This window comes from Hoplias malabaricus, unplaced genomic scaffold (assembly GCF_029633855.1).
Source record: "Hoplias malabaricus isolate fHopMal1 unplaced genomic scaffold, fHopMal1.hap1 scaffold_32, whole genome shotgun sequence".
In the NCBI taxonomy this organism is placed as follows: Eukaryota; Metazoa; Chordata; class Actinopteri; order Characiformes; family Erythrinidae; genus Hoplias; species Hoplias malabaricus.
This window is the reverse complement of record NW_027100920.1, coordinates 646894-718982: the sequence shown is the minus strand read 5'-3', so window position 1 is coordinate 718982 and position 72089 is coordinate 646894.

Here is a 72089-nt window from a genome sequence, read left to right as displayed (position 1 = left end):
GAGTAAAGATGAAACTTCAAATGGTTACTGTGCGAAAACTATGCAACTTTTCCAAAAGCTGTATACAAGCCCGCATCCCACAGGGAAGCTCTACGAAACAAACTTTGAACGGAGTCGATATCTCGAAAACTGTGGGCGGAGTTAACCGGACAAGAATGAACGATCCTCAGAATGAAGGGCAGCAAACGTAACACTAGAGGTCTGCATTTCCAGGAGAAAACGCGAGATGTTGCGCCGCCTAAACCCCTGCCCCCCGATCCGTGTCTTAAAATGTTGAAAAGACAGCCAGTATATTGTGAATGAGGTATTATTTAAAAATTCCACCTTAAGAAACCCTGGATAATTAAGACGTCCCCCTTAAAAATGACCTTTAAAGTGTTACAGACTGCCTGTGTATTTCTGTGGCCCTCACACCTCTCCCAGTCAGTGTCTGCCTCTGCCCCTCCCCCTCCCCCTTCTCTGTCTCTCACACGCACGCTCACAGAACACAACTGACAGACTCATGATTCAATGAATTTCGACCGGGGAGCACCCTCCAAAAAATCACCCGTAGCTCGAAAACTTTTCCCAACCAAAATTGAACGAAGCATACCGTAGCGACAAGGAGAGTCTTGTGCTCGAGATGGTGTAAAAATTTTTGCACTTTGAGCGAGATTTGATGGTGTAATTACGAGTTAAAAACAGGCAAAGTTTTGAAAATCTGCGTGCCGACCCGCTCTTAAAATACATTGAGCTCTATGGGAGGAAAACCCTCCCAAGTGTGGAACAAAAATTCATAACTCAAGAACGGTATTATCAAACGGTCTGAAACTTACAAGTTTGAGAAAGGGGACATTTCTCTACCATTTAAAATTTAAATGAAGTCTGTAGGTGAAAGTATAAGGAAGTTATGGTGAAATGTTCGGCAGAAAATTGAAAAAGAAAAAAAATAATTTCAATGGGTTCCTATGGGAGCGTACCCACCCTCCGAACAAATGCTTATAGCTCGGAAAGTTTTCCCCACATCACTTAACCATATATACCGTTGCGACAAGGAGAGTCTGGGGATCGATATGGTATAAAAAATTTTCAGATTAAGTGAGAATTGAGCATGTTATGACGAGTTAAAAACAGGAGAAAATTTTAGAAACCGCACTCTGAGCTGCTCCAAAAATACATTGAACCCTATGGGAGCCGAAACCGTCCCTAGTGCCGAACAAAAATTCATAACTCAAAAACCGTATTTTCAATAATGTTCAAATTTAGAGGTCTTAGAAAGGACAAGTTTCTCTACCATTTAAAATTTAAATGAAGTTTCTAGGTGAAACTATAAGGAAGTTATGGCCATTTGTTCGGCTAAAAAGTGAAAAAACGGCTTTTTGCCACTGAAACTACAGTGGATGACATCACCCCCACTCTAAGAGCCTCCCATTGAAATGAATGGAGGGATTTTGAAGGAGGAATAGAAAGGGAAGGATGAGTGCAAAAATTCCGAAAACGGAAGTGATGGGAGCCGGTACGCCCGGGTCCGACCGTCTGAAATCCCGTGTCCGTAGCTTGAAAAATGACCGAGTTAGAGCACTTTGAAAATTAATTCCATAGAAATGACTGGGGAAAAACAGAGCGAAAAACGAGTGTAGCGGACGAACGAGTGCGGGTATCGGAAAGCTGTATACAAGCCTACATCGTCGCTATAGGACGCACGATTTCCGGGTGGAACGGAGTCGATAGCTCGAAAGCTGCGGGACTAGTTAAGCGGACACGGAAACGCGGAATAATAAGAAGAATAATAATAATATGACTTAAGAAGAACAATATATTGCGCGCTGCTGAAGCAGCTTGCGCAACATAACTAGAGGTCTGCATTTCCAGCAGGAAACGCGAGATGTTGCGCCGCCTAAACCCCTGCCCCCCGATCCGCGTCTTTCCCGCTTAAAGCGAGGTCCTCGATACGGTAAACCCGCGTGGGTCACTAGGCGACGCTTATGGTGAAGGAGTTTACTGCTAAGCTGTTGGTAGTGGGATGTTAAGAGAGCACTCTCCCACAGCAGTTTACATTGGACTCTATGGAGCTGTGTAGGCCGTGAATGGAAAACGGGGTCAAAGGTCATGAAGCGGGTGGGCTATCGGCCTATAATTACACGTGGTGGGACCTTGGACCCTCGGGTCTGCCCGTTTGAGTTCTGGTGTCTCTAGCTCAAAAACTGACCGTGTGAGAGCAGTTTGAAAGTTTGACAAAAGTTTATGGACATTTTTCCATTCATTCCTATGGGAGTAAAGATGAAAGTTCAAAGGCTTCCTGTGCAAAAACTATGCAAGTTTTCCAAAAGCTGTATACAAGCCCGCATCCCACAGGGAAGCTCTACGAATGAAACTTTGAATGGAGTCGATATCTCGAAAACTGTGGGCGGAGTTAACCGGACAAGAATGAACGATCCTCAGAATTAAGGGCAGCAAACGTAACACTAGAGGTCTGCATTTCCAGGAGGAAACGCGAGATGTTGCGCCGCCGAAACCCCCATCCCCCGATCCGCGTCTTTCCCGCTTAAAGCGAGGTCCTCGATACGGTAAACCCGCGTGGGTCACTAGGCGACGCTTATGGTGAAAGAGTTTACTGCTAAGCTGTCGGTAGTGGGATGTTAATAGAGCACTGTCCCACAGCAGTTTACATTGGACTCTATGGAGCTGTGTAGGCCGTGAATGGAAAACGGGGTCAAAGGTCATGAAGCGGGTGGCCTATCGGCCCATAATTTTACGTGTTGGGACCGTGGACTCTCGGGTCTGACCGTTTGAGTTCTGGTGTCTCTAGCTCGAAAACTGACCGTGTGACAGCAGTTTGAAAGTTTGACAAAAGTTTATGGACATTTTTCCATTCATTCCTATGGGAGTTAAGATGAAACTTCAAATGCTTACTGTGCGAAAACTATGTAACTTTTCCAAAAGCTGTATACAAGCCCGCATCACACAGGGCAGCTCTACGAAACAAACTTTGAACGGAGTCGATATCTCGAAAACTGTGGGCGGAGTTAACCGGACAAGAATGAACGATCCTCAGAATGAAGGGCAGCAAACGTAACACTAGAGGTCTGCATTTCCAGGAGGAAACGCGAGATGTTGCGCCGCCTAAACCCCTGCCCCCCGATCCGCGTCTTTCCCGCTTAAAGCGAGGTCCTCGATACGGTAAACCCGCGTGGGTCACTAGGCGACGCTTATGGTGAAGGAGTTTACTGCTAAGCTGTTGGTAGTGGGATGTTAAGAGAGCACTGTCCCACAGCAGTTTACATTGGACTCTATGGAGCTGTGTAGGCCGTGAATGGAAAACGGGGTCAAAGGTCATGAAGCGGGCGGGGTATCGGCCTATAATTTCACGTGGCGGGACCGTGGACTCTCGGGTCTGCCCGTTTGAATTCTGGTGTCTGTAGCTCGAAAACTGAGCGTGTGACAGCAGTTTGAAAGTTTGACAAAAGTTTATGGACATTTTTCCATTCATTCCTATGAGAGTAAAGATGAAACTTCAAATGCTTACTGTGCAAAAACTATGTAACTTTTCCAAAAGCTGTATACAAGCCCACATCCCACAGGGAAGCTCTACGAATGAAACTTTGAACGGAGTCGATATCTCGAAAACTGTGGGCGGAGTTAACCGGACAATAACGAACGATCCTCAGAATTAAGGGCAGCAAACGTAACACTAGAGGTCTGCATTTCCAGGAGGAAACGCGAGATGTTGCGCCGCCTAAACCCCTGCCCCCCGATCCGCGTCTTAAAATGTTGAAAAGACAGCCAGTATATTGTGAATGAGGTCTTTTTTAAAAATTCCACCTTAAGAAACCCTGGATAATTAAGACGTCCCCCTTAAAAATGACCTTTAAAGTGTTACAGACTGCCTGTGTATTTCTGTGGCCCTCACAGCTCTCCCCGTCAGTGTCTGCCTCTGCCCCTCCCCCTCCCCCCTCTGTCTCTCTCACACGCACGCTCACAGAATACAACTGACAGACTCATGATTCAATGAATTTCGACCGGGGAGCACCCTCCAAAAAACCTCAAATATCTCCAAAACTTTTCCAGGTCCAAAAATGAACGAAGCATACCGTAGCGACAAGGAGAGTCTGGTGCTCGAGATGGTGTAAAAAATTTTGCACTTTGAGCGAGATTTGATGGTGTAATTACGAGTTAAAAACAGGCAAAGTTTTGAAAATCTGCGTGCCGACCCGCTCTTAAAATACATTGAGCTCTATGGGAGGAAAACCCTCCCAAGTGTCAAACAAAATTTCATAACTCAAGAACGGTATTATCAAACGGTCTGGAACTTACAAGTTTGAGAAAGGGGACATTTCTCTACCATTTAAAATTTAAATGAAGTCTGTAGGTGAAAGTATAAGGAAGTTATGGTGAAATGTTCGGCAGAAAATTGAAAAAGAAAAAAAATAATTTCAATGGGTTCCTATGGGAGCGTACCCACCCTCCGAACAAATGCTTATAGCTCGGAAAGTTTTCCTCACATCACTTAACCGTATATACCGTTGCGACAAGGAGAGTCTGGGGATCGATATGGTATAAACAATTTGCAGATTAAGTGAGAATTGAGCATGTTATGACGAGTTAAAAACAGGAGAAAATTTTAGAAACCGCACTCTGAGCTGCTCCAAAAATACATTGAACCCTATGGGAGCCGAAACCGTCCCTAGTGCCGAACAAAAATTCATAACTCAAAAACCGTATTTTCAATAATGTTCAAATTTAGAGGTCTTAGAAAGGACAAGTTTCTCTACCATTTAAAATTTAAATGAAGTTTCTAGGTGAAACTATAAGGAAGTTATGGCCATTTGTTCGGCTAAAAAGTGAAAAAACGGCTTTTTGCCACTGAAACTACAGTGGATGACATCACCCCCACTCTAAGAGCCTCCCATTGAAATGAATGGAGGGATTTTGAAGGAGGAATAGAAAGGGAAGGATGAGTGCAAAAATTCCGAAAACGGAAGTGATGGGAGCCGGTACGCCCGGGTCCGACCGTCTGAAATCCCGTGTCCGTAGCTTGAAAAATGACCGAGTTAGAGCACTTTGAAAATTAATTCCATAGAAATGACTGGGGAAAAACAGAGCAAAAAACGAGTGTAGCGGACGAACGAGTGCGGGTATCGGAAAGCTGTATACAAGCCTACATCGTCGCTATAGGACGCACGATTTCCGGGTGGAACGGAGTCGATAGCTCGAAAGCTGCGGGACTAGTTAAGCGGACAAGGAAACGCGGAATAATAAGAAGAATAATAATAATATGACTTAAGAAGAACAATATATTGCGCGCTGCTGAAGCAGCTTGCGCAACATAACTAGAGGTCTGCATTTCCAGGAGGAAACGCGAGATGTTGCGCCGCCTAAACCCCTGCTCCCGATCCGCGTCTTTCCCGCTTAAAGCGAGGTCCTCGACACGGTAAACCCGCGTGGGTCACTAGGCGACGCTTATGGTGAAGGAGTTTACTGCTAAGCTGTTGGTAGTGGGATGTTAAGAGAGCACTCTCCCACAGCAGTTTACATTGGACTCTATGGAGCTGTGTAGGCCGTGAATGGAAAACGGGGTCAAAGGTCATGAAGCGGGTGGGCTATCGGCACATAATTTTACGTGGTGGGACCGTGGACCCTCGGGTCTGCCCGTTTGAGTTCTGGTGTCTCTAGCTCAAAAACTGACCGTGTGACAGCACTTTGAAAGTTTGACAAAAGTTTATGGACATTTTTCCATTCATTCCTATGGGAGAAAAGTTGAAACTTCAAATGCTTACTGTGCTAAAACTATGTAACTTTTCCAAAAGCTGTATACAAGCCCGCATCCCACAGGGAAGCTCTACAAATGAAACTTTGAACGGAGTCGATATCTCGAAAACTGTGGGCGGAGTTAACCGGACAAGAACGAACGATCCTCAGAATGAAGGGCAGCAAACGTAACACTAGAGGTCTGCATTTCCAGGAGGAAACGCGAGATGTTGCGCCGCCTAAACCCCCGTCCCCCGATCCACGTCTTTCCCGCTTAAAGCGAGGTCCTCGATACGGTAAACCCGCGTGGGTCACTAGGCGACGCTTATGGTGAAGGAGTTTACTGCTAAGCTGTTGGTAGTGGGATGTTAAGAGAGCACTCTCCCACAGCAGTTTACATTGGACTCTATGGAGCTCAGAAGGGCGTGAATAGAAAACGATACATTTTGAATTCCACCTTTAAAAACAATTCCACCTTAAGAAACCCAGAATTGTATTGAAATGTCCACATCACAGGCCAAAAGAATCTTAAAAGCAAAAAAGATGGCCAATACATTTTAAATACCACCTTAATAAAAATTCCACCTTAAGAAACCCACAGTTGTATTGACACGTCCACCTTTAAAAATGACCACTTTAAATAAAGCTTAAAATGTCGAAAAGACAGGCAGTATATTGTGAATGAGGTATTCTTAAAAAATTCCACCTTAAGAAACCCTGGATAATTAAGATGTCCCCCTTAAAAATGACCTTTAAAGTGTTACAGACTGCCTGTGTATTTCTGTGGCCCTCACACCTCTTCCCCGTCAGTCTCTGCCTCTGCCCCTCCCCCTCCCCCCTCTCTCTCTCTCACACGCACGCTCACAGAATACAACTGACAGACTCAGGATTCAATGAATTTCGACCGGTTGCGCACCTTCCAAAAAACCTCAAATATCTCAAAAACTTTTCCAGGTCCAAAAATGAACGAAGCATACCGTAGCGACAAGGAGAGTCTGGTGCTCGAGATGGTGTAAAAATTTTTGCACTTTGAGCGAGATTTGATGGTGTAATTACGAGTTAAAAACAGGCAAAGTTTTGAAAATCTGCGTGCCGAGCCGCTCTTAAAATACATTGAGCTCTATGGGAGGAAAACCCTCCCAAGTGTCAAACAAAAATTCATAACTCAAGAACGGTATTCTCAAACGGTCTGAAACTTACAAGTGTGAGAAAGGGGAAATTTCTCTACCATTTAAAGTTTAAATGAAGTCTGTAGGTGAAAGTATAAGGAAGTTATGGTGAAATGTTCGGCAGAAAATTGAAAAAGAAAAAAAATAATTTCAATGGGTTCCTATGGGAGCGTACCCACCCTCCGAACAAATGCTTATAGCTCGGAAAGTTTTCCTCACATCACTTAACCGTATATACCGTTGCGACAAGGAGAGTCTGGGGATCGATATGGTATAAAAAATTTGCAGATTAAGTGAGAATTGAGCATGTTATGACGAGTTAAAAACAGGAGAAAATTTTAGAAACCGCACTCTGAGCTGCTCCAAAAATACATTGAACCCTATGGGAGCCGAAACCCTCCCTAGTGCCGAACAAAAATTCATAACTCAAAAACCGTATTTTCAATAATGTTCAAATTTAGAGGTCTTAGAAAGGACAAGTTTCTCTACCATTTAAAATTTAAATGAAGTTTCTAGGTGAAAGTATGAGGAAGTTATGGCAATTTGTTCGGCTGAAAAGTGAAAAACCCGTTTTCTGAGAAGGAATCTACAGTGTATGATGTCACCCACTCTAAGAGCCTCCCATTGAAATGAATGGAGGGATTTTGAAGGAGTGATAGAAAGGGAAGGATGAGTGCAAAAATTCCGAAAACGGAAGTGATGGGAGCCGGTACGCCCGGGTCCGACCGTCTGAAATCCCGTGTCCGTAGCTTGAAAAATGACCGAGTTAGAGCACTTTGAAAATTAATTCCATAGAAATGACTGGGGAAAAACGGAGCGATAAACGAGTGTAGCGGACGAACGAGTGCGGGTATCGGAAAGCTGTATACAAGCCCACATCGTCGCTATAGGACGCACGATTTCCAGGTGGAACGGAGTCGATAGCTCGAAAGCTGCGGGACTAGTTAGGCGGACAAGGAAACGCGGAATAATAAGAATAATAATAATAATAATATGACTTACGGATAACAATATATTGCGCCGCTGCTTAAAGCAGCAGGCGCAACATAATAATAATATGACTTAAGAAGAACAATATATTGCGCGCTGCTGCTTAAAGCAGCAGGCGCAACATAACTAGAGGTCTGCATTTCCAGGAGGAAACGCGAGATGTTGCGCCGCCTAAACCCCTGCCCCCCGATCCGCGTCTTTCCCGCTTAAAGCGAGGTCCTCGATACGGTAAACCCGCGTGGGTCACTAGGCGACGCTTATGGTGAAGGAGTTTACTGCTAAGCTGTTGGTAGTGGGATGTTAAGAGAGCACTCTCCCACAGCAGTTTACATTGGACTCTATGGAGCTCTGTAGGCCGTGAAAGGAAAACGGGGTCAAAGGTCATGAAGCGGGTGGGCTATTGGCTCATAATTTTACGTGGTGGGACCGTGGACCCTCGGGTCTGCCCGTTTGAGTTCTGGTGTCTCTAGCTCGAAAACTGAGCGTGTGACAGCAGTTTTAAAGTTTGACAAAAGTTTATGGACATTTTTCCATTCATTCCTATGGGAGTAAAGATGAAACTTCAAATGCTTACTGTGCAAAAACTATGCAACTTTTCCAAAAGCTGTATACAAGCCCGCATCCCACAGGGAAGCTCTACGAAACAAACTTTGAACGGAGTCTATATCTCGAAAACTGTGGGCGGAGTTAACCGGACAAGAATGAACGATCCTCAGAATGAAGGGCAGCAAACGTAACACCAGGAGGAAACGCGAGATGTTGCGCCGCCTAAACCCCTGCCCCCCGATCCGCGTCTTTCCCGCTTAAAGCGAGGTCCTCGATACAGTAAACCAGCGTGGGTCACTAGGCGACGCTTATGGTGAAGGAGTTTACTGCTAAGCTGTTGGTAGTGGGATGTTAAGAGAGCATTCTCCCACAGCAGTTTACATTGGACTCTATGGAGCTCTGTAGGCCGTGAATGGAAAACGATACATTTTGAATTCCACCTTTAAAAACAATTCCACCTTAAGAAACCCAGAATTGTATTGAAATGTCCACATCACAGGCCAAAAGAGTCTTAAAAGCAAAAAAAGATGGCCAATACATTTTAAATACCACCTTAATAAAAATTCCACCTTAAGAAACCCACAGTTGTATTGACACGTCCACCTTTAAAAATGACCACTTTAAATAAAGCTTAAAATGTCGAAAAGACAGCCAGTATATTGTGAATGAGGTATTCTTTAAAAATTCCACCTTAAGAAACCCTGGATAATTAAGACGTCCCCCTTAAAAATGACCTTTAAAGTGTTAGACACTGCCTATGTCCTTCATACCTCTCCCCCTCGGTCTCTGACTCTGCCCCTCCCCCTCCCCTCTCTGTTTCTCTCACACGCACGCTCACAGAATACAACTGACAGACTCATGATTCAATGAATTTCGACCGGTGGCGCACCTTCCAAAAAACCTCAAATATCTCAAAAACTTTTCCAGGTCCAAAAATGAACGAAGCATACCGTAGCGACAAGGAGAGTCTGGTGCTCGAGATGGTGTAAAAATTTTTGCACTTTGAGCGAGATTTGATGGTGTAATTACGAGTTAAAAACAGGCAAAGTTTTGAAAATCTGCGTGCCGACCCGCTCTTAAAATACATTGAGCTCTATGGGAGGAAAACCCTCCCAAGTGTCAAACAAAAATTCATAACTCAAGAACGGTATTCTCAAACGGTCTGAAACTTACAAGTGTGAGAAAGGGGAAATTTCTCTACCATTTAAAGTTTAAATGAAGTCTGTAGGTGAAAGTATAAGGAAGTTATGGTGAAATGTTCGGCAGAAAATTGAAAAAGACAAAAAATAATTTCAATGGGTTCCTATGGGAGCGTACCCACCCTCCGAACAAATGCTTATAGCTCGGAAAGTTTTCCCCACATCACTTAACCGTATATACCGTTGCGACAAGGAGAGTCTGGGGATCGATATGGTATAAAAAATTTGCAGATTAAGTGAGAATTGAGCATGTTATGACGAGTTAAAAACAGGAGAAAATTTTAGAAACCGCACTCTGAGCTGCTCCAAAAATACATTGAACCCTATGGGAGCCGAAACCCTCCCTAGTGCCGAACAAAAATTCATAACTCAAAAACCGTATTTTCAATAATGTTCAAATTTAGAGGTCTTAGAAAGGACAAGTTTCTCTACCTTTTAAAATTTAAATGAAGTTTCTAGGTGAAACTATAAGGAAGTTATGGCGATTTGTTCGGCTGAAAAGTGAAAAAACGGCTTTTGGCCACTGAAACTACAGTGGATGACATCACCCCCACTCTAAGAGCCTCCCATTGAAATGAATGGAGGGATTTTGAAGGAGGAAAAGAAAGGGAAGGATGAGTGCAAAAATTCCGAAAACGGAAGTGATGGGAGCCGGTACGCCCGGGTCCGACCGTCTGAAATCCCGTGTCCGTAGCTTGAAAAATGACCGAGTTAGAGCACTTTGAAAATTAATTCCATAGAAATGACTGGGGAAAAACGGAGCGATAAACGAGTGTAGCGGACGAACGAGTGCGGGTATCGGAAAGCTGTATACAAGCCCACATCGTCGCTATAGGACGCACGATTTCCAGGTGGAACGGAGTCGATAGCTCGAAAGCTGCGGGACTAGTTAGACGGACAAGGAAACGCGGAATAATAAGAATAATAATAATAATATGACTTACGGATAACAATATATTGCGCCGCTGCTTAAAGCAGCAGGCGCAACATAAAAATAATAATAATAATATGACTTACGGATAACAATATATTGCGCCGCTGCTTAAAGCAGCAGGCGCAACATAACTAGAGGTCTGCATTTCCAGGAGGAAACGCGAGATGTTGCGCCGCCTAAACCCCTGCCCCCCGATCCGCGTCTTTCCCGCTTAAAGCGAGGTCCTCGATACGGTAAACCCGCGTGGGTCACTAGGCGACGCTTATGGTGAAGGAGTTTACTGCTAAGCTGTTGGTAGTGGGATGTTAAGAGAGCATTCTCCCACAGCAGTTTACATTGGACTCTATGGAGCTCTGTAGGCCGTGAATGGAAAACGATACATTTTGAATTCCACCTTTAAAAACAATTCCACCTTAAGAAACCCAGAATTGTATTGAAATGTCCACATCACAGGCCAAAAGAGTCTTAAAAGCAAAAAAAGATGGCCAATACATTTTAAATACCACCTTAATAAAAATTCCACCTTAAGAAACCCACAGTTGTATTGACACGTCCACCTTTAAAAATGACCACTTTAAATAAAGCTTAAAATGTCGAAAAGACAGCCAGTATATTGTGAATGAGGTATTCTTTAAAAATTCCACCTTAAGAAACCCTGGATAATTAAGACGTCCCCCTTAAAAATGACCTTTAAAGTGTTAGACACTGCCTATGTCCTTCATACCTCTCCCCCTCGGTCTCTGACTCTGCCCCTCCCCCTCCCCTCTCTGTTTCTCTCACACGCACGCTCACAGAATACAACTGACAGACTCATGATTCAATGAATTTCGACCGGTGGCGCACCTTCCAAAAAACCTCAAATATCTCAAAAACTTTTCCAGGTCCAAAAATGAACGAAGCATACCGTAGCGACAAGGAGAGTCTGGTGCTCGAGATGGTGTAAAAATTTTTGCACTTTGAGCGAGATTTGATGGTGTAATTACGAGTTAAAAACAGGCAAAGTTTTGAAAATCTGCGTGCCGACCCGCTCTTAAAATACATTGAGCTCTATGGGAGGAAAACCCTCCCAAGTGTCAAACAAAAATTCATAACTCAAGAACGGTATTCTCAAACGGTCTGAAACTTACAAGTGTGAGAAAGGGGAAATTTCTCTACCATTTAAAGTTTAAATGAAGTCTGTAGGTGAAAGTATAAGGAAGTTATGGTGAAATGTTCGGCAGAAAATTGAAAAAGACAAAAAATAATTTCAATGGGTTCCTATGGGAGCGTACCCACCCTCCGAACAAATGCTTATAGCTCGGAAAGTTTTCCCCACATCACTTAACCGTATATACCGTTGCGACAAGGAGAGTCTGGGGATCGATATGGTATAAAAAATTTGCAGATTAAGTGAGAATTGAGCATGTTATGACGAGTTAAAAACAGGAGAAAATTTTAGAAACCGCACTCTGAGCTGCTCCAAAAATACATTGAACCCTATGGGAGCCGAAACCCTCCCTAGTGCCGAACAAAAATTCATAACTCAAAAACCGTATTTTCAATAATGTTCAAATTTAGAGGTCTTAGAAAGGACAAGTTTCTCTACCTTTTAAAATTTAAATGAAGTTTCTAGGTGAAACTATAAGGAAGTTATGGCGATTTGTTCGGCTGAAAAGTGAAAAAACGGCTTTTGGCCACTGAAACTACAGTGGATGACATCACCCCCACTCTAAGAGCCTCCCATTGAAATGAATGGAGGGATTTTGAAGGAGGAAAAGAAAGGGAAGGATGAGTGCAAAAATTCCGAAAACGGAAGTGATGGGAGCCGGTACGCCCGGGTCCGACCGTCTGAAATCCCGTGTCCGTAGCTTGAAAAATGACCGAGTTAGAGCACTTTGAAAATTAATTCCATAGAAATGACTGGGGAAAAACGGAGCGATAAACGAGTGTAGCGGACGAACGAGTGCGGGTATCGGAAAGCTGTATACAAGCCCACATCGTCGCTATAGGACGCACGATTTCCAGGTGGAACGGAGTCGATAGCTCGAAAGCTGCGGGACTAGTTAGACGGACAAGGAAACGCGGAATAATAAGAATAATAATAATAATATGACTTACGGATAACAATATATTGCGCCGCTGCTTAAAGCAGCAGGCGCAACATAAAAATAATAATAATAATATGACTTACGGATAACAATATATTGCGCCGCTGCTTAAAGCAGCAGGCGCAACATAACTAGAGGTCTGCATTTCCAGGAGGAAACGCGAGATGTTGCGCCGCCTAAACCCCTGCCCCCCGATCCGCGTCTTTCCCGCTTAAAGCGAGGTCCTCGATACGGTAAACCCGCGTGGGTCACTAGGCGACGCTTATGGTGAAGGAGTTTACTGCTAAGCTGTTGGTAGTGGGATGTTAAGAGAGCACTCTCCCACAGCAGTTTACATTGGACTCTATGGAGCTGTGTAGGCCGTGAATGGAAAACGGGGTCAAAGGTCATGAAGCGGGCGGGGTATCGGCCTATAATTTCACGTGGCGGGACCGTGGACTCTCGGGTCTGCCCGTTTGAATTCTGGTGTCTGTAGCTCGAAAACTGAGCGTGTGACAGCAGTTTGAAAGTTTGACAAAAGTTTATGGACATTTTTCCATTCATTCCTATGAGAGTAAAGATGAAACTTCAAATGCTTACTGTGCAAAAACTATGTAACTTTTCCAAAAGCTGTATACAAGCCCACATCCCACAGGGAAGCTCTACGAATGAAACTTTGAACGGAGTCGATATCTCGAAAACTGTGGGCGGAGTTAACCGGACAAGAATGAACGATCCTCAGAATGAAGGGCAGCAAACGTAACACTAGAGGTCTGCATTTCCAGGAGGAAACGTGAGATGTTGCGCCGCCTAAACCCCTGCCCCCCGATCCGCGTCTTTCCCGCTTAAAGCGAGGTCCTCGATACGGTAAACCCGCGTGGGTCACTAGGCGACGCTTATGGTGAAGGAGTTTACTGCTAAGCTGTTGGTAGTGGGATGTTAAGAGAGCACTCTCCCACAGCAGTTTACATTGGACTCTATGGAGCTCTGTAGGCCGTGAAAGGAAAACGGGGTCAAAGGTCATGAAGCGGGTGGGCTATTGGCTCATAATTTTACGTGGTGGGACCGTGGACCCTCGGGTCTGCCCGTTTGAGTTCTGGTGTCTCTAGCTCGAAAACTGAGCGTGTGACAGCAGTTTTAAAGTTTGACAAAAGTTTATGGACATTTTTCCATTCATTCCTATGGGAGTAAAGATGAAACTTCAAATGCTTACTGTGCAAAAACTATGCAACTTTTCCAAAAGCTGTATACAAGCCCGCATCCCACAGGGAAGCTCTACGAAACAAACTTTGAACGGAGTCTATATCTCGAAAACTGTGGGCGGAGTTAACCGGACAAGAATGAACGATCCTCAGAATGAAGGGCAGCAAACGTAACACCAGGAGGAAACGCGAGATGTTGCGCCGCCTAAACCCCTGCCCCCCGATCCGCGTCTTTCCCGCTTAAAGCGAGGTCCTCGATACAGTAAACCCGCGTGGGTCACTAGGCGACGCTTATGGTGAAGGAGTTTACTGCTAAGCTGTTGGTAGTGGGATGTTAAGAGAGCATTCTCCCACAGCAGTTTACATTGGACTCTATGGAGCTCTGTAGGCCGTGAATAGAAAACGATACATTTTGAATTCCACCTTTAAAAACAATTCCACCTTAAGAAACCCAGAATTGTATTGAAATGTCCACATCACAGGCCAAAAGCTGTATACAAGCCCGCATCCCACAGGGAAGCTCTACGAATGAAACTTTGAACGGAGTCGATATCTCGAAAACTGTGGGCGGAGTTAACCGGACAAGAATGAACGATCCTCAGAATGAAGGGCAGCAAACGTAACACTAGAGGTCTGCATTTCCAGGAGGAAACGCGAGATGTTGCGCCGCCTAAACCCCTGCCCCCCGATCCGCGTCTTTCCCGCTTAAAGCGAGGTCCTCGATACGGTAAACCCGCGTGGGTCACTAGGCGACGCTTATGGTGAAGGAGTTTACTGCTAAGCTGTTGGTAGTGGGATGTTAAGAGAGCACTCTCCCACAGCAGTTTACATTGGACTCTATGGAGCTCTGTAGGCCGTGAAAGGAAAACGGGGTCAAAGGTCATGAAGCGGGTGGGCTATTGGCTCATAATTTTACGTGGTGGGACCGTGGACCCTCGGGTCTGCCCGTTTGAGTTCTGGTGTCTCTAGCTCGAAAACTGAGCGTGTGACAGCAGTTTTAAAGTTTGACAAAAGTTTATGGACATTTTTCCATTCATTCCTATGGGAGTAAAGATGAAACTTCAAATGCTTACTGTGCAAAAACTATGCAACTTTTCCAAAAGCTGTATACAAGCCCGCATCCCACAGGGAAGCTCTACGAAACAAACTTTGAACGGAGTCTATATCTCGAAAACTGTGGGCGGAGTTAACCGGACAAGAATGAACGATCCTCAGAATGAAGGGCAGCAAACGTAACACCAGGAGGAAACGCGAGATGTTGCGCCGCCTAAACCCCTGCCCCCCGATCCGCGTCTTTCCCGCTTAAAGCGAGGTCCTCGATACAGTAAACCCGCGTGGGTCACTAGGCGACGCTTATGGTGAAGGAGTTTACTGCTAAGCTGTTGGTAGTGGGATGTTAAGAGAGCATTCTCCCACAGCAGTTTACATTGGACTCTATGGAGCTCTGTAGGCCGTGAATGGAAAACGATACATTTTGAATTCCACCTTTAAAAACAATTCCACCTTAAGAAACCCAGAATTGTATTGAAATGTCCACATCACAGGCCAAAAGAGTCTTAAAAGCAAAAAAAGATGGCCAATACATTTTAAATACCACCTTAATAAAAATTCCACCTTAAGAAACCCACAGTTGTATTGACACGTCCACCTTTAAAAATGACCACTTTAAATAAAGCTTAAAATGTCGAAAAGACAGCCAGTATATTGTGAATGAGGTATTCTTTAAAAATTCCACCTTAAGAAACCCTGGATAATTAAGACGTCCCCCTTAAAAATGACCTTTAAAGTGTTAGACACTGCCTATGTCCTTCATACCTCTCCCCCTCGGTCTCTGACTCTGCCCCTCCCCCTCCCCTCTCTGTTTCTCTCACACGCACGCTCACAGAATACAACTGACAGACTCATGATTCAATGAATTTCGACCGGTGGCGCACCTTCCAAAAAACCTCAAATATCTCAAAAACTTTTCCAGGTCCAAAAATGAACGAAGCATACCGTAGCGACAAGGAGAGTCTGGTGCTCGAGATGGTGTAAAAATTTTTGCACTTTGAGCGAGATTTGATGGTGTAATTACGAGTTAAAAACAGGCAAAGTTTTGAAAATCTGCGTGCCGACCCGCTCTTAAAATACATTGAGCTCTATGGGAGGAAAACCCTCCCAAGTGTCAAACAAAAATTCATAACTCAAGAACGGTATTCTCAAACGGTCTGAAACTTACAAGTGTGAGAAAGGGGAAATTTCTCTACCATTTAAAGTTTAAATGAAGTCTGTAGGTGAAAGTATAAGGAAGTTATGGTGAAATGTTCGGCAGAAAATTGAAAAAGACAAAAAATAATTTCAATGGGTTCCTATGGGAGCGTACCCACCCTCCGAACAAATGCTTATAGCTCGGAAAGTTTTCCCCACATCACTTAACCGTATATACCGTTGCGACAAGGAGAGTCTGGGGATCGATATGGTATAAAAAATTTGCAGATTAAGTGAGAATTGAGCATGTTATGACGAGTTAAAAACAGGAGAAAATTTTAGAAACCGCACTCTGAGCTGCTCCAAAAATACATTGAACCCTATGGGAGCCGAAACCCTCCCTAGTGCCGAACAAAAATTCATAACTCAAAAACCGTATTTTCAATAATGTTCAAATTTAGAGGTCTTAGAAAGGACAAGTTTCTCTACCTTTTAAAATTTAAATGAAGTTTCTAGGTGAAACTATAAGGAAGTTATGGCGATTTGTTCGGCTGAAAAGTGAAAAAACGGCTTTTGGCCACTGAAACTACAGTGGATGACATCACCCCCACTCTAAGAGCCTCCCATTGAAATGAATGGAGGGATTTTGAAGGAGGAAAAGAAAGGGAAGGATGAGTGCAAAAATTCCGAAAACGGAAGTGATGGGAGCCGGTACGCCCGGGTCCGACCGTCTGAAATCCCGTGTCCGTAGCTTGAAAAATGACCGAGTTAGAGCACTTTGAAAATTAATTCCATAGAAATGACTGGGGAAAAACGGAGCGATAAACGAGTGTAGCGGACGAACGAGTGCGGGTATCGGAAAGCTGTATACAAGCCCACATCGTCGCTATAGGACGCACGATTTCCAGGTAGAACGGAGTCGATAGCTCGAAAGCTGCGGGACTAGTTAGACGGACAAGGAAACGCGGAATAATAAGAATAATAATAATAATATGACTTACGGATAACAATATATTGCGCCGCTGCTTAAAGCAGCAGGCGCAACATAAAAATAATAATAATAATATGACTTACGGATAACAATATATTGCGCCGCTGCTTAAAGCAGCAGGCGCAACATAACTAGAGGTCTGCATTTCCAGGAGGAAACGCGAGATGTTGCGCCGCCTAAACCCCTGCCCCCCGATCCGCGTCTTTCCCGCTTAAAGCGAGGTCCTCGATACGGTAAACCCGCGTGGGTCACTAGGCGACGCTTATGGTGAAGGAGTTTACTGCTAAGCTGTTGGTAGTGGGATGTTAAGAGAGCACTCTCCCACAGCAGTTTACATTGGACTCTATGGAGCTGTGTAGGCCGTGAATGGAAAACGGGGTCAAAGGTCATGAAGCGGGCGGGGTATCGGCCTATAATTTCACGTGGCGGGACCGTGGACTCTCGGGTCTGCCCGTTTGAATTCTGGTGTCTGTAGCTCGAAAACTGAGCGTGTGACAGCAGTTTGAAAGTTTGACAAAAGTTTATGGATATTTTTCCATTCATTCCTATGAGAGTAAAGATGAAACTTCAAATGCTTACTGTGCAAAAACTATGTAACTTTTCCAAAAGCTGTATACAAGCCCACATCCCACAGGGAAGCTCTACGAATGAAACTTTGAACGGAGTCGATATCTCGAAAACTGTGGGCGGAGTTAACCGGACAAGAATGAACGATCCTCAGAATGAAGGGCAGCAAACGTAACACTAGAGGTCTGCATTTCCAGGAGGAAACGCGAGATGTTGCGCCGCCTAAACCCCTGCCCCCCGATCCGCGTCTTTCCCGCTTAAAGCGAGGTCCTCGATACGGTAAACCCGCGTGGGTCACTAGGCGACGCTTATGGTGAAGGAGTTTACTGCTAAGCTGTTGGTAGTGGGATGTTAAGAGAGCACTCTCCCACAGCAGTTTACATTGGACTCTATGGAGCTCTGTAGGCCGTGAAAGGAAAACGGGGTCAAAGGTCATGAAGCGGGTGGGCTATTGGCTCATAATTTTACGTGGTGGGACCGTGGACCCTCGGGTCTGCCCGTTTGAGTTCTGGTGTCTCTAGCTCGAAAACTGAGCGTGTGACAGCAGTTTTAAAGTTTGACAAAAGTTTATGGACATTTTTCCATTCATTCCTATGGGAGTAAAGATGAAACTTCAAATGCTTACTGTGCAAAAACTATGCAACTTTTCCAAAAGCTGTATACAAGCCCGCATCCCACAGGGAAGCTCTACGAAACAAACTTTGAACGGAGTCTATATCTCGAAAACTGTGGGCGGAGTTAACCGGACAAGAATGAACGATCCTCAGAATGAAGGGCAGCAAACGTAACACCAGGAGGAAACGCGAGATGTTGCGCCGCCTAAACCCCTGCCCCCCGATCCGCGTCTTTACCGCTTAAAGCGAGGTCCTCGATACAGTAAACCCGCGTGGGTCACTAGGCGACGCTTATGGTGAAGGAGTTTACTGCTAAGCTGTTGGTAGTGGGATGTTAAGAGAGCATTCTCCCACAGCAGTTTACATTGGACTCTATGGAGCTCTGTAGGCCGTGAATGGAAAACGATACATTTTGAATTCCACCTTTAAAAACAATTCCACCTTAAGAAACCCAGAATTGTATTGAAATGTCCACATCACAGGCCAAAAGAGTCTTAAAAGCAAAAAAAGATGGCCAATACATTTTAAATACCACCTTAATAAAAATTCCACCTTAAGAAACCCACAGTTGTATTGACACGTCCACCTTTAAAAATGACCACTTTAAATAAAGCTTAAAATGTCGAAAAGACAGCCAGTATATTGTGAATGAGGTATTCTTTAAAAATTCCACCTTAAGAAACCCTGGATAATTAAGACGTCCCCCTTAAAAATGACCTTTAAAGTGTTAGACACTGCCTATGTCCTTCATACCTCTCCCCCTCGGTCTCTGACTCTGCCCCTCCCCCTCCCCTCTCTGTTTCTCTCACACGCACGCTCACAGAATACAACTGACAGACTCATGATTCAATGAATTTCGACCGGTGGCGCACCTTCCAAAAAACCTCAAATATCTCAAAAACTTTTCCAGGTCCAAAAATGAACGAAGCATACCGTAGCGACAAGGAGAGTCTGGTGCTCGAGATGGTGTAAAAATTTTTGCACTTTGAGCGAGATTTGATGGTGTAATTACGAGTTAAAAACAGGCAAAGTTTTGAAAATCTGCGTGCCGACCCACTCTTAAAATACATTGAGCTCTATGGGAGGAAAACCCTCCCAAGTGTCAAACAAAAATTCATAACTCAAGAACGGTATTCTCAAACGGTCTGAAACTTACAAGTGTGAGAAAGGGGAAATTTCTCTACCATTTAAAGTTTAAATGAAGTCTGTAGGTGAAAGTATAAGGAAGTTATGGTGAAATGTTCGGCAGAAAATTGAAAAAGACAAAAAATAATTTCAATGGGTTCCTATGGGAGCGTACCCACCCTCCGAACAAATGCTTATAGCTCGGAAAGTTTTCCCCACATCACTTAACCGTATATACCGTTGCGACAAGGAGAGTCTGGGGATCGATATGGTATAAAAAATTTGCAGATTAAGTGAGAATTGAGCATGTTATGACGAGTTAAAAACAGGAGAAAATTTTAGAAACCGCACTCTGAGCTGCTCCAAAAATACATTGAACCCTATGGGAGCCGAAACCCTCCCTAGTGCCGAACAAAAATTCATAACTCAAAAACCGTATTTTCAATAATGTTCAAATTTAGAGGTCTTAGAAAGGACAAGTTTCTCTACCTTTTAAAATTTAAATGAAGTTTCTAGGTGAAACTATAAGGAAGTTATGGCGATTTGTTCGGCTGAAAAGTGAAAAAACGGCTTTTGGCCACTGAAACTACAGTGGATGACATCACCCCCACTCTAAGAGCCTCCCATTGAAATGAATGGAGGGATTTTGAAGGAGGAAAAGAAAGGGAAGGATGAGTGCAAAAATTCCGAAAACGGAAGTGATGGGAGCCGGTACGCCCGGGTCCGACCGTCTGAAATCCCGTGTCCGTAGCTTGAAAAATGACCGAGTTAGAGCACTTTGAAAATTAATTCCATAGAAATGACTGGGGAAAAACGGAGCGATAAACGATTGTAGCGGACGAACGAGTGCGGGTATCGGAAAGCTGTATACAAGCCCACATCGTCGCTATAGGACGCACGATTTCCAGGTGGAACGGAGTCGATAGCTCGAAAGCTGCGGGACTAGTTAGACGGACAAGGAAACGCGGAATAATAAGAATAATAATAATAATATGACTTACGGATAACAATATATTGCGCCGCTGCTTAAAGCAGCAGGCGCAACATAAAAATAATAATAATAATATGACTTACGGATAACAATATATTGCGCCGCTGCTTAAAGCAGCAGGCGCAACATAACTAGAGGTCTGCATTCCCAGGAGGAAACGTGAGATGTTGCGCCGCCTAAACCCCTGCCCCCCGATCCGCGTCTTTCCCGCTTAAAGCGAGGTCCTCGATACGGTAAACCCGCGTGGGTCACTAGGCGACGCTTATGGTGAAGGAGTTTACTGCTAAGCTGTCGGTAGTGGGATGTTAAGAGAGCACTCTCCCACAGCAGTTTACATTGGACTCTATGGAGCTCTGTAGGCCGTGAATGGAAAACGGGGTCAAAGGTCATGAAGCGGGTGGGCTATCGGCCTATAGTTTCACGTGGTGGGACCGTGGACCCTCGGGTCTGCCCGTTTGAGTTCTGGTGTCTCTAGCTCGAAAACTGACCGTGTGACAGCACTTTGAAAGTTTGACAAAAGTTTATGGACATTTTTCCATTCATTCCTATGGGAGTAAAGATGAAAGTTCAAATGCTTACTGTGCGAAAACTATGTAACTTTTCCAAAAGCTGTGTACAAGCCCGCATCCCACAGGGAAGCCCTACGAATGAAACTTTGAACGGAGTCGATATCTCGAAAACTGTGGGCGGAGTTAACCGGACAAGAACGAACGATCCTCAGAATGAAGGGCAGCAAACGTAACACTAGAGGTCTGCATTTCCAGGAGGAAACGCGAGATGTTGCGCCGCCTAAACCCCTGCCCCCCGATCCGCGTCTTTCCTGCTTAAAGCGAGGTCCTCGATACGGTAAACCCACGTGGGTCACTAGGCGACGCCTATGGTGAAGGAGTTTACTGCTAAGCTGTTGGTAGTGGGATGTTAAGAGAGCACTCTCCCACAGCAGTTTACATTGGACTCTATGGAGCTCTGTAGGCCGTGAAAGGAAAACGGGGTCAAAGGTCATGAAGCGGGTGGGCTATCGGCCTATAATTTCACATGGCGGGACCGTGGACCCTTGGGTCTGCCCGTTTGAGTTCTGGTGTCTCTAGCTCGAAAACTGACCGTGTGACAGCAGTTTGAAAGTTTGACAAAAGTTTATGGACATTTCTTCATTCATTCCTATGGGAGAAAACACGAAATTTCAAATGCTTACTGTGCAAAAACTATGTAACTTCTCCAAAAGCTGTATACAAGCCCGCATCCCACAGGGAAGCCCTACGAATGAAACTTTGAACGGAGTCGATATCTCGAAAACTGTGGGCGGAGTTAACCGGAAAAGGAATGAAGATCCTCAGAATGAAGGGCAGCAAACGTAACACTAGAGGTCTGCATTTCCAGGAGGAAACGCGAGATGTTGCGCCGCCTAAACCCCCGTCCCCCGATCCGCGTCTTTCCCGCTTAAAGCGAGGTCCTCGATACGGTAAACCCGCGTGGGTCACTAGGCGACGCTTATGGTGAAGGAGTTTACTGCTAAGCTGTCGGTAGTGGGATGTTAAGAGAGCACTGTCCCACAGCAGTTTACATTGGACTCTATGGAGCTGTGTAGGCCGTGAATGGAAAACGGGGTCAAAGGTCATGAAGCGGGTGGGCTATCGGCCTATAGTTTCACGTGGTGGGACCGTGGACTCTCGGGTCTGCCCGTTTGAGTTCTGGTGTCTCTAGCTCGAAAACTGACCGTGTGACAGCAGTTTGAAAGTTTGACAAAAGTTTATGGACATTTTTCCATTCATTCCTATGGGAGTAAAGATGAAACTTCAAATGCTTACTGTGCGAAAACTATGTAACTTTTCCAAAAGCTGTATACAAGCCCGCATCCCACAGGGCAGCTCTACGAATGAAACTTTGAACGGAGTCGATATCTCGAAAACTGTGGGCGGAGTTAACCGGACAAGAATGAACGATCCTCAGAATGAAGGGCAGCAAACGTAACACTAGAGGTCTGCATTTCCAGGAGGAAACGCGAGATGTTGCGCCGCCGAAACCCCTGCCCCCCGATCCGCGTCTTTCCCGCTTAAAGCGAGGTCCTCGATACGGTAAACCCGCGTGGGTCACTAGGCGACGCTTATGGTGAAGGAGTTTACTGCTAAGCTGTTGGTAGTGGGATGTTAAGAGAGCACTCTCCCACAGCAGTTTACATTGGACTCTATGGAGCTCTGTAGGCCGTGAATGGAAAACGGGGTCAAAGGTCATGAAGCGGGTGGGCTATCGGCCCATAATTTCACGTGGCGGGACCGTGGACCCTCGGGTCTGCCCGTTTGAGTTCTGGTGTCTCTAGCTCGAAAACTGAGCGTGTGACAGCAGTTTTAAAGTTTGGCAAAAGTTTATGGACATTTTTCCATTCGTTCCTATGGGAGTAAAGATGAAATTCAAATGCTTCCTGTGCGAAAACTATGCAACTTTTCCAAAAGCTGTATACAAGCCCGCATCCCACAGGGCAGCTCTACGAAACAAACTTTGAACGGAGTCGATATCTCGAAAACTGTGGGCGGAGTTAAACGGACAAGAATGAACGATCCTCAGAATTAAGGGCAGCAAACGTAACACCAGGAGGAAACGCGAGATGTTGCGCCGCCTAAACCCCCGTCCCCCGATCCGCGTCTTTCCCGCTTAAAGCGAGGTCGTCAGTAGGGAAACCCGCGTGGGTCACTAGGCCACGCTATGGTGAAAGAGTTGTGTGCTAAGCTGTCGGTAGTGGGATGTTAAGGGAGCACTCTCCCACAGCAGCTTACATTGGAGTCTATGGAGCTCTGTAGGGCGTGAATGGAAAACGATACATTTTGAATTCCACCTTTAAAAACAATTCCACCTTAAGAAACCCAGAATTGTATTGAGATGTCCACATTGCAGGCCAAAAGAGTCTTCAAAGCCAAAAAGATGGCCAATACATTTTAAATACCACCTTAATAAAATTCCACCTTAAGAAACCCACAATTGTATTGAGACGTCCACCTTTAAAAATGACCACTTGAAATAAAGGTTAAAATGTTGAAATGATCAGCCAGTATATTGTGAACGAGGTATTCTAAAAAAAAATTCCACCTTAAGAAAACCTGGATAATTAAGACGTCCCCCTTAAAATGACCTTTAAAGTGTTAGACACTGCCTATGTATGTCTGTCCTTCATACCTCTCCCCCTCGGTCTCTGCCTCTGCCACTGCCCCTCCCCCCTCTCTCTCTCTCACACGCACGCTCACAGAATACAACTGACAGACTCATGATTCAATGAATTTCGACCGGTGGAGCACCCTCCAAAAAATCACCCGTAGCTCGAAAACTTTTCCCAACCAAAATTGAACGAAGCATACCGTAGCGACAAGGAGAGTCTGGTGCTCGAGATGGTGTAAAAATTTTTGCACTTTGAGCGAGATTTGATGGTGTAATTACGAGTTAAAAACAGGCAAAGTTTTGAAAATCTGCGTGCAGACCCGCTCTTAAAATACATTGAGCTCTATGGGAGGAAAACCCTCCCAAGTGTGGAACAAAAATTCATAACTCAAGAACGGTATTCTCAAACGGTCTGAAACTTACAAGTGTGAGAAAGGGGAAATTTCTCTACCATTTAAAGTTTAAATGAAGTCTGTAGGTGAAAGTATAAGGAAGTTATGGTGAAATGTTCGGCAGAAAATTGAAAAAGACAAAAAATAATTTCAATGGGTTCCTATGGGAGCGTACCCACCCTCCGAACAAATGCTTATAGCTCGGAAAGTTTTCCCCACATCACTTAACCGTATATACCGTTGCGACAAGGAGAGTCTGGGGATCGATATGGTATAAAAAAATTGCAGATTAAGTGAGAATTGAGCATGTTATGACGAGTTAAAAACAGGAGAAAATTTTAGAAAGCGCACTCTGAGCCGCTCCAAAATTACATTGAACCCTATGGGAGCCGAAACCGTCCCTAGTGCCGAACAAAAATGCATAACTCAAAGACCGTATTTTCAATAATATTCAACTTTAGAGGTATTAGAAAGGACAAGTTTCTCTACCATTTAAAATTTAAATGAAGTTTCTAGGTGAAAGTATGAGGAAGTTATGGCGATTTGTTCAGCTGAAAAGTGAAAAACCCGTTTTCTGAGAAGGAATCTACAGTGTATGATGTCACCCACTCTAAGAGCCTCCCATTGAAATGAATGGAGGGATTTTGAAGGAGTGATAGAAAGGGAAGGATGAGTGCAAAAATTCCGAAAACGGAAGTGACGGGAGCCGGTACGCCCGGGTCCGACCGTCTGAAATCCCGTGTCCGTAGCTTGAAAAATGACCGAGTTAGAGCACTTTGAAAATTAATTCCATAGAAATGACTGGGGAAAAACGGAGCGATAAACGAGTGTAGCGGACGAACGAGTGCGGGTATCGGAAAGCTGTATACAAGCCCACATCGTCGCTATAGGACGCACGATTTCCAGGTGGAACGGAGTCGATAGCTCGAAAGCTGCGGGACTAGTTAGGCGGACAAGGAAACGCGGAATAATAAAAATAATAAAAATAATAATATGACTTAAGAAGAACAATATATTGCGCCGCTGCTTAAAGCAGCAGGCGCAACATAATAATATGACTTAAGAAGAACAATATATTGCGCGCTGCTGCTTAAAGCAGCAGGCGCAACATAACAAGAGGTCTGCATTTCCAGGAGGAAACGCGAGATGTTGCGCCGCCTAAACCCCCGCCCCCCGATCCGCGTCTTTCCCGCTTAAAGCGAGGTCCTCGGTACGGTAAACCCGCGTGGGTCACTAGGCGACGCTTATGGTGAAGGAGTTTACTGCTAAGCCGTTGGTAGTGGGATGTTAAGAGAGCACTCTCCCACAGCAGTTTACATTGGACTCTATGGAGCTCTGTAGGCCGTGAATGGAAAACGGGGTCAAAGGTCATGAAGCGGGCGGGGTATCGGCCTATAATTTCACGTGGTGGGACCATGGACCCTCGGGTCTGCCCGTTTGAGTTCTGGTGTCTCTAGCTCGAAAACTGACCGTGTGACAGCAGTTTGAAAGTTTGACAAAAGTTTATGGACATTTTTCCATTCATTCCTATGGGAGTAAAGATGAAACTTCAAATGCTTACTGTGCGAAAACTATGCAACTTTTCCAAAAGCTGTATACAAGCCCGCATCCCACAGGGAAGCTCTACGAAACAAACTTTGAACGGAGTCGATATCTCGAAAACTGTGGGCGGAGTTAACCGGACAAGAATGAACGATCCTCAGAACTAGAGGTCTGCATTTCCAGGAGGAAACGCGAGATGTTGCGCCGCCTAAACCCCCGCCCCCCGATCTGCGTCTTTCCCGCTTAAAGCGAGGTCCTCGACACGGTAAACCCGCGTGGGTCACTAGGCGACGCTTATGGTGAAGGAGTTTACTGCTAAGCTGTCGGTAGTGGGATGTTAAGAGAGCACTCTCCCACAGCAGTTTACATTGGACTATGTGGAGCTCTGTAGGCCGTGAATAGAAAACGGGGTCAAAGGTCATGAAGCGGGTGGGCTATCGACCCATAATTTTACGTGGAGGGACCGTGGACCCTCGGGTCTGCCCGTTTGAGTTCTGGTGTCTCTAGCTCGAAAACTGACCGTGTGACAGCAGTTTGAAAGATTGACAAAAGTTTATGGACATTTTTCCATTCATTCCTATGGGAGTAAAGATGAAACTTCAAATGGTTACTGTGCGAAAACTATGCAACTTTTCCAAAAGCTGTATACAAGCCCGCATCCCACAGGGAAGCTCTACGAAACAAACTTTGAACGGAGTCGATATCTCGAAAACTGTGGGCGGAGTTAACCGGACAAGAATGAACGATCCTCAGAATGAAGGGCAGCAAACGTAACACTAGAGGTCTGCATTTCCAGGAGGAAACGCGAGATGTTGCGCCGCCTAAACCCCTGCCCCCCGATCCGCGTCTTTCCCGCTTAAAGCGAGGTCCTCGATACGGTAAACCCGCGTGGGTCACTAGGCGACGCTTATGGTGAAGGAGTTTACTGCTAAGCTGTTGGTAGTGGGATGTTAAGAGAGCACTCTCCCACAGCAGTTTACATTGGACTCTATGGAGCTGTGTAGGCCGTGAATGGAAAACGGGGTCAAAGGTCATGAAGCGGGCGGGGTATCGGCCTATAATTTCACGTGGCGGGACCGTGGACTCTCGGGTCTGCCCGTTTGAATTCTGGTGTCTGTAGCTCGAAAACTGAGCGTGTGACAGCAGTTTGAAAGTTTGACAAAAGTTTATGGACATTTTTCCATTCATTCCTATGAGAGTAAAGATGAAACTTCAAATGCTTACTGTGCAAAAACTATGTAACTTTTCCAAAAGCTGTATACAAGCCCACATCCCACAGGGAAGCTCTACGAATGAAACTTTGAACGGAGTCGATATCTCGAAAACTGTGGGCGGAGTTAACCGGACAAGAATGAACGATCCTCAGAATGAAGGGCAGCAAACGTAACACTAGAGGTCTGCATTTCCAGGAGGAAACGCGAGATGTTGCGCCGCCTAAACCCCTGCCCCCCGATCCGCGTCTTTCCCGCTTAAAGCGAGGTCCTCGATACGGTAAACCCGCGTGGGTCACTAGGCGACGCTTATGGTGAAGGAGTTTACTGCTAAGCTGTTGGTAGTGGGATGTTAAGAGAGCACTCTCCCACAGCAGTTTACATTGGACTCTATGGAGCTCTGTAGGCCGTGAAAGGAAAACGGGGTCAAAGGTCATGAAGCGGGTGGGCTATTGGCTCATAATTTTACGTGGTGGGACCGTGGACCCTCGGGTCTGCCCGTTTGAGTTCTGGTGTCTCTAGCTCGAAAACTGAGCGTGTGACAGCAGTTTTAAAGTTTGACAAAAGTTTATGGACATTTTTCCATTCATTCCTATGGGAGTAAAGATGAAACTTCAAATGCTTACTGTGCAAAAACTATGCAACTTTTCCAAAAGCTGTATACAAGCCCGCATCCCACAGGGAAGCTCTACGAAACAAACTTTGAACGGAGTCTATATCTCGAAAACTGTGGGCGGAGTTAACCGGACAAGAATGAACGATCCTCAGAATGAAGGGCAGCAAACGTAACACCAGGAGGAAACGCGAGATGTTGCGCCGCCTAAACCCCTGCCCCCCGATCCGCGTCTTTCCCGCTTAAAGCGAGGTCCTCGATACAGTAAACCCGCGTGGGTCACTAGGCGACGCTTATGGTGAAGGAGTTTACTGCTAAGCTGTTGGTAGTGGGATGTTAAGAGAGCATTCTCCCACAGCAGTTTACATTGGACTCTATGGAGCTCTGTAGGCCGTGAATGGAAAACGATACATTTTGAATTCCACCTTTAAAAACAATTCCACCTTAAGAAACCCAGAATTGTATTGAAATGTCCACATCACAGGCCAAAAGAGTCTTAAAAGCAAAAAAAGATGGCCAATACATTTTAAATACCACCTTAATAAAAATTCCACCTTAAGAAACCCACAGTTGTATTGACACGTCCACCTTTAAAAATTACCACTTTAAATAAAGCTTAAAATGTCGAAAAGACAGCCAGTATATTGTGAATGAGGTATTCTTTAAAAATTCCACCTTAAGAAACCCTGGATAATTAAGACGTCCCCCTTAAAAATGACCTTTAAAGTGTTAGACACTGCCTATGTCCTTCATACCTCTCCCCCTCGGTCTCTGACTCTGCCCCTCCCCCTCCCCTCTCTGTTTCTCTCACACGCACGCTCACAGAATACAACTGACAGACTCATGATTCAATGAATTTCGACCGGTGGCGCACCTTCCAAAAAACCTCAAATATCTCAAAAACTTTTCCAGGTCCAAAAATGAACGAAGCATACCGTAGCGACAAGGAGAGTCTGGTGCTCGAGATGGTGTAAAAATTTTTGCACTTTGAGCGAGATTTGATGGTGTAATTACGAGTTAAAAACAGGCAAAGTTTTGAAAATCTGCGTGCCGACCCGCTCTTAAAATACATTGAGCTCTATGGGAGGAAAACCCTCCCAAGTGTCAAACAAAAATTCATAACTCAAGAACGGTATTCTCAAACGGTCTGAAACTTACAAGTCTGAGAAAGGGGAAATTTCTCTACCATTTAAAGTTTAAATGAAGTCTGTAGGTGAAAGTATAAGGAAGTTATGGTGAAATGTTCGGCAGAAAATTGAAAAAGACAAAAAATAATTTCAATGGGTTCCTATGGGAGCGTACCCACCCTCCGAACAAATGCTTATAGCTCGGAAAGTTTTCCCCACATCACTTAACCGTATATACCGTTGCGACAAGGAGAGTCTGGGGATCGATATGGTATAAAAAATTTGCAGATTAAGTGAGAATTGAGCATGTTATGACGAGTTAAAAACAGGAGAAAATTTTAGAAACCGCACTCTGAGCTGCTCCAAAAATACATTGAACCCTATGGGAGCCGAAACCCTCCCTAGAGCCGAACAAAAATTCATAACTCAAAAACCGTATTTTCAATAATGTTCAAATTTAGAGGTCTTAGAAAGGACAAGTTTCTCTACCTTTTAAAATTTAAATGAAGTTTCTAGGTGAAACTATAAGGAAGTTATGGCGATTTGTTCGGCTGAAAAGTGAAAAAACGGCTTTTGGCCACTGAAACTACAGTGGATGACATCACCCCCACTCTAAGAGCCTCCCATTGAAATGAATGGAGGGATTTTGAAGGAGGAAAAGAAAGGGAAGGATGAGTGCAAAAATTCCGAAAACGGAAGTGATGGGAGCCGGTACGCCCGGGTCCGACCGTCTGAAATCCCGTGTCCGTAGCTTGAAAAATGACCGAGTTAGAGCACTTTGAAAATTAATTCCATAGAAATGACTGGGGAAAAACGGAGCGATAAACGAGTGTAGCGGACGAACGAGTGCGGGTATCGGAAAGCTGTATACAAGCCCACATCGTCGCTATAGGACGCACGATTTCCAGGTGGAACGGAGTCGATAGCTCGAAAGCTGCGGGACTAGTTAGGCGGACAAGGAAACGCGGAATAATAAAAATAATAAAAATAATAATATGACTTAAGAAGAACAATATATTGCGCCGCTGCTTAAAGCAGCAGGCGCAACATAACTAGAGGTCTGCATTTCCAGGAGGAAACGCGAGATGTTGCGCCGCCTAAACCCCCGCCCCCCGATCCGCGTCTTTCCCGCTTAAAGCGAGGTCCTCGATACGGTAAACCCGCGTGGGTCACTAGGCGACGCTTATGGTGAAGGAGTTTACTGCTAAGCTGTTGGTAGTGGGATGTTAAGAGAGCACTCTCCCACAGCAGTTTACATTGGACTCTATGGAGCTGTGTAGGCCGTGAATGGAAAACGGGGTCAAAGGTCATGAAGCGGGTGGGCTATCGGCCTATAATTACACGTGGTGGGACCTTGGACCCTCGGGTCTGCCCGTTTGAGTTCTGGTGTCTCTAGCTCGAAAACTGACCGTGTGAGAGCAGTTTGAAAGTTTGACAAAAGTTTATGGACATTTTTCCATTCATTCCTATGGGAGTAAAGATGAAAGTTCAAAGGCTTCCTGTGCAAAAACTATGCAAGTTTTCCAAAAGCTGTATACAAGCCCGCATCCCACAGGGAAGCTCTACGAATGAAACTTTGAATGGAGTCGATATCTCGAAAACTGTGGGCGGAGTTAACCGGACAAGAATGAACGATCCTCAGAATTAAGGGCAGCAAACGTAACACTAGAGGTCTGCATTTCCAGGAGGAAACGCGAGATGTTGCGCCGCCGAAACCCCCATCCCCCGATCCGCGTCTTTCCCGCTTAAAGCGAGGTCCTCGATACGGTAAACCCGCGTGGGTCACTAGGCGACGCTTATGGTGAAAGAGTTTACTGCTAAGCTGTCGGTAGTGGGATGTTAATAGAGCACTGTCCCACAGCAGTTTACATTGGACTCTATGGAGCTGTGTAGGCCGTGAATGGAAAACGGGGTCAAAGGTCATGAAGCGGGTGGCCTATCGGCCCATAATTTTACGTGGTGGGACCGTGGACTCTCGGGTCTGACCGTTTGAGTTCTGGTGTCTCTAGCTCGAAAACTGACCGTGTGACAGCAGTTTGAAAGTTTGACAAAAGTTTATGGACATTTTTCCATTCATTCCTATGGGAGTTAAGATGAAACTTCAAATGCTTACTGTGCGAAAACTATGTAACTTTTCCAAAAGCTGTATACAAGCCCGCATCACACAGGGCAGCTCTACGAAACAAACTTTGAACGGAGTCGATATCTCGATAACTGTGGGCGGAGTTAACCGGACAAGAATGAACGATCCTCAGAATGAAGGGCAGCAAATGTAACACTAGAGGTCTGCATTTCCAGGAGGAAACGCGAGATGTTGCGCCGCCTAAACCCCTGCCCCCCGATCCGCGTCTTTCCCGCTTAAAGCGAGGTCCTCGATACGGTAAACCCGCGTGGGTCACTAGGCGACGCTTATGGTGAAGGAGTTTACTGCTAAGCTGTTGGTAGTGGGATGTTAAGAGAGCACTGTCCCACAGCAGTTTACATTGGACTCTATGGAGCTGTGTAGGCCGTGAATGGAAAACGGGGTCAAAGGTCATGAAGCGGGCGGGGTATCGGCCTATAATTTCACGTGGCGGGACCGTGGACTCTCGGGTCTGCCCGTTTGAATTCTGGTGTCTGTAGCTCGAAAACTGAGCGTGTGACAGCAGTTTGAAAGTTTGACAAAAGTTTATGGACATTTTTCCATTCATTCCTATGAGAGTAAAGATGAAACTTCAAATGCTTACTGTGCAAAAACTATGTAACTTTTCCAAAAGCTGTATACAAGCCCACATCCCACAGGGAAGCTCTACGAATGAAACTTTGAACGGAGTCGATATCTCGAAAACTGTGGGCGGAGTTAACCGGACAAGAATGAACGATCCTCAGAATGAAGGGCAGCAAACGTAACACTAGAGGTCTGCATTTCCAGGAGGAAACGCGAGATGTTGCGCCGCCTAAACCCCCGTCCCCCGATCCGCGTCTTTCCCGCTTAAAGCGAGGTCCTCGATACGGTAAACCCGCGTGGGTCACTAGGCGACGCTTATGGTGAAGGAGTTTACTGCTAAGCTGTCGGTAGTGGGATGTTAAGAGAGCACTCTCCCACAGCAGTTTACATTGGACTCTATGGAGCTGTGTAGGCCGTGAATGGAAAACGATACATTTTGAATTCCACCTTTAAAAACAATTCCACCTTAAGAAACCCAGAATTGTATTGAAATGTCCACATCACAGGCCAAAAGAGTCTTAAAAGCAAAAAAAGATGGCCAATACATTTTAAATACCACCTTAATAAAAATTCCACCTTAAGAAACCCACAGTTGTATTGACACGTCCACCTTTAAAAATGACCACTTTAAATAAAGCTTAAAATGTCGAAAAGACAGGCAGTATATTGTGAATGAGGTATTCTTAAAAAATTCCACCTTAAGAAACCCTGGATAATTAAGATGTCCCCCTTAAAAATGACCTTTAAAGTGTTACAGACTGCCTGTGTATTTCTGTGGCCCTCACAGCTCTTCCCCTCAGTCTCTGCCTCTGCCCCTCCCCCTCCCCCCTCTGTCTCTCTCACACGCACGCTCACAGAATACAACTGACAGACTCATGATTCAATGAATTTCGACCGGGGAGCACCCTCCAAAAAATCACCCGTAGCTCGAAAACTTTTCCCAACCAAAATTGAACGAAGCATACCGTAGCGACAAGGAGAGTCTGGTGCTCGAGATGGTGTAAAAATTTTTGCACTTTGAGCGAGATTTGATGGTGTAATTACGAGTTAAAAACAGGCAAAGTTTTGAAAATCTGCGTGCCGAGCCGCTCTTAAAATACATTGAGCTCTATGGGAGGAAAACCCTCCCAAGTGTGGAACAAAAATTCATAACTCAAGAACGGTATTCTCAAACGGTCTGAAACTTACAAGTGTGAGAAAGGGGAAATTTCTCTACCATTTAAAGTTTAAATGAAGTCTGTAGGTGAAAGTATAAGGAAGTTATGGTGAAATGTTCGGCAGAAAATTGAAAAAGAAAAAAAATAATTTCAATGGGTTCCTATGGGAGCGTACCCACCCTCCGAACAAATGCTTATAGCTCGGAAAGTTTTCCTCACATCACTTAACCGTATATACCGTTGCGACAAGGAGAGTCTGGGGATCGATATGGTATAAAAAATTTGCAGATTAAGTGAGAATTGAGCATGTTATGACGAGTTAAAAACAGGAGAAAATTTTAGAAACCGCACTCTGAGCTGCTCCAAAAATACATTGAACCCTATGGGAGCCGAAACCCTCCCTAGTGCCGAACAAAAATTCATAACTCAAAAACCGTATTTTCAATAATGTTCAAATTTAGAGGTCTTAGAAAGGACAAGTTTCTCTACCATTTAAAATTTAAATGAAGTTTCTAGGTGAAAGTATGAGGAAGTTATGGCAATTTGTTTGGCTGAAAAGTGAAAAACCCGTTTTCTGAGAAGGAATCTACAGTGTATGATGTCACCCACTCTAAGAGCCTCCCATTGAAATGAATGGAGGGATTTTGAAGGAGTGATAGAAAGGGAAGGATGAGTGCAAAAATTCCGAAAACGGAAGTGATGGGAGCCGGTACGCCCGGGTCCGACCGTCTGAAATCCCGTGTCCGTAGCTTGAAAAATGACCGAGTTAGAGCACTTTGAAAATTAATTCCATAGAAATGACTGGGGAAAAACGGAGCGATAAACGAGTGTAGCGGACGAACGAGTGCGGGTATCGGAAAGCTGTATACAAGCCCACATCGTCGCTATAGGACGCACGATTTCCAGGTGGAACGGAGTCGATAGCTCGAAAGCTGCGGGACTAGTTAGGCGGACAAGGAAACGCGGAATAATAAGAATAAAAATAATAATAATATGACTTAAGAAGAACAATATATTGCGCCGCTGCTTAAAGCAGCAGGCGCAACATAACTAGAGGTCTGCATTTCCAGGAGGAAACGCGAGATGTTGCGCCGCCTAAACCCCTGCCCCCCGATCCGCGTCTTAAAATGTTGAAAAGACAGCCAGTATATTGTGAATGAGGTCTTTTTTAAAAATTCCACCTTAAGAAACCCTGGATAATTAAGACGTCCCCCTTAAAAATGACCTTTAAAGTGTTACAGACTGCCTGTGTATTTCTGTGGCCCTCACAGCTCTCCCCGTCAGTGTCTGCCTCTGCCCCTCCCCCTCCCCCCTCTGTCTCTCTCACACGCACGCTCACAGAATACAACTGACAGACTCATGATTCAATGAATTTCGACCGGGGAGCACCCTCCAAAAAACCTCAAATATCTCCAAAACTTTTCCAGGTCCAAAAATGAACGAAGCATACCGTAGCGACAAGGAGAGTCTGGTGCTCGAGATGGTGTAAAAAATTTTGCACTTTGAGCGAGATTTGATGGTGTAATTACGAGTTAAAAACAGGCAAAGTTTTGAAAATCTGCGTGCCGACCCGCTCTTAAAATACATTGAGCTCTATGGGAGGAAAACCCTCCCAAGTGTCAAACAAAATTTCATAACTCAAGAACGGTATTATCAAACGGTCTGAAACTTACAAGTTTGAGAAAGGGGACATTTCTCTACCATTTAAAATTTAAATGAAGTCTGTAGGTGAAAGTATAAGGAAGTTATGGTGAAATGTTCGGCAGAAAATTGAAAAAGAAAAAAAATAATTTCAATGGGTTCCTATGGGAGCGTACCCACCCTCCGAACAAATGCTTATAGCTCGGAAAGTTTTCCTCACATCACTTAACCGTATATACCGTTGCGACAAGGAGAGTCTGGGGATCGATATGGTATAAAAAATTTGCAGATTAAGTGAGAATTGAGCATGTTATGACGAGTTAAAAACAGGAGAAAATTTTAGAAACCGCACTCTGAGCTGCTCCAAAAATACATTGAACCCTATGGGAGCCGAAACCGTCCCTAGTGCCGAACAAAAATTCATAACTCAAAAACCGTATTTTCAATAATGTTCAAATTTAGAGGTCTTAGAAAGGACAAGTTTCTCTACCATTTAAAATTTAAATGAAGTTTCTAGGTGAAACTATAAGGAAGTTATGGCGATTTGTTCGGCTGAAAAGTGAAAAAACGGCTTCTTGCCACTGAAACTACAGTGGATGACATCACCCCCACTCTAAGAGCCTCCCATTGAAATGAATGGAGGGATTTTGAAGGAGGAAAAGAAAGGGAAGGATGAGTGCAAAAATTCCGAAAACGGAAGTGATGGGAGCCGGTACGCCCGGGTCCGACCGTCTGAAATCCCGTGTCCGTAGCTTGAAAAATGACCGAGTTAGAGCACTTTGAAAATTAATTCCATAGAAATGACTGGGGAAAAACGGAGCGATAAACGAGTGTAGCGGACGAACGAGTGCGGGTATCGGAAAGCTGTATACAAGCCCACATCGTCGCTATAGGACGCACGATTTCCAGGTGGAACGGAGTCGATAGCTCGAAAGCTGCGGGACTAGTTAGGCGGACAAGGAAACGCGGAATAATAATAATAATAATAATAATAATAACTAGAGGTCTGCATTTCCAGGAGGAAACGCGAGATGTTGCGCCGCCTAAATCCCTGCCCCCCGATCCGCGTCTTTCCCGCTTAAAGCAAGGTCCTCGATACGGTAAACCCGCGTGGGTCACTAGGCGACGCTTATGGTGAAGGAGTTTACTGCTAAGCTGTTGGTAGTGGGATGTTAAGAGAGCACTCTCCCACAGCAGTTTACATTGGACTCTATGGAGCTCTGTAGGCCGTGAATGGAAAACGGGGTCAAAGGTCATGAAGCGGGTGGGCTATCGGCCCATAATTTCACGTGGTGGGACCGTGGACTCTCGGGTCTGCCCGTTTGAATTCTGGTGTCTCTAGCTCGAAAACTGAGCGTGTGACAGCAGTTTGAAAGTTTGACAAAAGTTTATGGACATTTTTCCATTCATTCCTATGGGAGAAAAGATGAAACTTCAAATGCTTACTGTGCGAAAACTATGCAACTTTTCCAAAAGCTGTATACAAGCCCGCATCCCACAGGGAAGCTCTACAAAACAAACTTTAAACGGAGTCGATATCTCGAAAACTGTGGGCGGAGTTAACCGGACAAGAACGAACGATCCTCAGAATGAAGGGCAGCAAACGTAACACTAGAGGTCTGCATTTCCAGGAGGAAACGCGAGATGTTGCGCCGCCTAAACCCCCGCCCCCCGATCCGCGTCTTTCCCGCTTAAAGCGAGGTCCTCGATATGGTAAACCTGCGTGGGTCACTAGGCGACGCTTATGGTGAAGGAGTTTACTGCTAAGCTGTCGGTAGTGGGATGTTAAGAGAGCAGTCACCCACAGCAGTTTACATTGGACTCTATGGAGCTGTGTAGGCCGTGAATGGAAAACGGGGTCAAAGGTCATGAAGCGGGTGGGCTATCGGCCCATAGTTTCACGTGCTGGGACCGTGGACCCTCGGGTCTGCCCGTTTGAGTTCTGGTGTCTCTAGCTCGAAAACTGACCGTGTGACAGCAGTTTTAAAGTTTGACAAAAGTTTATGGACATTTTTCCATTCATTCCTATGAGAGAAAAGATGAAACTTCAAATGCTTACTGTGCGAAAACTATGCAACTTTTCCAAAAGCTGTATACAAGCCCGCATCCCACAGGGAAGCTCTACGAATGAAACTTTGAACGGAGTCGATATTTTGAAAACTGTGGGCGGAGTTAACCGGACAAGAATGAACGATCCTCAGAATGAAGGGCAGCAAACGTAACACTAGAGGTCTGCATTTCCAGGAGGAAACGCGAGATGTTGCGCCGCCTAAACCCCCGTCCCCCGATCCGCGTCTTTCCCGCTTAAAGCGAGGTCCTCGATACGGTAAACCCGCGTGGGTCACTAGGCGACGCTTATGGTGAAGGAGTTTACTGCTAAGCTGTTGGTAGGTGGATGTTAAGAGAGCACTCTCCCACAGCAGTTTACATTGGACTCTATGGAGCTCAGTAGGGCGTGAATAGAAGACGATACATTTTGAATTCCACCTTTAAAAACAATTCCACCTTAAGAAACCCAGAATTGTATTGAAATGTCCACATCACAGGCCAAAAGAATCTTAAAAGCAAAAAAGATGGCCAATACATTTTAAATACCACCTTAATAAAAATTCCACCTTAAGAAACCCACAGTTGTATTGACACGTCCACCTTTAAAAATGACCACTTTAAATAAAGCTTAAAATGTCGAAAAGACAGGCAGTATATTGTGAATGAGGTATTCTTAAAAAATTCCACCTTAAGAAACCCTGGATAATTAAGATGTCCCCCTTAAAAATGACCTTTAAAGTGTTACAGACTGCCTGTGTATTTCTGTGGCCCTCACACCTCTTCCCCGTCAGTGTCTGCCTCTGCCCCTCCCCCTCCCCCCTCTCTCTCTCTCACACGCACGCTCACAGAATAAAACTGACAGACTCATGATTCAATGAATTTCGACCGGTTGCGCACCTTCCAAAAAACCTCAAATATCTCAAAAACTTTTCCAGGTCCAAAAATGAACGAAGCATACCGTAGCGACAAGGAGAGTCTGGTGCTCGAGATGGTGTAAAAATTTTTGCACTTTGAGCGAGATTTGATGGTGTAATTACGAGTTAAAAACAGGCAAAGTTTTGAAAATCTGCGTGCCGAGCCGCTCTTAAAATACATTGAGCTCTATGAGAGGAAAACCCTCCCAAGTGTCAAACAAAAATTCATAACTCAAGAACGGTATTCTCAAACGGTCTGAAACTTACAAGTGTGAGAAAGGGGAAATTTCTCTACCATTTAAAGTTTAAATGAAGTCTGTAGGTGAAAGTATAAGGAAGTTATGGTGAAATGTTCGGCAGAAAATTGAAAAAGAAAAAAAATAATTTCAATGGGTTCCTATGGGAGCGTACCCACCCTCCGAACAAATGCTTATAGCTCGGAAAGTTTTCCCCACATCACTTAACCGTATATACCGTTGCGACAAGGAGAGTCTGGGGATCGATATGGTATAAAAAATTTGCAGATTAAGTGAGAATTGAGCATGTTATGACGAGTTAAAAACAGGAGAAAATTTTAGAAACCGCACTCTGAGCTGCTCCAAAAATACATTGAACCCTATGGGAGCCGAAACCCTCCCTAGTGCCGAACAAAAATTCATAACTCAAAAACCGTATTTTCAATAATGTTCAAATTTAGAGGTCTTAGAAAGGACAAGTTTCTCTACCATTTAAAATTTAAATGAAGTTTCTAGGTGAAAGTATGAGGAAGTTATGGTGATTTGTTTGGCTGAAAAGTGAAAAACCCGTTTTCTGAGAAGGAATCTACAGTGTATGACGTCACCCACTGTAAGAGCCTCCCATTGAAATGAATGGAGGGATTTTGAAGGAGGAATAGAAAGGGAAGGATGAGTGCAAAAAATCTGAAAACGGAAGTGATGGGAGCCGGTACGCCCGGGTCCGACCGTCTGAAATCCCGTGTCCGTAGCTTGAAAAATGACCGAGTTAGAGCACTTTGAAAATTAATTCCATAGAAATGACTGGGGAAAAACGGAGCGATAAACGAGTGTAGCGGACGAACGAGTGCGGGTATCGGAAAGCTGTATACAAGCCCACATCGTCGCTATAGGACGCACGATTTCCAGGTGGAACGGAGTCGATAGCTCGAAAGCTGCGGGACTAGTTAGGCGGACAAGGAAACGCGGAATAATAAGAATAAAAATAATAATAATATGACTTAAGAAGAACAATATATTGCGCCGCTGCTTAAAGCAGCAGGCGCAACATAATAATATGACTTAAGAAGAACAGTATATTGCGCGCTGCTGAAGCAGCTTGCGCAACATAACTAGAGGTCTGCATTTCCAGGAGGAAACGCGAGATGTTGCGCCGCCGAAACCCCTGCCCCCCGATCCGCGTCTTTCCCGCTTAAAGCGAGGTCCTCGATACGGTAAACCCGCGTGGGTCACTAGGCGACGCTTATGGTGAAGGAGTTTACTGCTAAGCCGTCGGTAGTGGGATGTTAAGAGAGCTCTCTCCCAGAGCAGTTTACATTGGACTGTAAGGAGCTCAGTAGGCCGTGAATGGAAAACGGGGTCAAAGGTCATGAAGCGGGTGGGCTATCGGCCCATAATTTTACGTGGTGGGACCGTGGACTCTCGGGTCTGCCCGTTTGAGTTCTGGTGTCTCTAGCTCGAAAACTGAGCGTGTGACAGCAGTTTGAAAGTTTGACAAAAGTTTATGGACATTTTTCCATTCATTCCTATGGGAGTAAAGATGAAACTTCAAATGGTTACTGTGCGAAAACTATGCAACTTTTCCAAAAGCTGTATACAAGCCCGCATCCCACAGGGAAGCTCTACGAAACAAACTTTGAACGGAGTCGATATCTCGAAAACTGTGGGCGGAGTTAACCGGACAAGAATGAACGATCCTCAGAATGAAGGGCAGCAAACGTAACACTAGAGGTCTGCATTTCCAGGAGGAAACGCGAGATGTTGCGCCGCCTAAACCCCTGCCCCCCGATCCGTGTCTTAAAATGTTGAAAAGACAGCCAGTATATTGTGAATGAGGTATTATTTAAAAATTCCACCTTAAGAAACCCTGGATAATTAAGACGTCCCCCTTAAAAATGACCTTTAAAGTGTTACAGACTGCCTGTGTATTTCTGTGGCCCTCACACCTCTCCCAGTCAGTGTCTGCCTCTGCCCCTCCCCCTCCCCCTTCTCTGTCTCTCACACGCACGCTCACAGAACACAACTGACAGACTCATGATTCAATGAATTTCGACCGGGGAGCACCCTCCAAAAAATCACCCGTAGCTCGAAAACTTTTCCCAACCAAAATTGAACGAAGCATACCGTAGCGACAAGGAGAGTCTTGTGCTCGAGATGGTGTAAAAATTTTTGCACTTTGAGCGAGATTTGATGGTGTAATTACGAGTTAAAAACAGGCAAAGTTTTGAAAATCTGCGTGCCGACCCGCTCTTAAAATACATTGAGCTCTATGGGAGGAAAACCCTCCCAAGTGTGGAACAAAAATTCATAACTCAAGAACGGTATTATCAAACGGTCTGAAACTTACAAGTTTGAGAAAGGGGACATTTCTCTACCATTTAAAATTTAAATGAAGTCTGTAGGTGAAAGTATAAGGAAGTTATGGTGAAATGTTCGGCAGAAAATTGAAAAAGAAAAAAAATAATTTCAATGGGTTCCTATGGGAGCGTACCCACCCTCCGAACAAATGCTTATAGCTCGGAAAGTTTTCCTCACATCACTTAACCGTATATACCATTGCGACAAGGAGAGTCTGGGGATCGATATGGTATAAAAAATTTGCAGATTAAGTGAGAATTGAGCATGTTATGACGAGTTAAAAACAGGAGAAAATTTTAGAAACCGCACTCTGAGCTGCTCCAAAAATACATTGAACCCTATGGGAGCCGAAACCGTCCCTAGTGCCGAACAAAAATTCATAACTCAAAAACCGTATTTTCAATAATGTTCAAATTTAGAGGTCTTAGAAAGGACAAGTTTCTCTACCATTTAAAATTTAAATGAAGTTTCTAGGTGAAACTATAAGGAAGTTATGGCCATTTGTTCGGCTAAAAAGTGAAAAAACGGCTTTTTGCCACTGAAACTACAGTGGATGACATCACCCCCACTCTAAGAGCCTCCCATTGAAATGAATGGAGGGATTTTGAAGGAGGAATAGAAAGGGAAGGATGAGTGCAAAAATTCCGAAAACGGAAGTGATGGGAGCCGGTACGCCCGGGTCCGACCGTCTGAAATCCCGTGTCCGTAGCTTGAAAAATGACCGAGTTAGAGCACTTTGAAAATTAATTCCATAGAAATGACTGGGGAAAAACAGAGCGAAAAACGAGTGTAGCGGACGAACGAGTGCGGGTATCGGAAAGCTGTATACAAGCCTACATCGTCGCTATAGGACGTACGATTTCCGGGTGGAACGGAGTCGATAGCTCGAAAGCTGCGGGACTAGTTAAGCGGACACGGAAACGCGGAATAATAAGAAGAATAATAATAATATGACTTAAGAAGAACAATATATTGCGCGCTGCTGAAGCAGCTTGCGCAACATAACTAGAGGTCTGCATTTCCAGCAGGAAACGCGAGATGTTGCGCCGCCTAAACCCCTGCTCCCGATCCGCGTCTTTCCCGCTTAAAGCGAGGTCCTCGACACGGTAAACCCGCGTGGGTCACTAGGCGACGCTTATGGTGAAGGAGTTTACTGCTAAGCTGTTGGTAGTGGGATGTTAAGAGAGCACTCTCCCACAGCAGTTTACATTGGACTCTATGGAGCTGTGTAGGCCGTGAATGGAAAACGGGGTCAAAGGTCATGAAGCGGGTGGGCTATCGGCCCATAATTTTACGTGGTGGGACCGTGGACCCTCGGGTCTGCCCGTTTGAGTTCTGGTGTCTCTAGCTCGAAAACTGACCGTGTGACAGCACTTTGAAAGTTTGACAAAAGTTTATGGACATTTTTCCATTCATTCCTATGGGAGAAAAGTTGAAACTTCAAATGCTTACTGTGCTAAAACTATGTAACTTTTCCAAAAGCTGTATACAAGCCCGCATCCCACAGGGAAGCTCTACAAATGAAACTTTGAACGGAGTCGATATCTCGAAAACTGTGGGCGGAGTTAACCGGACAAGAACGAACGATCCTCAGAATGAAGGGCAGCAAACGTAACACTAGAGGTCTGCATTTCCAGGAGGAAACGCGAGATGTTGCGCCGCCTAAACCCCCGTCCCCCGATCCACGTCTTTCCCGCTTAAAGCGAGGTCCTCGATACGGTAAACCCGCGTGGGTCACTAGGCGACGCTTATGGTGAAGGAGTTTACTGCTAAGCTGTTGGTAGTGGGATGTTAAGAGAGCACTCTCCCACAGCAGTTTACATTGGACTCTATGGAGCTCAGTAGGGCGTGAATAGAAAACGATACATTTTGAATTCCACCTTTAAAAACAATTCCACCTTAAGAAACCCAGAATTGTATTGAAATGTCCACATCACAGGCCAAAAGAATCTTAAAAGCAAAAAAGATGGCCAATACATTTTAAATACCACCTTAATAAAAATTCCACCTTAAGAAACCCACAGTTGTATTGACACGTCCACCTTTAAAAATGACCACTTTAAATAAAGCTTAAAATGTCGAAAAGACAGGCAGTATATTGTGAATGAGGTATTCTTAAAAAATTCCACCTTAAGAAACCCTGGATAATTAAGATGTCCCCCTTAAAAATGACCTTTAAAGTGTTACAGACTGCCTGTGTATTTCTGTGGCCCTCACACCTCTTCCCCGTCAGTCTCTGCCTCTGCCCCTCCCCCTCCCCCCTCTGTCTCTCTCACACGCACGCTCACAGAATACAACTGACAGACTCAGGATTCAATGAATTTCGACCGGTTGCGCACCTTCCAAAAAACCTCAAATATCTCCAAAACTTTTCCAGGTCCAAAAATGAACGAAGCATACCGTAGCGACAAGGAGAGTCTGGTGCTCGAGATGGTGTAAAAATTTTTGCACTTTGAGCGAGATTTGATGGTGTAATTACGAGTTAAAAACAGGCAAAGTTTTGAAAATCTGCGTGCCGAGCCGCTCTTAAAATACATTGAGCTCTATGGGAGGAAAACCCTCCCAAGTGTCAAACAAAAATTCATAACTCAAGAACGGTATTCTCAAACGGTCTGAAACTTACAAGTGTGAGAAAGGGGAAATTTCTCTACCATTTAAAGTTTAAATGAAGTCTGTAGGTGAAAGTATAAGGAAGTTATGGTGAAATGTTCGGCAGAAAATTGAAAAAGAAAAAAAATAATTTCAATGGGTTCCTATGGGAGCGTACCCACCCTCCGAACAAATGCTTATAGCTCGGAAAGTTTTCCTCACATCACTTAACCGTATATACCGTTGCGACAAGGAGAGTCTGGGGATCGATATGGTATAAAAAATTTGCAGATTAAGTGAGAATTGAGCATGTTATGACGAGTTAAAAACAGGAGAAAATTTTAGAAACCGCACTCTGAGCTGCTCCAAAAATACATTGAACCCTATGGGAGCCGAAACCCTCCCTAGTGCCGAACAAAAATTCATAACTCAAAAACCGTATTTTCAATAATGTTCAAATTTAGAGGTCTTAGAAAGGACAAGTTTCTCTACCATTTAAAATTTAAATGAAGTTTCTAGGTGAAAGTATGAGGAAGTTATGGCAATTTGTTCGGCTGAAAAGTGAAAAACCCGTTTTCTGAGAAGGAATCTACAGTGTATGATGTCACCCACTGTAAGAGCCTCCCATTGAAATGAATGGAGGGATTTTGAAGGAGTGATAGAAAGGGAAGGATGAGTGCAAAAATTCCGAAAACGGAAGTGATGGGAGCCGGTACGCCCGGGTCCGACCGTCTGAAATCCCGTGTCCGTAGCTTGAAAAATGACCGAGTTAGAGCACTTTGAAAATTAATTCCATAGAAATGACTGGGGAAAAACGGAGCGATAAACGAGTGTAGCGGACGAACGAGTGCGGGTATCGGAAAGCTGTATACAAGCCCACATCGTCGCTATAGGACGCACGATTTCCAGGTGGAACGGAGTCGATAGCTCGAAAGCTGCGGGACTAGTTAGGCGGACAAGGAAACGCGGAATAATAAGAATAATAATAATAATAATATGACTTACGGATAACAATATATTGCGCCGCTGCTTAAAGCAGCAGGCGCAACATAATAATAATATGACTTAAGAAGAACAATATATTGCGCGCTGCTGCTTAAAGCAGCAGGCGCAACATAACTAGAGGTCTGCATTTCCAGGAGGAAACGCGAGATGTTGCGCCGCCTAAACCCCTGCCCCCCGATCCGCGTCTTTCCCGCTTAAAGCGAGGTCCTCGATACGGTAAACCCGCGTGGGTCACTAGGCGACGCTTATGGTGAAGGAGTTTACTGCTAAGCTGTTGGTAGTGGGATGTTAAGAGAGCACTCTCCCACAGCAGTTTACATTGGACTCTATGGAGCTCTGTAGGCCGTGAAAGGAAAACGGGGTCAAAGGTCATGAAGCGGGTGGGCTATTGGCTCATAATTTTACGTGGTGGGACCGTGGACCCTCGGGTCTGCCCGTTTGAGTTCTGGTGTCTCTAGCTCGAAAACTGAGCGTGTGACAGCAGTTTTAAAGTTTGACAAAAGTTTATGGACATTTTTCCATTCATTCCTATGGGAGTAAAGATGAAACTTCAAATGCTTACTGTGCAAAAACTATGCAACTTTTCCAAAAGCTGTATACAAGCCCGCATCCCACAGGGAATCTCTACGAAACAAACTTTGAACGGAGTCTATATCTCGAAAACTGTGGGCGGAGTTAACCGGACAAGAATGAACGATCCTCAGAATGAAGGGCAGCAAACGTAACACCAGGAGGAAACGCGAGATGTTGCGCCGCCTAAACCCCTGCCCCCCGATCCGCGTCTTTCCCGCTTAAAGCGAGGTCCTCGATACGGTAAACCCGCGTGGGTCACTAGGCGACGCTTATGGTGAAGGAGTTTACTGCTAAGCTGTTGGTAGTGGGATGTTAAGAGAGCATTCTCCCACAGCAGTTTACATTGGACTCTATGGAGCTCTGTAGGCCGTGAATGGAAAACGATACATTTTGAATTCCACCTTTAAAAACAATTCCACCTTAAGAAACCCAGAATTGTATTGAAATGTCCACATCACAGGCCAAAAGAGTCTTAAAAGCAAAAAAAGATGGCCAATACATTTTAAATACCACCTTAATAAAAATTCCACCTTAAGAAACCCACAGTTGTATTGACACGTCCACCTTTAAAAATGACCACTTTAAATAAAGCTTAAAATGTCGAAAAGACAGCCAGTATATTGTGAATGAGGTATTCTTTAAAAATTCCACCTTAAGAAACCCTGGATAATTAAGACGTCCCCCTTAAAAATGACCTTTAAAGTGTTAGACACTGCCTATGTCCTTCATACCTCTCCCCCTCGGTCTCTGACTCTGCCCCTCCCCCTCCCCTCTCTGTTTCTCTCACACGCACGCTCACAGAATACAACTGACAGACTCATGATTCAATGAATTTCGACCGGTGGCGCACCTTCCAAAAAACCTCAAATATCTCAAAAACTTTTCCAGGTCCAAAAATGAACGAAGCATACCGTAGCGACAAGGAGAGTCTGGTGCTCGAGATGGTGTAAAAATTTTTGCACTTTGAGCGAGATTTGATGGTGTAATTACGAGTTAAAACAGGCAAAGTTTTGAAAATCTGCGTGCCGACCCGCTCTTAAAATACATTGAGCTCTATGGGAGGAAAACCCTCCCAAGTGTCAAACAAAAATTCATAACTCAAGAACGGTATTCTCAAACGGTCTGAAACTTACAAGTGTGAGAAAGGGGAAATTTCTCTACCATTTAAAGTTTAAATGAAGTCTGTAGGTGAAAGTATAAGGAAGTTATGGTGAAATGTTCGGCAGAAAATTGAAAAAGACAAAAAATAATTTCAATGGGTTCCTATGGGAGCGTACCCACCCTCCGAACAAATGCTTATAGCTCGGAAAGTTTTCCCCACATCACTTAACCGTATATACCGTTGCGACAAGGAGAGTCTGGGGATCGATATGGTATAAAAAATTTGCAGATTAAGTGAGAATTGAGCATGTTATGACGAGTTAAAAACAGGAGAAAATTTTAGAAACCGCACTCTGAGCTGCTCCAAAAATACATTGAACCCTATGGGAGCCGAAACCCTCCCTAGTGCCGAACAAAAATTCATAACTCAAAAACCGTATTTTCAATAATGTTCAAATTTAGAGGTCTTAGAAAGGACAAGTTTCTCTACCTTTTAAAATTTAAATGAAGTTTCTAGGTGAAACTATAAGGAAGTTATGGCGATTTGTTCGGCTGAAAAGTGAAAAAACGGCTTTTGGCCACTGAAACTACAGTGGATGACATCACCCCCACTCTAAGAGCCTCCCATTGAAATGAATGGAGGGATTTTGAAGGAGGAAAAGAAAGGGAAGGATGAGTGCAAAAATTCCGAAAACGGAAGTGATGGGAGCCGGTACGCCCGGGTCCGACCGTCTGAAATCCCGTGTCCGTAGCTTGAAAAATGACCGAGTTAGAGCACTTTGAAAATTAATTCCATAGAAATGACTGGGGAAAAACGGAGCGATAAACGAGTGTAGCGGACGAACGAGTGCGGGTATCGGAAAGCTGTATACAAGCCCACATCGTCGCTATAGGACGCACGATTTCCAGGTGGAACGGAGTCGATAGCTCGAAAGCTGCGGGACTAGTTAGACGGACAAGGAAACGCGGAATAATAAGAATAATAATAATAATATGACTTACGGATAACAATATATTGCGCCGCTGCTTAAAGCAGCAGGCGCAACATAACTAGAGGTCTGCATTTCCAGGAGGAAACGCGAGATGTTGCGCCGCCTAAACCCCTGCCCCCCGATCCGCGTCTTTCCCGCTTAAAGCGAGGTCCTCGATACGGTAAACCCGCGTGGGTCACTAGGCGACGCTTATGGTGAAGGAGTTTGCTGCTAAGCTGTTGGTAGTGGGATGTTAAGAGAGCACTGTCCCACAGCAGTTTACATTGGACTCTATGGAGCTGTGTAGGCCGTGAATGGAAAACGGGGTCAAAGGTCATGAAGCGGGCGGGGTATCGGCCTATAATTTCACGTGGCGGGACCGTGGACTCTCGGGTCTGCCCGTTTGAATTCTGGTGTCTGTAGCTCGAAAACTGAGCGTGTGACAGCAGTTTGAAAGTTTGACAAAAGTTTATGGACATTTTTCCATTCATTCCTATGAGAGTAAAGATGAAACTTCAAATGCTTACTGTGCAAAAACTATGTAACTTTTCCAAAAGCTGTATACAAGCCCACATCCCACAGGGAAGCTCTACGAATGAAACTTTGAACGGAGTCGATATCTCGAAAACTGTGGGCGGAGTTAACCGGACAAGAATGAACGATCCTCAGAATGAAGGGCAGCAAACGTAACACTAGAGGTCTGCATTTCCAGGAGGAAACGCGAGATGTTGCGCCGCCTAAACCCCTGCCCCCCGATCCGCGTCTTTCCCGCTTAAAGCGAGGTCCTCGATACGGTAAACCCGCGTGGGTCACTAGGCGACGCTTATGGTGAAGGAGTTTACTGCTAAGCTGTTGGTAGTGGGATGTTAAGAGAGCACTCTCCCACAGCAGTTTACATTGGACTCTATGGAGCTCTGTAGGCCGTGAAAGGAAAACGGGGTCAAAGGTCATGAAGCGGGTGGGCTATTGGCTCATAATTTTACGTGGTGGGACCGTGGACCCTCGGGTCTGCCCGTTTGAGTTCTGGTGTCTCTAGCTCGAAAACTGAGCGTGTGACAGCAGTTTTAAAGTTTGACAAAAGTTTATGGACATTTTTCCATTCATTCCTATGGGAGTAAAGATGAAACTTCAAATGCTTACTGTGCAAAAACTATGCAACTTTTCCAAAAGCTGTATACAAGCCCGCATCCCACAGGGAATCTCTACGAAACAAACTTTGAACGGAGTCTATATCTCGAAAACTGTGGGCGGAGTTAACCGGACAAGAATGAACGATCCTCAGAATGAAGGGCAGCAAACGTAACACCAGGAGGAAACGCGAGATGTTGCGCCGCCTAAACCCCTGCCCCCCGATCCGCGTCTTTCCCGCTTAAAGCGAGGTCCTCGATACGGTAAACCCGCGTGGGTCACTAGGCGACGCTTATGGTGAAGGAGTTTACTGCTAAGCTGTTGGTAGTGGGATGTTAAGAGAGCATTCTCCCACAGCAGTTTACATTGGACTCTATGGAGCTCTGTAGGCCGTGAATGGAAAACGATACATTTTGAATTCCACCTTTAAAAACAATTCCACCTTAAGAAACCCAGAATTGTATTGAAATGTCCACATCACAGGCCAAAAGAGTCTTAAAAGCAAAAAAAGATGGCCAATACATTTTAAATACCACCTTAATAAAAATTCCACCTTAAGAAACCCACAGTTGTATTGACACGTCCACCTTTAAAAATGACCACTTTAAATAAAGCTTAAAATGTCGAAAAGACAGCCAGTATATTGTGAATGAGGTATTCTTTAAAAATTCCACCTTAAGAAACCCTGGATAATTAAGACGTCCCCCTTAAAAATGACCTTTAAAGTGTTAGACACTGCCTATGTCCTTCATACCTCTCCCCCTCGGTCTCTGACTCTGCCCCTCCCCCTCCCCTCTCTGTTTCTCTCACACGCACGCTCACAGAATACAACTGACAGACTCATGATTCAATGAATTTCGACCGGTGGCGCACCTTCCAAAAAACCTCAAATATCTCAAAAACTTTTCCAGGTCCAAAAATGAACGAAGCATACCGTAGCGACAAGGAGAGTCTGGTGCTCGAGATGGTGTAAAAATTTTTGCACTTTGAGCGAGATTTGATGGTGTAATTACGAGTTAAAAACAGGCAAAGTTTTGAAAATCTGCGTGCCGACCCGCTCTTAAAATACATTGAGCTCTATGGGAGGAAAACCCTCCCAAGTGTCAAACAAAAATTCATAACTCAAGAACGGTATTCTCAAACGGTCTGAAACTTACAAGTGTGAGAAAGGGGAAATTTCTCTACCATTTAAAGTTTAAATGAAGTCTGTAGGTGAAAGTATAAGGAAGTTATGGTGAAATGTTCGGCAGAAAATTGAAAAAGACAAAAAATAATTTCAATGGGTTCCTATGGGAGCGTACCCACCCTCCGAACAAATGCTTATAGCTCGGAAAGTTTTCCCCACATCACTTAACCGTATATACCGTTGCGACAAGGAGAGTCTGGGGATCGATATGGTATAAAAAATTTGCAGATTAAGTGAGAATTGAGCATGTTATGACGAGTTAAAAACAGGAGAAAATTTTAGAAACCGCACTCTGAGCTGCTCCAAAAATACATTGAACCCTATGGGAGCCGAAACCCTCCCTAGTGCCGAACAAAAATTCATAACTCAAAAACCGTATTTTCAATAATGTTCAAATTTAGAGGTCTTAGAAAGGACAAGTTTCTCTACCTTTTAAAATTTAAATGAAGTTTCTAGGTGAAACTATAAGGAAGTTATGGCGATTTGTTCGGCTGAAAAGTGAAAAAAACGGCTTTTGGCCACTGAAACTACAGTGGATGACATCACCCCCACTCTAAGAGCCTCCCATTGAAATGAATGGAGGGATTTTGAAGGAGGAAAAGAAAGGGAAGGATGAGTGCAAAAATTCCGAAAACGGAAGTGATGGGAGCCGGTACGCCCGGGTCCGACCGTCTGAAATCCCGTGTCCGTAGCTTGAAAAATGACCGAGTTAGAGCACTTTGAAAATTAATTCCATAGAAATGACTGGGGAAAAACGGAGCGATAAACGAGTGTAGCGGACGAACGAGTGCGGGTATCGGAAAGCTGTATACAAGCCCACATCGTCGCTATAGGACGCACGATTTCCAGGTGGAACGGAGTCGATAGCTCGAAAGCTGCGGGACTAGTTAGACGGACAAGGAAACGCGGAATAATAAGAATAATAATAATAATATGACTTACGGATAACAATATATTGCGCCGCTGCTTAAAGCAGCAGGCGCAACATAACTAGAGGTCTGCATTTCCAGGAGGAAACGCGAGATGTTGCGCCGCCTAAACCCCCGCCCCCCGATCCGCGTCTTTCCCGCTTAAAGCGAGGTCCTCGATACGGTAAACCCGCGTGGGTCACTAGGCGACGCTTATGGTGAAGGAGTTTACTGCTAAGCTGTCGGTAGTGGGATGTTAAGAGAGCACTCTCCCACAGCAGTTTACATTGGACTCTATGGAGCTCTGTAGGCCGTGAAAGGAAAACGGGGTCAAAGGTCATGAAGCGGGTGGGCTATCGGCCCATAAATTCACGTGGTGGGACCGTGGACTCTCGGGTCTGCCCGTTTAAATTCTGGTGTCTCTAGCTCGAAAACTGACCGTGTGACAGCAGTTTGAAAGTTTGACAAAAGTTTATGGACATTTTTCCATTCATTCCTATGGGAGTAAAGATGAAACTTCAAATGCTTCCTGTGCGAAAACTATGCAACTTTTCCAAAAGCTGTATACAAGCCCGCATCCCACAGGGAAGCTCTACGAAACAAACTTTGAACGGAGTCGATATCTCGAAAACTGTGGGCGGAGTTAACCGGACAAGAACGAACGATCCTCAGAATGAAGGGCAGCAAACGTAACACTAGAGGTCTGCATTTCCAGGAGGAAACGCGAGATGTTGCGCCGCCGAAACCCCTGCCCCCCGATCCGCGTCTTTCCCGCTTAAAGCGAGGTCCTCGATACGGTAAACCCGTGTGGGTCACTAGGCGACGCTTATGGTGAAGGAGTTTACTGCTAAGCTGTTGGTAGTGGGATGTTAAGAGAGCACTCTCCCACAGCAGTTTACATTGGACTCTATGGAGCTCTGTAGGCCGTGAATGGAAAACGGGGTCAAAGGTCATGAAGCGGGTGGGCTATCGGCCCATAATTTCACGTGGCGGGACCGTGGACCCTCGGGTCTGCCCGTTTGAGTTCTGGTGTCTCTAGCTCGAAAACTGAGCGTGTGACAGCAGTTTTAAAGTTTGGCAAAAGTTTATGGACATTTTTCCATTCGTTCCCATGGGAGTAAAGATGAAATTCAAATGCTTCCTGTGCGAAAACTATGCAACTTTTCCAAAAGCTGTATACAAGCCCGCATCCCACAGGGCAGCTCTACGAAACAAACTTTGAACGGAGTCGATATCTCGAAAACTGTGGGCGGAGTTAAACGGACAAGAATGAACGATCCTCAGAATTAAGGGCAGCAAACGTAACACCAGGAGGAAACGCGAGATGTTGCGCCGCCTAAACCCCCGTCCCCCGATCCGCGTCTTTCCCGCTTAAAGTGAGGTCGTCAGTAGGGAAACCCGCGTGGGTCACTAGGCCACGCTATGGTGAAAGAGTTGTGTGCTAAGCTGTCGGTAGTGGGATGTTAAGGGAGCACTCTCCCACAGCAGCTTACATTGGAGTCTATGGAGCTCTGTAGGGCGTGAATGGAAAACGATACATTTTGAATTCCACCTTTAAAAACAATTCCACCTTAAGAAACCCAGAATTGTATTGAGATGTCCACATTGCAGGCCAAAAGAGTCTTCAAAGCCAAAAAGATGGCCAATACATTTTAAATACCACCTTAATAAAATTCCACCTTAAGAAACCCACAATTGTATTGAGACGTCCACCTTTAAAAATGACCACTTGAAATAAAGGTTAAAATGTTGAAATGATCAGCCAGTATATTGTGAACGAGGTATTCTAAAAAAAAATTCCACCTTAAGAAACCCTGGATAATTAAGACGTCCCCCTTAAAATGACCTTTAAAGTGTTAGACACTGCCTATGTATGTCTGTCCTTCATACCTCTCCCCCTCGGTCTCTGCCTCTGCCACTGCCCCTCCCCCCTCTCTCTCTCTCACACGCACGCTCACAGAATACAACTGACAGACTCATGATTCAATGAATTTCGACCGGTGGAGCACCCTCCAAAAAATCACCCGTAGCTCGAAAACTTTTCCCAACCAAAATTGAACGAAGCATACCGTAGCGACAAGGAGAGTCTGGTGCTCGAGATGGTGTAAAACTTTTTGCACTTTGAGCGAGATTTGATGGTGTAATTACGAGTTAAAAACAGGCAAAGTTTTGAAAATCTGCGTGCAGACCCGCTCTTAAAATACATTGAGCTCTATGGGAGGAAAACCCTCCCAAGTGTGGAACAAAAATTCATAACTCAAGAACGGTATTCTCAAACGGTCTGAAACTTACAAGTGTGAGAAAGGGGAAATTTCTCTACCATTTAAAGTTTAAATGAAGTCTGTAGGTGAAAGTATAAGGAAGTTATGGTGAAATGTTCGGCAGAAAATTGAAAAAGAAAAAAAATAATTTCAATGGGTTCCTATGGGAGCGTACCCACCCTCCGAACAAATGCTTATAGCTCGGAAAGTTTTCCCCACATCACTTAACCGTATATACCGTTGCGACAAGGAGAGTCTGGGGATCGATATGGTATAAAAAAATTGCAGATTAAGTGAGAATTGAGCATGTTATGACGAGTTAAAAACAGGAGAAAATTTTAGAAAGCGCACTCTGAGCCGCTCCAAAAATACATTGAACCCTATGGGAGCCGAAACCGTCCCTAGTGCCGAACAAAAATGCATAACTCAAAGACCGTATTTTCAATAATATTCAACTTTAGAGGTATTAGAAAGGACAAGTTTCTCTACCATTTAAAATTTAAATGAAGTTTCTAGGTGAAAGTATGAGGAAGTTATGGCGATTTGTTCAGCTGAAAAGTGAAAAACCCGTTTTCTGAGAAGGAATCTACAGTGTATGATGTCACCCACTCTAAGAGCCTCCCATTGAAATGAATGGAGGGATTTTGAAGGAGTGATAGAAAGGGAAGGATGAGTGCAAAAATTCCGAAAACGGAAGTGACGGGAGCCGGTACGCCCGGGTCCGACCGTCTGAAATCCCGTGTCCGTAGCTTGAAAAATGACCGAGTAAGAGCACTTTGAAAATTAATTCCATAGAAATGACTGGGGAAAAACGGAGCGATAAACGAGTGTAGCGGACGAACGAGTGCGGGTATCGGAAAGCTGTATACAAGCCCACATCGTCGCTATAGGACGCACGATTTCCAGGTGGAACGGAGTCGATAGCTCGAAAGCTGCGGGACTAGTTAGGCGGACAAGGAAACGCGGAATAATAAAAATAATAAAAATAACTAGAGGTCTGCATTTCCAGGAGGAAACGCGAGATGTTGCGCCGCCTAAACCCCTGCCCCCCGATCCGCGTCTTTCCCGCTTAAAGCGAGGTCCTCGATACGGTAAACCCACATGGGTCACTAGGCGACGCTTATGGTGAAGGAGTTTACTGCTAAGCTGTCGGTAGTGGGATGTTAAGAGAGCACTCTCCCACAGCAGTTTACATTGGACTCTATGGAGCTGTGTAGGCCGTGAATAGAAAACGGGGTCAAAGGTCATGAAGCGGGTGGGCTATCGGCCCATAATTTCACGTGGCGGGACCGTGGACTCTCGGGTCTGCCCGTTTGAATTCTGGTGTCTCTAGCTCGAAAACTGACCGTGTGACAGCAGTTTGAAAGTTTGACAAAAGTTTATGGACATTTTTCCATTCATTCCTATGGGAGTAAAGATGAAACTTCAAATGCTTACTGTGCGAAAACTATGTAACTTTTCCAAAAGCTGTATACAAGCCCGCATCCCACAGGGAAGCTGTACGAATGAAACTTTGAACGGAGTCGATATCTCGAAAACTGTGGGCGGAGTTAACCGGACAAAAATGAACGATCCTCAGAATGAAGGGCAGCAAACGTAACACTAGAGGTCTGCATTTCCAGGAGGAAACGCGAGATGTTGCGCCGCCTAAACCCCCGCCCCCCGATCCGCGTCTTTACCGCTTAAAGCGAGGTCCTCGATACGGTAAACCCGCGTGGGTCACTAGGCGACGCTTATGGTGAAGGAGTTTACTGCTAAGCTGTTGGTAGTGGGATGTTAAGAGAGCACTGTCCCACAGCAGTTTACATTGGACTCTATGGAGCTGTGTAGGCCGTGAATGGAAAACGGGGTCAAAGGTCATGAAGCGGGTGGGCTACCGGCCTATAATTTTACGTGGTGGGACCTTGGACCCTCGGGTCTGCCCGTTTGAGTTCTGGTGTCTCTAGCTCGAAAACTGAGCGTGTGACAGCAGTTTGAAAGTTTGACAAAAGTTTATGGACATTTTTCCATTCATTCCTATGGGAGTAAAGATGAAAGTTCAAAGGCTTCCTGTGCAAAAACTATGCAACTTTTCCAAAAGCTGTATACAAGCCCGCATCCCACAGGGCAGCTCTACGAAACAAACTTTGAACGGAGTCGATATCTCGAAAACTGTGGGCGGAGTTAACCGGACAAGAATGAACGATCCTCAGAATGAAGGGCAGCAAACGTAACACTAGAGGTCTGCATTTCCAGGAGGAAACGCGAGATGTTGCGCCGCCGAAGCCCCCGTCCCCCGATCCGCGTCTTTCCCGCTTAAAGCGAGCTCCTCGATACGGTAAACCCGCGTGGGTCACTAGGCGACGCTTATGGTGAAGGAGTTTACTGCTAAGCTGTCGGTAGTGGGATGTTAAGAGAGCACTCTCCCACAGCAGTTTACATTGGACTCTATGGAGCTCTGTAGGCTGTGAATGGAAAACGGGGTCAAAGGTCATGAAGCGGGCGGGGTATCGGCCTATAATTTCACGTGGCGGGACCGTGGACTCTCGGGTCTGCCCGTTTGAACTCTGGTGTCTGTAGCTCGAAAACTGAGCGTGTGACAGCAGTTTGAAAGTTTGACAAAAGTTTATGGACATTTTTCCATTCATTCCTATGAGAGTAAAGATGAAACTTCAAATGCTTACTGTGCAAAAACTATGTAACTTTTCCAAAAGCTGTATACAAGCCCGCATCCCACAGGGAAGCTCTACGAAACAAACTTTGAACGGAGTCGATATCTCGAAAACTGTGGGTGGAGTTAACCGGACAAGAATGAACGATCCTCAGAATGAAGGGCAGCAAACGTAACACTAGAGGTCTGCATTTCCAGGAGGAAACGCGAGATGTTGCGCCGCCTAAACCCCCGTCCCCCGATCCGCGTCTTTACCGCTTAAAGCGAGGTCCTCGGTACGGTAAACCCGCGTGGGTCACTAGGCGACGCTTATGGTGAAGGAGTTTACTGCTAAGCTGTTGGTAGGTGGATGTTAAGAGAGCACTCTCCCACAGCAGTTTACATTGGACTCTATGGAGCTCAGTAGGGCGTGAATAGAAAACGATACATTCTGAATTCCACCTTTAAAAACAATTCCACCTTAAGAAACCCAGAATTGTATTGAAATGTCCACATCACAGGCCAAAAGAGTCTTAAAAGCAAAAAAAGATGGCCAATACATTTTAAATACCACCTTAATAAAAATTCCACCTTAAGAAACCCACAGTTGTATTGACACGTCCACCTTTAAAAATGACCACTTGAAATAAAGCTTAAAATGTCGAAAAGACAGGCAGTATATTGTGAATGAGGTATTCTTAAAAAATTCCACCTTAAGAAACCCTGGATAATTAAGACGTCCCCCTTAAAAATGACCTTTAAAGTGTTACAGACTGCCTGTGTATTTCTGTGGCCCTCACAGCTCTTCCCCTCAGTCTCTGCCTCTGCCCCTCCCCCTCCCCCCTCTCTCTCTCTCACACGCACGCTCACAGAATACAACTGACAGACTCATGATTCAATGAATTTCGACCGGTGGGGCACCCTCCAAAAAACCTCAAATATCTCCAAAACTTTTCCAGGTCCAAAAATGAACGAAGCATACCGTAGCGACAAGGAGAGTCTGGTGCTCGAGATGGTGTAAAAATTTTTGCACTTTGAGCGAGATTTGATGGTGTAATTACGAGTTAAAAACAGGCAAAGTTTTGAAAATCTGCGTGCCGACCCGCTCTTAAAATACATTGAGCTCTATGGGAGGAAAACCCTCCCAAGTGTCAAACAAAAATTCATAACTCAAGAACGGTATCATCAAACGGTCTGAAACTTACAAGTTTGAGAAAGGGGACATTTCTCTACCATTTAAAATTTAAATGAAGTCTGTAGGTGAAAGTATAAGAAAGTTATGGTGAAATGTTCGGCAGAAAATTGAAAAAGAAAAAAAATAATTTCAATGGGTTCCTATGGGAGCGTACCCACCCTCCGAACAAATGCTTATAGCTCGGAAAGTTTTCCCCACATCACTTAACCGTATATACCGTTGCGACAAGGAGAGTCTGGGGATCGATATGGTATAAAAAATATGCAGATTAAGTGAGAATTGAGCATGTTATGACGAGTTAAAAACAGGAGAAATTTTTAGAAACCGCACTCTGAGCTGCTCCAAAAATACATTGAACCCTATGGGAGCCGAAACCGTCCCTAGTGCCGAACAAAAATTCATAACTCAAAAACCGTATTTTCAATAATGTTCAAATTTAGAGGTGTTAGAAAGGACAAGTTTCTGTACCATTTAAAATTTAAATGAAGTTTCTAGGTGAAACTATAAGGAAGTTATGGCGATTTGTTCGGCTGAAAAGTGAAAAAACGGCTTTTTGCCACTGAAACTACAGTGGATGACATCACCTCCACTCTAAGAGCCTCCCATTGAAATGAATGGAGGGATTTTGAAGGAGGAAAAGAAAGGGAAGGATGAGTGCAAAAATTCCGAAAACGGAAGTGATGGGAGCCGGTACGCCCGGGTCCGACCGTCTGAAATCCCGTGTCCGTAGCTTGAAAAATGACCGAGTTAGAGCACTTTGAAAATTAATTCCATAGAAATGACTGGGGAAAAACGGAGCGAAAAACGAGTGTAGCGGACGAACGAGTGCGGGTATCGGAAAGCTGTATACAAGCCCACATCGTCGCTATAGGATGCACGATTTCCAGGTGGAACGGAGTCGATAGCTCGAAAGCTGCGGGACTAGTTAGGCGGACAAGGAAACACGGAATAATAAGAATAATAATAATAATAATAATAATAATATGACTTAAGAAGAACAATATATTGCGCGCTGCTGCTTAAAGCAGCAGGCGCAACATAACTAGAGGTCTGCATTTCCAGGAGGAAATGCGAGATGTTGCGCCGCCTAAACCCCCGTCCCCCGATCCGCGTCTTTCCCGCTTAAAGCGAGGTCCTCGATACGGTAAACCCGCGTGGGTCACTAGGCGACGCTTATGGTGAAGGAGTTTACTGCTAAGCTGTCGGTAGTGGGATGTTAAGAGAGCACTCTCCCACAGCAGTTTACATTGGACTCTATGGAGCTGTGTAGGCCGTGAAAGGAAAACGGGGTCAAAGGTCATGAAGCGGGTGGGCTATCGGCCTATAGTTTCACGTGGTGGGACCGTGGACCCTCGGGTCTGCCCGTTTGAGTTCTGGTGTCTCTAGCTCGAAAACTGACCGTGTGACAGCAGTTTAAAAGTTTGACAAAAGTTTATGGACATTTTTCCATTCATTCCTATGGGAGTAAGGATGAAACTTCAAATGCTTACTGTGCGAAAACTATGCAACTTTTCCAAAAGCTGTATACAAGCCCGCATCCCACAGGGAAGGTCTACGAAACAAACTTTGAACGGAGTCGATATCTCGAAAACTGTGGGCGGAGTTAACCGGACAAGAACAAACGATCCTCAGAATGAAGGGCAGCAAACGTAACACTAGAGGTCTGCATTTCCAGGAGGAAACGCGAGATGTTGCGCCGCCGAAACCCCCGTCCCCCGATCCGCGTCTTAAAATGTTGAAAAGACAGGCAGTATATTGTGAATGAGGTCTTTTTTAAAAATTCCACCTTAAGAAACCCTGGATAATTAAGACGTCCCCCTTAAAAATGACCTTTAAAGTGTTACAGGCTGCCTGTGTATTTCTGTGGCCCTCACAGCTCTCCCCGTCAGTCTCTGCCTCTGCCCCTCCCCCTCCCCCCTCTCTCTCTCTCACACGCACGCTCACAGAACACAACTGACAGACTCATGATTCAATGAATTTCGACCGGTGGGGCACCCTCCAAAAAACCTCAAATATCTCCAAAACTTTTCCAGGTCCAAAAATGAACGAAGCATACCGTAGCGACAAGGAGAGTCTGGTGCTCGAGATGGTGTAAAAATTTTTGCACTTTGAGCGAGATTTGATGGTGTAATTACGAGTTAAAAACAGGCAAAGTTTTGAAAATCTGCGTGCCGAGCCGCTCTTAAAATACATTGAGCTCTATGGGAGGAAAACCCTCCCAAGTGTCAAACAAAAATTCATAACTCAAGAACGGTATTATCAAACGGTCTGAAACTTACAAGTTTGAGAAAGGGGACACTTCTCTACCATTCAAAATTTAAATGAAGTCTGTAGGTGAAAGTATAAGGAAGTTATGGTGAAATGTTCGGCAGAAAATTGAAAAAGAAAAAAAATTATTTCAATGGGTTCCTATGGGAGCGTACCCACCCTCCGAACAAATGCTTATAGCTCGGAAAGTTTTCCCCACATCACTTAACCGTATATACCGTTGCGACAAGGAGAGTCTGGGGATCGATATGGTATAAAAAATTTGCAGATTAAGTGAGAATTGAGCATGTTATGACGAGTTAAAAACAGGAGAAAATTTTAGAAACCGTACTCTGAGCTGCTCCAAAAATACATTGAACCCTATGGGAGCCGAAACCGTCCCTAGTGCCGAACAAAAATTCATAACTCAAAAACCGTATTTTCAATAATGTTCAAATTTAGAGGTCTTAGAAAGGACAAGTTTCTCTACCATTTAAAATTTAAATGAAGTTTCTAGGTGAAACTATAAGGAAGTTATGGCGATTTGTTCGGCTGAAAAGTGAAAAAACGGCTTTTTGCCACTGAAACTACAGTGGATGACATCACCCCCACTCTAAGAGCCTCCCATTGAAATGAATGGAGGGATTTTGAAGGAGGAAAAGAAAGGGAAGGATGAGTGCAAAAATTCCGAAAACGGAAGTGATGGGAGCCGGTACGCCCGGGTCCGACCGTCTGAAATCCCGTGTCCGTAGCTTGAAAAATGACCGAGTTAGAGCACTTTGAAAATTAATTCCATAGAAATGACTGGGGAAAAACGGAGCGATAAACGAGTGTAGCGGACGAACGAGTGCGGGTATCGGAAAGCTGTATACAAGCCCACATCGTCGCTATAGGATGCACGATTTCCAGGTGGAACGGAGTCGATAGCTCGAAAGCTGCGGGACTAGTTAGGCGGACAAGGAAACGCGGAATAATAAAAATAATAATAATAATAACTAGAGGTCTGCATTTCCAGGAGGAAACGCGAGATGTTGCGCCGCCTAAACCCCCGTCCCCCGATCCGCGTCTTTCCCGCTTAAAGCGAGGTCCTCGATACGGTAAACCCGCGTGGGTCACTAGGCGACGCTTATGGTGAAGGAGTTTACTGCTAAGCTGTTGGTAGTGGGATGTTAAGAGAGCACTGTCCCACAGCAGTTTACATTGGACTCTATGGAGCTGTGTAGGCCGTGAATGGAAAACGGGGTCAAAGGTCATGAAGCGGGTGGGCTATCGGCCTATAGTTTCACGTGGTGGGACCGTGGACTCTCGGGTCTGCCCGTTTGAGTTCTGGTGTCTCTAGCTCGAAAACTGACCGTGTGACAGCAGTTTGAAAGTTTGACAAAAGTTTATGGACATTTTTCCATTCATTCCTACGGGAGTAAAGATGAAACTTCAAATGCTTACTGTGCGAAAACTATGTAACTTTTCCAAAAGCTGTATACAAGCCCACATCCCACAGGGCAGCTCTACGAATGAAACTTTGAACGGAGTCGATATCTCGAAAACTGTGGGCGGAGTTAACCGGACAAGAATGAACGATCCTCAGAATGAAGGGCAGCAAATGTAACACTAGAGGTCTGCATTTCCAGGAGGAAACGCGAGATGTTGCGCCGCCTAAACCCCTGCCCCCCGATCCGCGTCTTTCCCGCTTAAAGCGAGGTCCTCGATACGGTAAACCCGCGTGGGTCACTAGGCGACGCTTATGGTGAAGGAGATTACTGCTAAGCTGTCGGTAGTGGGATGTTAAGAGAGCACTCTCCCACAGCAGTTTACATTGGACTCTATGGAGCTCTGTAGGCCGTGAATGGAAAACGGGGTCAAAGGTCATGAAGCGGGTGGGCTATCGGCCTATAGTTTCACGTGGTGGGACCGTGGACCCTCGGGTCTGCCCGTTTGAGTTCTGGTGTCTCTAGCTCGAAAACTGACCGTGTGACAGCACTTTGAAAGTTTGACAAAAGTTTATGGACATTTTTCCATTCATTCCTATGGGAGTAAAGATGAAAGTTCAAATGCTTACTGTGCGAAAACTATGTAACTTTTCCAAAAGCTGTGTACAAGCCCGCATCCCACAGGGAAGCCCTACGAATGAAACTTTGAACGGAGTCGATATCTCGAAAACTGTGGGCGGAGTTAACCGGACAAGAACGAACGATCCTCAGAATGAAGGGCAGCAAACGTAACACTAGAGGTCTGCATTTCCAGGAGGAAACGCGAGATGTTGCGCCGCCTAAACCCCTGCCCCCCGATCCGCGTCTTTCCTGCTTAAAGCGAGGTCCTCGATACGGTAAACCCACGTGGGTCACTAGGCGACGCTTATGGTGAAGGAGATTACTGCTAAGCTGTCGGTAGTGGGATGTTAAGAGAGCACTCTCCCACAGCAGTTTACATTGGACTCTATGGAGCTCTGTAGGCCGTGAATGGAAAACGGGGTCAAAGGTCATGAAGCGGGTGGGCTATCGGCCTATAGTTTCACGTGGTGGGACCGTGGACCCTCGGGTCTGCCCGTTTGAGTTCTGGTGTCTCTAGCTCGAAAACTGACCGTGTGACAGCACTTTGAAAGTTTGACAAAAGTTTATGGACATTTTTCCATTCATTCCTATGGGAGTAAAGATGAAAGTTCAAATGCTTACTGTGCGAAAACTATGTAACTTTTCCAAAAGCTGTGTACAAGCCCGCATCCCACAGGGAAGCCCTACGAATGAAACTTTGAACGGAGTCGATATCTCGAAAACTGTGGGCGGAGTTAACCGGACAAGAACGAACGATCCTCAGAATGAAGGGCAGCAAACGTAACACTAGAGGTCTGCATTTCCAGGAGGAAACGCGAGATGTTGCGCCGCCTAAACCCCTGCCCCCCGATCCGCGTCTTTCCTGCTTAAAGCGAGGTCCTCGATACGGTAAACCCACGTGGGTCACTAGGCGACGCCTATGGTGAAGGAGTTTACTGCTAAGCTGTTGGTAGTGGGATGTTAAGAGAGCACTCTCCCACAGCAGTTTACATTGGACTCTATGGAGCTCTGTAGGCCGTGAAAGGAAAACGGGGTCAAAGGTCATGAAGCGGGTGGGCTATCGGCCTATAATTTCACATGGCGGGACCGTGGACCCTTGGGTCTGCCCGTTTGAGTTCTGGTGTCTCTAGCTCGAAAACTGACCGTGTGACAGCAGTTTGAAAGTTTGACAAAAGTTTATGGACATTTCTTCATTCATTCCTATGGGAGAAAACACGAAACTTCAAATGCTTACTGTGCAAAAACTATGTAACTTCTCCAAAAGCTGTATACAAGCCCGCATCCCACAGGGAAGCCCTACGAATGAAACTTTGAACGGAGTCGATATCTCGAAAACTGTGGGCGGAGTTAACCGGACAAGGAATGAAGATCCTCAGAATGAAGGGCAGCAAACGTAACACTAGAGGTCTGCATTTCCAGGAGGAAACGCGAGATGTTGCGCCGCCGAAACCCCCGTCCCCCGATCCGCGTCTTTCCCGCTTAAAGCGAGGTCCTCGATACGGTAAACCCGCGTGGGTCACTAGGCGACGCTTATGGTGAAAGAGTTTACTGCTAAGCTGTCGGTAGTGGGATGTTAATAGAGCACTGTCCCACAGCAGTTTACATTGGACTCTATGGAGCTGTGTAGGCCGTGAATGGAAAACGGGGTCAAAGGTCATGAAGCGGGTGGCCTATCGGCCCATAATTTTACGTGGTGGGACCGTGGACTCTCGGGTCTGACCGTTTGAGTTCTGGTGTCTCTAGCTCGAAAACTGACCGTGTGACAGCAGTTTGAAAGTTTGACAAAAGTTTATGGACATTTTTCCATTCATTCCTATGGGAGAAAACACGAAACTTCAAATGCTTACTGTGCGAAAACTATGTAACTTCTCCAAAAGCTGTATACAAGCCCGCATCACACAGGGCAGCTCTACGAAACAAACTTTGAACGGAGTCGATATCTCGAAAACTGTGGGCGGAGTTAACCGGACAAGGAATGAAGATCCTCAGAATGAAGGGCAGCAAACGTAACACTAGAGGTCTGCATTTCCAGGAGGAAACGCGAGATGTTGCGCCGCCTAAACCCCTGCCCTCCGATCCGCGTCTTTCCCGCTTAAAGCGAGGTCCTCGATACGGTAAACCCGCGTGGGTCACTAGGCGACGCTTATGGTGAAGGAGTTTACTGCTAAGCTGTCGGTAGTGGGATGTTAAGAGAGCACTCTCCCACAGCAGTTTACATTGGACTCTATGGAGCTCTGTAGGCCGTGAATGGAAAACGATACATTTTGAATTCCACCTTTAAAAACAATTCCACCTTAAGAAACCCAGAATTGTATTGTAATGTCCACATCACAGGCCAAAAGAGTCTTAAAAGCAAAAAAAGATGGCCAATACATTTTAAATACCACCTTAATAAAAATTCCACCTTAAGAAACCCACAGTTGTATTGACACGTCCACCTTTAAAAATGACCACTTTAAATAAAGCTTAAAATGTCGAAAAGACAGCCAGTATATTGTGAATGAGGTATTCTTTAAAAATTCCACCTTAAGAAACCCTGGATAATTAAGACGTCCCCCTTAAAAATGACCTTTAAAGTGTTACAGACTGCCTGTGTATTTCTGTGGCCCTCACAGCTCTTCCCCTCAGTCTCTGCCTCTGCCCCTCCCCCTCCCCCCTCTGTCTCTCTCACACGCACGCTCACAGAATACAACTGACAGACTCATGATTCAATGAATTTCGACCGGGGAGCACCCTCCAAAAAATCACCCGTAGCTCGAAAACTTTTCCCAACCAAAAATGAACAAAGCATACCGTAGCGACAAGGAGAGTCTTGTGCTCGAGATGGTGTAAAAATTTTTGCACTTTGAGCGAGATTTGATGGTGTAATTACGAGTTAAAAACAGGCAAAGTTTTGAAAATCTGCGTGCCGACCCGCTCTTAAAATACATTGAGCTCTATGGGAGGAAAACCCTCCCAAGTGTCAAACAAAAATTCATAACTCAAGAACGGTATTCTCAAACGGTCTGAAACTTACAAGTTTGAGAAAGGGGAAATTTCTCTACCATTTAAAATGTAAATGAAGTCTGTAGGTGAAAGTATAAGGAAGTTATGGTGAAATGTTCGGCAGAAAATTGAAAAAGAAAAAAAATAATTTCAATGGGTTCCTATGGGAGCGTACCCACCCTCCGAACAAATGCTTATAGCTCGGAAAGTTTTCCTCACATCACTTAACCGTATATACCGTTGCGACAAGGAGAGTCTGGGGATCGATATGGTATAAAAAATTTGCAGATTAAGTGAGAATTGAGCATGTTATGACGAGTTAAAAACAGGAGAAAATTTTAGAAACCGCACTCTGAGCTGCTCCAAAAATACATTGAACCCTATGGGAGCCGAAACCGTCCCTAGTGCCGAACAAAAATTCATAACTCAAAAACCGTATTTTCAATAATGTTCAAATTTAGAGGTCTCAGAAAGGACAAGTTTCTCTACCATTTAAAATTTAAATGAAGTTTCTAGGTGAAACTATGAGGAAGTTATGGCGATTTGTTCGGCTGAAAAGTGAAAAAACGGCTTTTTGCCACTGAAACTACAGTGGATGACATCACCCCCACTCTAAGAGCCTCCCATTGAAATGAATGGAGGGATTTTGAAGGAGGAAAAGAAAGGGAAGGATGAGTGCAAAAATTCCGAAAACGGAAGTGATGGGAGCCGGTACGCCCGGGTCCGACCGTCTGAAATCCCGTGTCCGTAGCTTGAAAAATGACCGAGTTAGAGCACTTTGAAAATTAATTCCATAGAAATGACTGGGGAAAAACAGAGCGAAAAACGAGTGTAGCGGACGAACGAGTGCGGGTATCGGAAAGCTGTATACAAGCCCACATCGTCGCTATAGGACGCACGATTTCCAGGTGGAACGGAGTCGATAGCTCGAAAGCTGCGGGACTAGTTAAGCGGACAAGGAAACGCGGAATAATAAAAATAATAATAAAAATAATAATAATATGACTTACGGATAACAATATATTGCGCCGCTGCTTAAAGCAGCAGGCGCAACATAAACTAGAGGTCTGCATTTCCAGGAGGAAACGCGAGATGTTGCGCCGCCTAAACCCCCGCCCCCCGATCCGCGTCTTTCCCGCTTAAAGCGAGGCCGTCGGTAGGTAAACCCTCGTGGGTCACTAGGCGACGCTTATGGTGAAGGAGTTTACTGCTAAGCTGTTGGTAGTGGGATGTTAAGAGAGCACTCTCCCACAGCAGTTTACATTGGACTCTATGGAGCTCTGTAGGCCGTGAATGGAAAACGGGGTCAAAGGTCATGAAGCGGGTGGGCTATCGGCCCATAATTTCACGTGGCGGGACCGTGGACTCTCGGGTCTGCCCGTTTGAATTCTGGTGTGTCTAGCTCGAAAACTGACCGTGTGACAGCAGTTTGAAAGTTTGACAAAAGTTTATGGACATTTTTCCATTCATTCCTATGGGAGAAAACACGAAACTTCAAATGCTTACTGTGCGAAAACTATGCAACTTTTCCAAAAGCTGTATACAAGCCCGCATCCCACAGGGAAGCTCTACGAATGAAACTTTGAACGGAGTCGATATCTCGAAAACTGTGGGCGGAGTTAACCGGACAAGAATGAACGATCCTCAGAATGAAGGGCAGCAAACGTAACACGAGATGTTGCGCCGCCTAAACCCCCGCCCCCCGATCCGCGTCTTTCCCGCTTAAAGCGAGGTCCTCGATACGGTAAACCCGCGTGGGTCACTAGGCGACGCTTATGGTGAAGGAGTTTACTGCTAAGCTGTCGGTAGTGGGATGTTAAGGGAGCACTGTCCCACAGCAGTTTACATTGGACTCTATGGAGCTCTGTAGGCCGTGAAAGGAAAACGGGGTCAAAGGTCATGAAGCGGGTGGGCTATCGGCCCATAAATTCACGTGGTGGGACCGTGGACTCTCGGGTCTGCCCGTTTGAATTCTGGTGTCTCTAGCTCGAAAACTGACCGTGTGACAGCAGTTTTAAAGTTTGACAAAAGTTTATGGACATTTTTCCATTCATTCCTATGGGAGAAAAGATGAAACTTCAAATGCTTACTGTGCGAAAACTATGTAACTTTTCCAAAAGCTGTATACAAGCCCGCATCCCACAGGGCAGCTCTACGAGACAAACTTTGAACGGAGTCTATATCTCGAAAACTGTGGGCGGAGTTAACCGGACAAGAATGAACGATCCTCAGAATGAAGGGCAGCAAACGTAACACTAGAGGTCTGCATTTCCAGGAGGAAACGCGAGATGTTGCGCCGCCGAAACCCCGTCCCCCGATCCGCGTCTTTCCCGCTTAAAGCGAGGTCCTCGATACGGTAAACCCGCGTGGGTCACTAGGCGACGCTTATGGTGAAGGAGTTTACTGCTAAGCTGTTGGTAGTGGGATGTTAAGAGCGCACTCTCCCACAGCAGTTTACATTGGACTCTATGGAGCTCTGTAGGCTGTGAATGGAAAACGGGGTCAAAGGTCATGAAGCGGGCGGGGTATCGGCCTATAATTTCACGTGGCGGGACCGTGGACTCTCGGGTCTGCCCGTTTGAATTCTGGTGTCTGTAGCTCGAAAACTGAGCGTGTGACAGCAGTTTGAAAGTTTGACAAAAGTTTATGGACATTTTTCCATTCATTCCTATGAGAGTAAAGATGAAACTTCAAATGCTTACTGTGCAAAAACTATGTAACTTTTCCAAAAGCTGTATACAAGCCCGCATCCCACAGGGAAGCTCTACGAAACAAACTTTGAACGGAGTCGATATCTCGAAAACTGTTGGCGGAGTTAACCGGACAAGAATGAACGATCCTCAGAATGAAGGGCAGCAAACGTAACACTAGAGGTCTGCATTTCCAGGAGGAAACGCGAGATGTTGCGCCGCCTAAACCCCCGTCCCCCGATCCGCGTCTTTCCCGCTTAAAGGGAGGTCCTCGATACGGTAAACCCGCGTGGGTCACTAGGCGACGCTTATGGTGAAGGAGTTACCTGCTAAGCTGTTGGTAGTGGGATGTTAAGAGAGCACTCTCCCACAGCAGTTTACATTGGACTCTATGGAGCTCTGTAGGCCGTGAATGGAAAACGGGGTCAAAGGTCATGAAGCGGGTGGGCTATCGGCCCATAATTTCACGTGGCGGGACCGTGGACTCTCGGGTCTGCCCGTTTGAATTCTGGTGTGTCTAGCTCGAAAACTGACCGTGTGACAGCAGTTTGAAAGTTTGACAAAAGTTTATGGACATTTTTCCATTCATTCCTATGGGAGAAAACACGAAACTTCAAATGCTTACTGTGCGAAAACTATGCAACTTTTCCAAAAGCTGTATACAAGCCCGCATCCCACAGGGAAGCTCTACGAATGAAACTTTGAACTGAGTCGATATCTCGAAAACTGTGGGCGGAGTTAACCGGACAAGAATGAACGATCCTCAGAATGAAGGGCAGCAAACGTAACACGAGATGTTGCGCCGCCTAAACCCCCGCCCCCCGATCCGCGTCTTTCCCGCTTAAAGCGAGGTCCTCGATACGGTAAACCCGCGTGGGTCACTAGGCGACGCTTATGGTGAAGGAGTTTACTGCTAAGCTGTCGGTAGTGGGATGTTAAGGGAGCACTGTCCCACAGCAGTTTACATTGGACTCTATGGAGCTCTGTAGGCCGTGAAAGGAAAACGGGGTCAAAGGTCATGAAGCGGGTGGGCTATCGGCCCATAAATTCACGTGGTGGGACCGTGGACTCTCGGGTCTGCCCGTTTGAATTCTGGTGTCTCTAGCTCGAAAACTGACCGTGTGACAGCAGTTTTAAAGTTTGACAAAAGTTTATGGACATTTTTCCATTCATTCCTATGGGAGAAAAGATGAAACTTCAAATGCTTACTGTGCGAAAACTATGTAACTTTTCCAAAAGCTGTATACAAGCCCGCATCCCACAGGGCAGCTCTACGAGACAAACTTTGAACGGAGTCTATATCTCGAAATCTGTGGGCGGAGTTAACCGGACAAGGAATGAAGATCCTCAGAATGAAGGGCAGCAAACGTAACACTAGAGGTCTGCATTTCCAGGAGGAAACGCGAGATGTTGCGCCGCCTAAACCCCCGCCCCCCGATCCGCGTCTTTCCCGCTTAAAGCGAGGTCCTCGATACGGTAAACCCGCGTGGGTCACTAGGCGACGCTTATGGTGAAGGAGTTTACTGCTAAGCTGTCGGTAGTGGGATGTTAAGAGAGCACTCTCACACAGCAGTTTACATTGGACTCTATGGAGCTGTGTAGGCCGTGAATGGAAAACGGGGTCAAAGGTCATGAAGCGGGCGGGCTATCGGCCTATAGTTTCACGTGGTGGGACCTTGGACTCTCGGGTCTGCCCGTTTGAATTCTGGTGTCTCTAGCTCGAAAACTGAGCGTGTGACAGCAGTTTGAAAGTTTGACAAAAGTTTATGGACATTTTCCCATTCATTCCTATGGGAGTAAAGATGAAACTTCAAATGCTTACTGTGCGAAAACTATGCAAATTTTCCAAAAGCTGTATACAAGCCCGCATCCCACAGGGAAGCTCTACGAATGAAACTTTGAACGGAGTCGATATCTCGAAAACTGTGGGCGGAGTTAACCGGACAAGAATGAACGATCCTCAGAATGAAGGGCAGCAAACGTAACACTAGAGGTCTGCATTTCCAGGAGGAAACGCGAGATGTTGCGCCGCCTAAACCCCTGCCCCCCGATCCGCGTCTTTCTCGCTTAAAGCGAGATCCTCGATACGGTAAACCCGCGTGGGTCACTAGGCGACGCTTATGGTGAAGGAGTTTACTGCTAAGCTGTTGGTAGTGGGATGTTAAGAGAGCACTCTCCCACAGCAGTTTACATTGGACTCTATGGAGCTGTGTAGGCCGTGAATGGAAAACGGGGTCAAAGGTCATGAAGCGGGTGGGCTATCGGCCTATAGTTTCACGTGGTGGGACCTTGGACTCTCGGGTCTGCCCGTTTGAATTCTGGTGTCTCTAGCTCGAAAACTGAGCGTGTGACAGCAGTTTGAAAGTTTGACAAAAGTTTATGGACATTTTCCCATTCATTCCTATGGGAGTAAAGATGAAACTTCAAATGCTTACTGTGCAAAAACTATGCAACTTTTCCAAAAGCTGTATACAAGCCCGCATCCCACAGGTAAGCTCTACGAAACAAACTTTGAACGGAGTCGATATCTCGAAAACTGTGGGCGGAGTTAACCGGACAAGGAATGAAGATCCTCAGAATGAAGGGCAGCAAACGTAACACTAGAGGTCTGCATTTCCAGGAGGAAACGCGAGATGTTGCGCCGCCTAAACCCCCGTCCCCCGATCCGCGTCTTTCCCGCTTAAAGCGAGGTCCTCGATACGGTAAACCCGCGTGGGTCACTAGGCGACGCTTATGGTGAAGGAGTTTACTGCTAAGCTGTCGGTAGTGGGATGTTAAGAGAGCACTCTCCCACAGCAGTTTACATTGGACTCTATGGAGCTGTGTAGGCCGTGAAAGGAAAACGGGGTCAAAGGTCATGAAGCGGGTGGGCTATCGGCCCATAAATTCACGTGGTGGGACCGTGGACTCTCGGGTGTGCCCGTTTGAATTCTGGTGTCTCTAGCTCGAAAACTGACCGTGTGACAGCAGTTTGAAAGTTTGACAAAAGTTTATGGACATTTTCCCATTCATTCCTATGGGAGAAAAGATGAAACTTCAAAGGCTTACTGTGCGAAAACTATGCAACTTTTCCAAAAGCTGTATACAAGCCCGCATCCCACAGGGAAGCTCTACGAAACAAACTTTGAACGGAGTCGATATCTCGAAAACTGTGGGCGGAGTTAACCGGACAAGAATGAACGATCCTCAGAATGAAGGGCAGCAAACGTAACACTAGAGGTCTGCATTTCCAGGAGGAAACGCGAGATGTTGCGCCGCCTAAACCCCCGTCCCCCGATCCGCGTCTTTCCCGCTTAAAGCGAGGTCCTCGATACGGTAAACCCGCGTGGGTCACTAGGCGACGCTTATGGTGAAGGAGTTTACTGCTAAGCTGTTGGTAGTGGGATGTTAAGAGAGCACTCTCCCACAGCAGTTTACATTGGACTCTATGGAGCTCTGTAGGCCGTGAATGGAAAACGGGGTCAAAGGTCATGAAGCGGGCGGGGTATCGGCCCATAATTTCACGTGGTGGGACCGTGGACCCTCGGGTATACCCGTTTGAGTTCTGGTGTCTCTAGCTCGAAAACTGACCGTGTGACAGCAGTTTGAAAGTTTGACAAAAGTTTATGGACATTTTTCCATTCATTCCTATGGAAGAAAAGTTGAAATTTCAAATGCTTACTGTGCTAAAACTATGTAACTTTTCCAAAAGCTGTATACAAGCCCGCATCCCACAGGGAAGCTGTACGAAACAAACTTTGAACGGAGTCGATATCTCGAAAACTGTGGGCGGAGTTAACCGGACAAGAACAAACGATCCTCAGAATGAAGGGCAGCAAACGTAACACTAGAGGTCTGCATTTCCAGGAGGAAACGCGAGATGTTGCGCCGCCTAAACCCCTGCCCCCCGATCCACGTCTTTCCCGCTTAAAGCGAGGTCCTCGATACGGTAAACCCGCGTGGGTCACTAGGCCACGCTTATGGTGAAGGAGTTTACTGCTAAGCTGTCGGTAGTGGGATGTTAAGAGAGCAGTCTCCCACAGCAGTTTACATTGGACTCTATGGAGCTCTGTAGGCCGTGAATGGAAAACGGGGTCAAAGGTCATGAAGCGGGTGGGCTATCGGCCCATAATTTCACGTGGGGGGACCGTGGACTCTCGGGTCTGCCCGTTTGAGTTCTGGTGTCTCTAGCTCGAAAACTGAGCGTGTGACAGCAGTTTGAAAGTTTGACAAAAGTTTATGGACATTTTTCCATTCATTCCTATGGGAGAAAAGATGAAACTTCAAATGCTTACTGTGCGAAAACTATGCAACTTTTCCAAAAGCTGTATACAAGCCCGCATCCCACAGGGAAGCTCTACGAATGAAACTTTGAACGGAGTCGATATCTCGAAAACTGTGGGCGGAGTTAACCGGACAAGGAATGAAGATCCTCAGAATGAAGGGCAGCAAACGTAACACTAGAGGTCTGCATTTCCAGAAGGAAACGCGAGATGTTGCGCCGCCTAAACCCCCGTCCCCCGATCCGCGTCTTTCCCGCTTAAAGCGAGGTCCTCGATACGGTAAACCCGCGTGGGTCACTAGGCGACGCTTATGGTGAAGGAGTTTACTGCTAAGCTGTTGGTAGTGGGATGTTAAGAGAGCACTCTCCCACAGCAGTTTACATTGGACTCTATGGAGCTCAGTAGGGCGTGAATAGAAAACGATAAATTTTGAATTCCACCTTTAAAAACAATTCCACCTTAAGAAACCCAGAATTGTATTGAAATGTCCACATCACAGGCCAAAAGCAAAAAAAGATGGCCAATACATTTTAAATACCACCTTAATAAAAATTCCACCTTAAGAAACCCACAGTTGTATTGACACGTCCACCTTTAAAAATGACCACTTTAAATAAAGCTTAAAATGTCGAAAAGACAGCCAGTATATTGTGAATGAGGTATTCTTTAAAAATTCCACCTTAAGAAACCCTGGATAATTAAGACGTCCCCCTTAAAAATGACCTTTAAAGTGTTACAGACTGCCTGTGTATTTCTGTGGCCCTCACAGCTCTTCCCCTCAGTCTCTGCCTCTGCCCCTCCCCCTCCCCCCTCTGTCTCTCTCACACGCATGCTCACAGAATACAACTGACAGACTCATGATTCAATGAATTTCGACCGGGGAGCACCCTCCAAAAAATCACCCGTAGCTCGAAAACTTTTCCCAACCAAAATTGAACGAAGCATACCGTAGCGACAAGGAGAGTCTTGTGCTCGAGATGGTGTAAAAATTTTTGCACTTTGAGCGAGATTTGATGGTGTAATTACGAGTTAAAAACAGGCAAAGTTTTGAAAATCTGCGTGCCGACCCGCTCTTAAAATACATTGAGCTCTATGGGAGGAAAACCCTCCCAAGTGTCAAACAAAAATTCATAACTCAAGAACGGTATTCTCAAACGGTCTGAAACTTACAAGTTTGAGAAAGGGGAAATTTCTCTACCATTTAAAATTTAAATGAAGTCTGTAGGTGAAAGTATAAGGAAGTTATGGTGAAATGTTCGGCAGAAAATTGAAAAAGAAAAAAAATAATTTCAATGGGTTCCTATGGGAGCGTACCCACCCTCCGAACAAATGCTTATAGCTCGGAAAGTTTTCCTCACATCACTTAACCGTATATACCGTTGCGACAAGGAGAGTCTGGGGATCGATATGGTATAAAAAATTTGCAGATTAAGTGAGAATTGAGCATGTTATGACGAGTTAAAAACAGGAGAAAATTTTAGAAACCGCACTCTGAGCTGCTCCAAAAATACATTGAACCCTATGGGAGCCGAAACCGTCCCTAGTGCCGAACAAAAATTCATAACTCAAAAACCGTATTTTCAATAATGTTCAAATTTAGAGGTCTCAGAAAGGACAAGTTTCTCTACCATTTAAAATTTAAATGAAGTTTCTAGGTGAAACTATGAGGAAGTTATGGCGATTTGTTCGGCTGAAAAGTGAAAAAACGGCTTTTTGCCACTGAAACTACAGTGGATGACATCACCCCCACTCTAAGAGCCTCCCATTGAAATGAATGGAGGGATTTTGAAGGAGGAAAAGAAAGGGAAGGATGAGTGCAAAAATTCCGAAAACGGAAGTGATGGGAGCCGGTACGCCCGGGTCCGACCGTCTGAAATCCCGTGTCCGTAGCTTGAAAAATGACCGAGTTAGAGCACTTTGAAAATTAATTCCATAGAAATGACTGGGGAAAAACAGAGCGAAAAACGAGTGTAGCGGACGAACGAGTGCGGGTATCGGAAAGCTGTATACAAGCCCACATCGTCGCTATAGGACGCACGATTTCCAGGTGGAACGGAGTCGATAGCTCGAAAGCTGCGGGACTAGTTAAGCGGACAAGGAAACGCGGAATAATAAAAATAATAATAAAAATAATAATAATATGACTTACGGATAACAATATATTGCGCCGCTGCTTAAAGCAGCAGGCGCAACATAACTAGAGGTCTGCATTTCCAGGAGGAAACGCGAGATGTTGCGCCGCCTAAACCCCCGCCCCCTGATCCGCGTCTTTCTCGCTTAAAGCGAGGTCCTCGGTACGGTAAACCAGCGTGGGTCACTAGGCGACGCTTATGGTGAAGGAGTTTACTGCTAAGCTGTCGGTAGTGGGATGTTAAGAGAGCACTCTCCCACAGCAGTTTACATTGGACTCTATGGAGCTGTGTAGGCCGTGAATGGAAAACGGGGTCAAAGGTCATGAAGCGGGTGGGCTATCGGCCTATAGTTTCACGTGGTGGGACCGTGGACCCTCGGGTCTGCCCGTTTGAGTTCTGGTGTGTCTAGCTCGAAAACTGACCGTGTGACAGCAGTTTTAAAGTTTGACAAAAGTTTATGGACATTTTTCCATTCATTCCTATGGGAGTAAAGATGAAACTTCAAATGCTTACTGTGCGAAAACTATGTAACTTTTCCAAAAGCTGTATACAAGCCCGCATCCCACAGGGAAGCTCTACGAATGAAACTTTGAACGGAGTCGATATCTCGAAAACTGTCGGCGGAGTTAACCGGACAAGAATGAACGATCCTCAGAATGAAGGGCAGCAAACGTAACACATAAGTCTGCATTTCCAGGAGGAAACGCGAGATGTTGCGCCGCCTAAACCCCCGCCCCCTGATCCGCGTCTTTCTCGCTTAAAGCGAGGTCCTCGGTACGGTAA